The sequence below is a fragment of the Coptis chinensis genome, chromosome 2, assembly GCF_015680905.1.
Source record: "Coptis chinensis isolate HL-2020 chromosome 2, ASM1568090v1, whole genome shotgun sequence".
Taxonomy (NCBI): Eukaryota; Viridiplantae; Streptophyta; class Magnoliopsida; order Ranunculales; family Ranunculaceae; genus Coptis; species Coptis chinensis.
In genome coordinates this window covers 41773236-41845324 of record NC_141457.1, presented here as the reverse complement: position 1 = coordinate 41845324, position 72089 = coordinate 41773236, and the positions used below count along the sequence as shown (strand labels likewise).

General features: G+C 37.4%; 3 protein-coding genes, 3 long non-coding RNA genes and 1 pseudogene across 9 annotated transcripts; 2 read left to right on the top strand and 5 right to left on the bottom strand.

Annotated features, from left to right (window-relative positions):
- Nucleotides 1-5561: 5561 nt before the first annotated feature.
- Nucleotides 5562-9528, bottom strand: LOC147516090 (uncharacterized). Of its 2 annotated transcripts, XR_015213579.1 has the most exons (4): nucleotides 9123-9528; nucleotides 7764-7868; nucleotides 6505-6659; nucleotides 5562-6360 (listed from the first exon to the last, which is right to left on the bottom strand). It is a non-coding gene; the product is annotated as an uncharacterized LOC147516090 (long non-coding RNA). The 2 variants fall into 2 exon arrangements; XR_015213578.1 differs by having other exon boundaries at nucleotides 5562-6659.
- Nucleotides 9529-11472: 1944 nt separating this feature from the next.
- Nucleotides 11473-13016, top strand: LOC147516089 (uncharacterized). The gene is made up of 5 exons (XR_015213577.1): nucleotides 11473-11647; nucleotides 11762-11813; nucleotides 12169-12253; nucleotides 12372-12546; nucleotides 12923-13016. It is a non-coding gene; the product is annotated as an uncharacterized LOC147516089 (long non-coding RNA).
- A 27235-nt stretch (nucleotides 13017-40251) lies between these two features.
- On the bottom strand, nucleotides 40252-42706 carry LOC147516088 (putative 2-oxoglutarate-dependent dioxygenase AOP1; annotated as a pseudogene).
- Nucleotides 42707-43302: 596 nt separating this feature from the next.
- Nucleotides 43303-49897, top strand: LOC147516086 (plant viral-response family protein (DUF716)). 2 transcript variants are annotated; one of them, XM_086588763.1, is made up of 2 exons: nucleotides 43303-44343; nucleotides 49519-49897. In XM_086588763.1, exon 1 carries the CDS (start codon nucleotides 43435-43437, stop codon nucleotides 44335-44337), a length of 903 nt encoding a protein of 300 aa, XP_086444889.1. In that variant the 5' UTR covers nucleotides 43303-43434; the 3' UTR covers nucleotides 44338-44343; nucleotides 49519-49897. The 2 variants fall into 2 exon arrangements, with proteins under 2 accessions (XP_086444889.1, XP_086444890.1); XM_086588764.1 differs by having other exon boundaries at nucleotides 49289-49897.
- Nucleotides 43330-49512, bottom strand: LOC147516087 (uncharacterized). Its single transcript, XR_015210919.1, has 2 exons — nucleotides 49369-49512; nucleotides 43330-49338 (listed from the first exon to the last, which is right to left on the bottom strand). It is a non-coding gene; the product is annotated as an uncharacterized LOC147516087 (long non-coding RNA).
- A 5115-nt stretch (nucleotides 49898-55012) lies between the features above and the next one.
- On the bottom strand, nucleotides 55013-57625 carry LOC147516085 (F-box/LRR-repeat protein At3g48880-like). 2 transcript variants are annotated; one of them, XM_086588762.1, is made up of 4 exons: nucleotides 56632-57625; nucleotides 56443-56514; nucleotides 55633-55689; nucleotides 55013-55527 (listed from the first exon to the last, which is right to left on the bottom strand). In XM_086588762.1, the coding sequence occupies exons 1-4, from the start codon at nucleotides 56739-56741 to the stop codon at nucleotides 55206-55208; spliced, it is 561 nt and encodes a 186-aa protein (XP_086444888.1). In that variant the 5' UTR covers nucleotides 56742-57625; the 3' UTR covers nucleotides 55013-55205. The 2 variants fall into 2 exon arrangements, with proteins under 2 accessions (XP_086444888.1, XP_086444886.1); XM_086588760.1 differs by having other exon boundaries at nucleotides 56443-57092.
- A 146-nt stretch (nucleotides 57626-57771) lies between these two features.
- LOC147516084 (DNA cross-link repair protein SNM1-like) lies at nucleotides 57772-65965 on the bottom strand. Its single transcript, XM_086588759.1, has 9 exons — nucleotides 65188-65965; nucleotides 64895-65057; nucleotides 64664-64732; nucleotides 59411-59558; nucleotides 58894-59028; nucleotides 58740-58806; nucleotides 58559-58636; nucleotides 58392-58444; nucleotides 57772-58285 (listed from the first exon to the last, which is right to left on the bottom strand). The coding sequence occupies exons 2-9, from the start codon at nucleotides 64972-64974 to the stop codon at nucleotides 58187-58189; spliced, it is 729 nt and encodes a 242-aa protein (XP_086444885.1). The 5' UTR covers nucleotides 64975-65057; nucleotides 65188-65965; the 3' UTR covers nucleotides 57772-58186.
- Between the last annotated feature and the right edge of the window lie 6124 nt (nucleotides 65966-72089).

The window sequence follows — 72089 nt, the reverse complement described above, 5'->3', positions numbered from 1 at the left end:
AGCTCCTAAATGTGGGTTTTATTACCCGTATATTGCTGCATTACAACCTTTCTTATGCTTAACGAAAAAACAACTCATAGCTTTTACTGTCGTTTTCAGGTTAAGGAGTATTTCAGACCACTTATCATAAAAGATGCGTCTTAGCACCAAAATGAGTCTTAATCACGCTTATTATAAAGTCCAAAAGCTGCTATGGAAACCATTTGGATCACGCTTATTGTCTTTGGATCCAAACCATTTGGTTTGTTTATTTTCTTGTCTTATTTTTTCAATTTATGTTTTTAATTTCTTGTTATTTCATTTCCTTTATTTCAATCAACTTTTTATTTCATTTTCTTTATTTCAATCAACTTGTTATTGTTTTTTGTTTCAATCTTCATCTTGTTGCTTGTTTCATTTCAATGTTTTAATCAATCTTCCTTTCATGTTTTCAAGTCATTCTAATCAACAATCAAAGCTTTCAAGTTCATTAGCTTAGAACCATTCTAATATTCAAGAGTCTAGCTTTCTTCTTCTATCTCCCTCACTCAAACTATAAACAATCTAGGATAAACCTCAACTTCTATCTAAACTCTTTTGAAGTATACTTCCACCAACAATAAAGTTTCAAATGGCGTCGCCGTCATGGATTGAAAGAGTGAGACTGATTGGTTGAAAATCTAAGAAAGGAGCATCATTCTCACCTCTCCATTTCTTTTTCTTTTTTTTTTTTTTGCTCATTTTATTTTATTGTTTCTCTATACTAATATACTTTTTTGCAAATCAGGTTGCGGGACAACAAAGGTGGAGATGAGCTAATCAAACAGGCGAAAGACGACCCCCGTCCACCGGCGCGGGCTAGCGACCGCGCGAGCGGGACCACTAGGTCACCTCCACAGAAGTGTGTGGGATTTTTTTTGAGGTCTAGTTCATTTGTGACACACAGTTGTACTCCGATCCCGGATTTTGTAATAGAGTAGGAGAAAACAGTAGAACTTGTTTGCAATAGTTAGTAATAAAACGGGAAAAAAATAAAAAAAAATAAAAAAAAAAAATTGGTTTTTGATTGATTTTTTATGATGAACATGAGTTAAACTTGGTTTAAGTTTTATACTTACCAAGGGATTAGAGTTTTAATTACCTTGGGAAGTTCAAATGTGTGAGGCAAGTTGAGGATTATAGCTCACACACTATGGATCAACTTGGTAATCAACACTCTAAGTCCATTTGACTCTAGTTAATTTAAGTGATTAATCTAAAACTAAATAATCTATTAGATTAGTATAATATTAGTTTAGTTTTAAGTTTGGGTCCTTAAAGGCAAAGTTGTATAAATTGTCAAAAAAACCCAACTTGTGGGCTTTTAAGTGTACCTTTATTGTAACTTAAAACAGGGTAAAGCTCCAAAAGTTGGGCCTAATTCTCAGATCGTGCGCCAACCGATGTCGCCTTCTCCTCAAGTAGCGTGTAACCATGGCTTGAGAGGTAAATTCTAAACCTCCTAGAAGCCAAAGTAAGAGGATACCTTATGTGTTCAAGCAAGCTTACGTGATTGTTTGAAATTTACTTTCCGCACTGCAATTTACATTCACTCATAAGGCTGATAGCCACATAACAACCATTGGGAAGTCATTCCATAATATAGGTAAATGGAACGTTGCTTGATTCTTGAAAGCCCTAGACCCAAAAAAAAATCAATCAACTAGAGCCCAAAGTAGTCACGCTCCTCCAGAAAAGGACAAAAATATAGCCACACAGATTTAGAGTAATCAGTTACCAGATTTCAGTAGACCAACTACCTTCCTCACTCCCCTCCCCCAGATTCATCGTTAGCACACCACTTAATGAAGTAACTGCCTACTCTTCTGAGACGTGTAGTAGAGCCATCCTAGTCTCACGCCCAATTATTCCCCTGAACAGGGCATAGTAAATTATAGACCAAGTAAATATTTTCAAAAAAATCCAAAAAATGAATTTCTACTGTTTGTAGATCATCATTGATTGAGCATTAATGTCTTATCAATATGCATCACAACCATCATGGAATTACAATGGAAACCCATAACCTTGTTCTTTTTGTAGTAGTTTTATGACTAGTTATCTCATTGTCCATCATATACCGAATTTGAGTCTACTATGGGAAATCCTTACATTTACGAGCCACAATTTTCAAACTTCCCTAGTACCCCATACACTCAAGAGTTTTCCAGTCATGCCGACAATTCATGGAGTTCCACCATAAATTGTCAACCACCATTCATGTATCCATATGGTCAGTCGGAGTATGATTTCACCCAAAACCCATTACCATTCACATCACCATCCATATCAAATTCATATTCCACTACATCATCTTTCACAGACCAACTCTACCAGGAAATGGCCAAGCAAACAATACTAACTCAACAAATAGCAACTACCTTATGTTTTCTCCAATCCGATTCAAATAATGCCACATCTGAGACTATTATTCTTCCCATCAGTCCAGAACCCATCCAACAAGAGTAACAAGGTGCTACTATAACAAAGTCAATTGCTAAAGCCCATCCTGATACTCATGACCAATCAAATCACCATTATACTCTACCTGACTACCGTGTTAATTCCAGATCTTATAATGATGACTATATGCCTGAAGTCACAGTTTCTCTCACATACCTTAACGCATCATCACCCATAAATGACTCCAGCATAAGAAACTCAAGAGCATGTATTGGACTCGACACATTTGGAAAATGGCATTGAGAAATTTTATGAAGATCTAGGCGGAGTCGCAGAGAGGACAAATAAAATGAAGTGCTTAGAGAAGAGGGAGTAAATACTATGGTAGAAAGTGGATTTCAATTTAGTTTAGCAGTTAAAGACTTATCGATGGAACAAATTTGTGAGATCTTTACTATTGCAGATATGAACCACAATCTTATGGAAACACCAAAACTAGATGACGAATTCTCTGAGTCCTCAAGATCATGTGAAGAACCACCACCTAACCATCACCATCGCAATTTAACACCTCTTGAAATCCAACCTCCATTCATAAAAAATCCACCCATTTCTGAGGACTGCACCACTAAACCATTTCAAAGAAACCTCAAATTCGCACTTAAGCCAATTGCCTTTGAGATCCTTCATAATTTTCTAAACCTTCCCAATAAAGAGACTTTGCCCAACATACATACTCACGAACTTATCATTCCAGTTGATGAGAATCCCACTTTGATTGAAGTGCCAGAAAAAGAGAAAACAAAATATATGGTGGAATATGGATCCCACTCTAGCTTGGTCGTTGTGGACTTAACAATGGACGAAATCGATGATTTTCTTAAAGATGTCGACACTGACCCCGATTTCGTAGATTCACCCAAGCTAGATGAAGAGTTCTTAGAGTTCTTGAAAGCATGCGATGAGGAACCCATCATTCAAGTGGTTCAAAAGCCTAGTATGTCATATTCCGCATTATCTGAGCTTCTTGAAGAACATCCACTACCAACCTCACACTCTTTTGGATAATTCAAACATGACGGATTATTGCATAAGTTCTATGATGGATTTCATAAGCTTTCTCTTATCATTCTACATCTTACACTCCAAGTACATCATTTCATTCTATTTGGGGGTGTATGCTTTTATATGTTTTTCTGTAAAGATCTCCAACTATTTAGATTATTAGTATATAGTTAACACGTTATGATCCATCATATGCATATAGTCTTAGGGAACTTGACTTAAAACGACCTCATATATAGTCTTGACTATAAAAGACACATCGTGTTTTCTTGATGCATTCCATGGGAGTGCATCATTAAGGTAACCGGACCACTCCATTTGGAGTGTGTGGTTGTAAGTGTCGAAGCCTTAGTCCACGTATATCTCGCATTTTCTTTGTAAAACACTTTTCACTCGTCATTTGAGTAAGTGTGAACCTGTGGAGCGAGTATACAATTTTCTTTTTCTTTGTTTCACATTTCTTTTTCAAATATAGTTGCTTTTCTCCATTCTCATAATAGATAATTCTCGATACACCAAGAGTTCAGTGATATTTTCAAAACCAAAAATGAGCAATGGATTCCACATAGACCAACCCTTAGAAGTACACAATCTCCATTATTCTAAGGGAGGTTTGAGGATCAGTTATGTGTTGCTAAGGGTCGTCCAGATTACCATGCACTTTTTGTCTCAACTTAAACCAGATACCGATTATCCCTTGCTCACCATCATATCATCACTTCCACCAAAAGAAGTATGTGTTTTCAATGTACCAATCACTACAAGAAAAAAAGTTTTATATCACTATTAAAAACAGTGACAAAAAGTCTTTTGTCGCTGTTTTTTTTTTCTTCTAAAATCGTAATGGAGTGGGGGTCATTTATTTTTTTCCCAAAACCATCACAAATATTTGTTCTAGATTAGCCTCTCTCTACCATAAAAAACAGTAACAACTGCTTAAAAACCGTCACAACAAATCATATCATTTGTGACGGTTTTAAATAAACGGTTATGCATTCATCCTTATTTAAAGTCATAAAACCATTAAAAAATAGTAACAACTACTCAAAAACTGTCACAATAAATCATATCATTTGTGACGGTTTTAAATAAACTGTTGTGCATTCATCCTAACAGTCATAAAAAGTATCATTAGTCATGACGGTTGGGTAAAATCGTGATATGTATATATTTTTTTTTTTTATTTATTAAAAAATGTGAATATATATAAAAACCCCCAAAATTTGGGACCTGGAATAAACTGCACACCTTAATAAACTACATATCTGAATATGATCCATTAAATTTCAAGTAACACTCATATATATTGCTAATTTCATTGAAACATTCCAATCCCATTGGATAACCAATATATATTTGTACTTAATCGTAAAACGTAATGAAGTAAATAATACATTTCCAATCTAATTCATATAAATATAATCAGCCTAATCTAAATCCAAGTGAAAAAATAACATAATATTGTCAAAGTCGATCACCCACATATTCAGGCCTTATGGTTCATCTTTGTCTTGAGGATAGTTCATAATACATTCTTGGATTAACATAACAAAATCCATTCGAACTTCATTTATCTCCTTGTCGGTGAAGGCCTTTTTATGGCTAAGATTTTTTGGCTGGAATATAAGAAACAACAAAGTTAATATTTTGCAAAATAGAGAAAAAGAAAAAGTTAAAAACACAGTTGCTAAAGATATCAAGCATGAATTAAGTTAAAATATTAGAGACATTTTATTTACTTTCAATGGCAAAGGAGAAGGATCGTTCATTATGTCTTGCATGAAACACATTGCATGAATACCACATTGTTTACCATCTAGTTGCCTAGGGCCCTACAAAAATATGAAATTGAATTAGGAATATTATACATCAAGTACATACATAAATAGTAACTGCAATCGGTTACCTTGATGTGGTGCCAACATGGTTTTTGAGAACTTCTATTCACTTAGATCCCTCTTAAAACTATCAAAGCACTTCAAGTTAAAATTTTAAACAATTAATGTCAATATAAGAAATAAAAAAGTCTACATATATAATAAAAAAATATATATAACCAATTACACAGACACCGCTACTAAATACTACCTGATTCTCAAATCATAAAATCAATTACACAAGCAACATACTAAACCAACACATTTCAAAAATTGATATATTATACATTGGTTTTCCAAAATTTACAATGTTTTCAAGTTGTTGATTGCCAATAAATAACTAGACTTTTAAAGTACACAAGGCATAATAAGAACATAATAGAAAAAAACAATTTGTGCTTTGAAATTCCTATCTTCATCACCTTTACGCAATTTGTTCTTTCATTGAGTCGCGTGCCCAACCTTTCATGTAGATCAAGAGCCTCGAGAATTTTCTAGAGATGGAACAAGTAGAGGCAAACAACACGGCATGAGCATTATCAGTGCAGCGCCACTCCACACAGAGCAAGAGTAGACTTCGGTTCATCAGAATGAACCTAGAAGTTATTGTACAAGACTACTTATGGCCAGATACCTAATAATAGCATTCATATATTAAACACTAAAGTCAAATAATTAACACAAAGGGTACTACTGAAAACATCAAGGTTTAAGTATCTAGTAGGCTATTTACCATTCAAACCATCATGTAAGAGTTGCCGTGAAAGCGGGTTTAACACTATCATATGAAGGACTCAAGAAAAAAAAATGCATGTACAGATTCAAAATGATATAATTCTCATATTCGTAAAAACTTAACCGTTCAAACTTGGGAGTCTGCGAATTGAAGATATGAAACCTTTAAACTGTGTATGGGCTAGCTGCTTGTTCCTACTTGAATGGGTTTAAAGTGCACCCCGCCTTCAGAGGAAAGTAGTGGCATCCTCAAATTGAATAACTTAAAAACCAAACACATATGGGGGTCAAGGAAGCACAAAAAGCATATACATGAATTTATATTCTAAAAGGAACCAAAGCAAAGATATGTGATGTTATAAGCAGATTCCTTAATTGTTCAAGTCATTCGATCAACTTTAAGTACCTGAGAAGTACTTCTGAACATATCATTCCTCGTCTGTTGAGCTAGTTTCTCTTTAAAATGAAGACTATAGGAAAAGCACAAGACCCATCCATACTTGTATAAGCATCCACAAATAGCTACGTTCTTGTGACCTTACCATTAGAACTTTCCTTAATCTAAAACAAATACACAAACCCAATAAGCGTAAAATAGTACTATAGTAAATCTAGAAGATATATACTAGCAAATAATAGACAATACCAATTTATCTTGAAGTTAGACAATACGAAAAATGGGAACTGAAATCTTGAAGTTAGGCAAAGACAAGATGCATTAAGTATCACAAAAAACTGCAGCAACTCAGAAATATAATATATCCTAGTCTATTTTTGACTGCCCTTATGCAAAAAGGGTGTTATCAACTGTGAAGACCAATGTGTAACTTCCTTCAGCAGTCAGTGATTTGCCTGTAGAAGTTTATAACACCTAATGTTATCTTCAAGACTGTTGTAAAAGATGAGTGTTATATGTCTAACTAAACTACAAAGAGGAGTTACAAACCACCCAATCAAATATTCAGCAGTCAGTGAGGTTGTGCTGAACAGTATCCTAAAACCAAGGCCTTTCCGAGATCAGTGGCCTAGCTGATCTCAAGCACAGACATCATACCATTGCCTTGATAGTTTTAACAGTGTCACTAAGCTTATTGTACCATGACCAACAGATTTTCAATTACTAAAAATGTGCAGATTCAAGAAGATATAACTCTCATGTTCATAGAAACTAACCCGTTCAAACTTAGGAGTCTGCGAAGAGAGAGTTAGCTGAGATTGGTTGTGAATGAACAACAAAAACCAAGTAAGCACCAATGATGAGTATGTTCTAGTAAGCTAAGTCCATGCATAACATGGATGGATGTGGTTTAAATGCTTGCCTGTACGGACATCCGTAACAAAGACCATTGGAAGAACCAAGAAAAAGTATCTCATGCAAGTTAAAACTTAAAGGTACTGGAAATGACAAAATCAGGACATGCATATAATTCTAGTGGTGTGGGTGGTGTGGGTTTGACCTTGCAATAGTTTAACATACCAAGCCAAATCTAGAGTAGATCCATGGGATAATAATAGTTTTTCAATCACTTTATGAGCGGGTTTTTTTTCCAAGAAGCTTATTACCAGTCACTATGAGAAGTTAGACGGTCAAGTACAATGTAATTAAGTTAATACAATAAAGAAATTTCAAAATACAAAGATAAGAAATAGGACTTGGTGCGTTACCTTGTTATGAAAGAAAATTCCCTAGCTCTCATAGGACCTATGCTCAGCTAAGTATTGCTCAATCACTTCAGGGCTGCAATTCTTTCCCAATACTTCAACATCGCCCTGGAAAAAGAAAAACAAACTTCCTAAACGTATCGCTTAATCACCTACGCTAAGTATCGCTCAATCACATAATTTATTATTATTATTAAGCACATAAACAAGTCCTTCCTAAATGTCAATTATTCATTAGGCTCATGATATAATAGATACAATATTGGAGTACGAAAACCAAATATGAAAAGGTTAAACCACTTTTCAACATGTCTTAAAATATCAGCTAACTGTCCAAAATATGCATAGAAGTAAATTTACATCAAGTCCAAAATAATATAACATACGACCCAATATAGTATAGTAAGGAAAAATATGTAACCGACAAAACAGATATGCTGCAAAAACATGGTGATAGGACAAAATCTAAGTAAAGTAGTCATATGGAACCCACTATTCACATGCTGGGTGTCTAGATGGCATTCCGAACTTAAAGGCGTATCTGAAATCAAACATAGAAAAAATAAAATGAGTGACTTCGTCGCTCAGCAAGTAGTTTAGAGCACCGGTAGATTGTCTACCACTACAGCTATAATATGCCAAAAAAGTAATAAATAAGTGTAAGTTTTAGGCGAAGGCAACAACTAATTAGACTACATATTCCAATAAAATGGTACCACATATATTACTAAACATTAATAAAATCATAGCCATAACTAGCTCATCATTCATAAGTATATGTACATGCAATACAGCTACTAGTCCAGGTGAGTCCTCACAAAATTAAAACATTTCCAAATATCTAGCAATAAAAATAACGAGGACCCTACTTGCTAACGGCAACCAGTCAAGGCCCAAAAGATGAATAAAAACCTGCTAGTACCAACCAGCTAGGCAAAATAATAACGGGTCACCTGCTAGCGCCAACCAGCCATGCAAAACAATAACAGGTCACCTGCTAGTGCCTACCAGCCAGGCCCCTAATGACGAGTACACACCTACTAGCACCAACTAGCCAGGCCCCTTCTATAAATACCAATTCTACTAGCGCCAAGCAGTGAACGGTAATACAAACTTGCAGCTAGCACCAACCAGTCACTTAAACTACTAATTGTGATTTATATCTAAATTCTTCTGTACAAAGAACAAAATGCAACGCACTACACTATCTCTGATTGTCATAAACATTCCACGGTTTCAACAAAGAATACAAATGTGGTCGTAAGAGACGTAGTAAAGGCAATTCCAATCTCTAAAATCAAACTTGCTACCATGGTCTTACTAGGACAACATTAAAAACAAGCATTTGCATAAAATAAATACCATAGACTTAAAATGCAAAGTTGGCGTCATGAATAGTCGTCATTGAAGTCATCGACCCATAGAGAAACTGAAATGCTACGTCGCTTTATTCCCCTCTATCTATCTTTGAAGCCCCGGGAGCTTTATCCTCGACTGCCACTACTGCCCGATCAGAAGCTGTTTGATCTCTCGCTTTCCTCCCAGAACAAGAGGCAGAAATAAATGGATTTAAAGTTGGATTCGAAGGTCCCCTCAAAAAGAACTTCTATTTCAAGATCCATATCGCTTTAGTTATGCAAAAAGTACTACAAAGAAATCAAAAGATTTGGCACAAGATACGACTTATCATATCTAAAGATGATGGTGGTATTTCTATGATTCAAGATCGAGTAGGAAAAAAAATAGATCTAAGTGACAGAGTTTTAGTTTTTGCAGGCTTTCAGCCAACTTAGAGGTGAGCGAGTATTTTTTACTTTTTGAGTAAGTGGTCGATCGTGGGCTTGGGTAGTTGGAATTGGGATTAGAGAAACCAACTTTCGGAACAACACTTCACTTGTTACTATTTTCTTAAAACAGTGTCAAATAGTGGCCCGAGTATACTGTTGTGACTGGGCGCAAACCCTAAAACGATAGTTGTCACGTTTTCCATTACGCAAGTTATCCACACATATACGCCATTTTTTTTAAAAAATCATTTGTAAAAAAAAAATCATTTGTGACTGTTTCGAAATCGCAGATCACCAAAAACTTTTTAAAACAGTCACAAAAACCCTTTTCTACCATTTGTGACCGTTTCGAACAGAACAGTCACAAATAATATTTTAAAACAGTTACAAAAACCCTTTTTTATACTAGTGAATACACTATGGAGGCAACACCCAAATCTACAAACCCAACCACCTCCAGGGTTCGTTCACCAATTACCAAACCACCAAATACATTCAGACAAGGACAATGTACCTACAACAATAAGAACAGAGTATTGGTTCCATCCTTTTTTAACCAGAACTACCAAAATCCACCAAAGAGACTTAGTTTCACCATCCACTAGTGTCCAATCAGATAAATCTTCCCATTATATCTTGTGCAGTAAATCCTCCAACACACACATAACTGAAGCCACAGTCTGACTAGATTGGGTTCAATAAAAAGCCGACACAAAACTTGCATGAGATCACCAGTTATGGTTTGTTTTCAAAAACTAGAATTAAGAATAACGGCTTTTGAGTACGAGTTTCTTTATAACTTTTCTACATAATTTTCAAAACGTGAGGATATAAAAATAAAAATTCTACGCCCCTGAGTAACCAAAATGGTACCGGATCAACATATAATTTTATCTTCTTGTCAAAACCTCTATATGGTTAGAGATATCTTTAGATTGAGAAAAACAATTACTCTAAATAAATAAATAAATAAATAAATAAAACACACACACACACACATTTCATGTGTCTGTATAGATAGTTGTTTACGTACTTTTTATTTCTTCAATCGTAGTCTAATCATAATCATGCATGCATTTTAGAATTTCTGCATTTCATATATGTTTTCTAAAATACAAAAACTCAAAAAGATTTTATAGTAGAATAAATATCCCTAGTATAATAAACCATGTATTTCTCATTCTATATCAAATAACCTACACCCCAAACTTATTTGGGGGTGGCGTATTTTCATCATGAAGAACAGAATACAGGTGTATCACCATTTTCACTCATGTTTCTATGGTAATCTCTTTCTTTATATTTTCATACTTTGAGGACAAACATAGTTCTATGAGGTATAGTAACATTTTGCAAAATCTAGACATTTTCTATATAATATTATATTTCTCCCTTTCTAAAAAAAATTTTTTAAAAAGACCAAAAATATTTTTCCGTTTAGTATTAAAAGTATTGTTTCTTTTTTCTATGATGAATAAAAAGTTTAGAAGTCTCATTATAGCAATAAAGTAAGGACTTGTTCTTCATACTTACACTAATATACATACAATAGTTTCTACATCTTTTCATGAATGACATGCATCACTACCAAAAAAGTGACTTTTAGTGGTGGACTGTTTTGCTGCAGCCATGGTTGTAGTGGCTAGATGCAGGTTGTTGCTGCGGGAACTAGAAATGGTGGCAAAAGGCGCCTTTTTGCCTCGACAATATCCTTTCGTGGCAAAAAGTGAATGTCTCGCAACAACTTCGAGCCAGCCGCGGCTAGATGTGTAGCTTTTTGCAACGACTAAGTTGTGGCCGCGACTTTAGGTATATATATCTTTTGTGGCAGCTAGATTGTGTGGTGGCTAAAAATTAATTAAAAAAAGCATAAAATATGAGTTCATTCAAGCGGACAGTTTCGTTTTTTCCAACCTTTATTTTGGTGAAAATTGAAATGACCCAAAATCCGAATTCTCAAACAACAACAAAAAAGAAAAACGTAGAAAAGCCAAGAGCTAGGGTTTCATTTCCATCTTCACTACTCCATTACTTTCGCGAGTCGTTCTCCATCTTTACTACTTCCACCAATTGGTCTTCACTCTTTAAGTTACTGCCCAGGTAAATATACTATTGGCCGAAAGCTAAGAGTTTCACCAACGCACTTCAAATCACCAATTATAATTGTTTTATCTCTTATCTTTAATTGTTATTCTCTTATCTATGTGATTCTAGGTAAAAGGTGTGATTTACTGGTTTAAATCTTGTGCTTTCCTCTTATCTAAAGGTAAAGTTCATAACTTTGATGCATTAATTTATATCTTCTCTTGATATTTCTATTTATTCTATTTGGAATGATCTAAACACTCACTTCTTTGAGCCAACTATAGTTTATAAATGTGTGCCTATTTGTGCTTAAATTAAAGTCATTTGGGAAGTGTCGGTCCTTATTGTTGATGTCAACGTAATGGTTTGAATCTTAGTGAACTGGGCTTCTTAGATTCTTAGAACTTTGACTGTAGAACGAGAACTGCTCCCCTATTTCATAAAGCATATCACAGTTTATAACGTGTTAGCTTCTTAGTACATATTTTCTTTTTGATTTTTATATTTAGTGGATCTGTTTTCCTAATGTTTGACAGTCTAGTTGAAGCTATAATGCTGAACTCAAGTGTTGGATGCAACCATCCCTCTGAATGGAGGATAAGCTTTACTGCTTGATGAAAAGTATGTCAATTGGACATGTCCTCTATCTTAGATAGTTTTGAAAATCTTTTGATAGTTGTTGTAATCGTGTACAATTATAATATCATAAGAACCTTATCTGGTTTTCTTTTGCTCAAAGGTTATGAAGCTTATATGGATGGTGTGGTCTAGAAACAAGGTTCTGCAAGCTGAAGGGTTTCACTAACACATGTGCCATGCCTATGCTTTTGATTGAGGATCACTTTGATAAGGTTGACGGTCCTGGGGTTCACTACTTGGAATGTTCTCCTTCACCGCATTACAAATTATCTACGGTGAGAACGCTATCCTATTTTGCTGATTTTATGGTAACATCTGCTATTTGGGTGTCAACTAGTATCTAATTCCTTGATATGCTACTTAAAATAATAATGTCATACTTTCTATGTTTTTGGTATTAAGTTTCTATTAGATTAAGGAATGCAACTAATGTTCAGTTATGAGACCTGATGGGATACCCTTATCGAAGAGCGGAACTTGTTTGATCATGTCACTTGTAATGTCTCATCTTCGGTTGACGAGGTTACCATCCTGGGGCCTTTCCTCTCGATTGATTAAAAAAGGTTGATCAAGTCTTCTGGTGGACATGTACTACTCACTTTGATCGAATTCAGTTGTTGTACTTTGAATCTTCTTGTTCTTGCCATGTAGGTGGAGACACTCAGCAGAAAACATATTTTGGATAAGGTCGAAAAGTGGATGTTAGCTCGTGGAGAAGAAAGTTGGCTCGAAAACTACAATCGGGTACTAATCTATTATTTAACTTTTCAATAGTGTTTCCCTTGCAATCAGATGACTAGGAGATACGTAATATTGAGTGAAATAGGTTTTGAATTACGTTTGTCTATATGGAAAAGGAAGTGGATGGATGCTCTGAAATTTAACACCCCTTCTTCCTCTACATCTTTGATGGAGGATGCATTCGTTCCTTGCAGTAAATGATCCACTAGCATTTCTTTTTTGCTTACATGCTACTCAGCTAGTATAATTTATTGGGAACAATTGTCCAATTTCATTTCCTAAACCATGAACGCTAACAAGACACCAACACTTAAAGCATTTTGGTTTGATCTACCTGTGAAATGGGGTATGGACACTACCACTTGTGACTCTGCCAGATGTTTAGTCAGTCTTGTGTGTTTGCTTGTTTTTTAGGGAGGGGAACATATGTTTATTTTATAGATCTACCTTATGGGTTAGTGAGGGAATCAATTTTTGAGAGACATAAGAAAAGGGACAGTATTTCAAGTTTGTTCTTTTTTTGTTTTGTTTTTTTGTTATTTCTTGAAGTACGTGTTATTAAGTCTCGTCTTTATTTGAGCTCTTCTGTACAGTAAGAGAATAGGTATAACTCCAGCAGAGGCACACACATAAATCTCAAGCGCGTGGAGAATGCTCGCATTCTGGACACAAAATTCCAGGTATCATTTATATCAGATATTAATTAAATGGACATGGCATTATTAAAACATAGCAAATATTTGCGGCATACTCCAAATATACATGTTTCTTTTAATTGATGGGTTTCTTTTATCAATTCTATGTGTAAGAGTAGGCTAATTCAAGTTGCTAAAATGTTTTTTTGAAAACTTGCTGCATATATTTTTGAATGTGGTTCTAAAACTTGCTTCTGAATTATTTTTTTGATTATTGCTCTAAAAGTTAATGTGTTATTTTTACTTGTTGCAGTATAAAGAAGACGATAGTATCACTCATTTGGGATCTGATTATTGGTTGACTAGAAAGACCAAGCCATATGATGAAGTGGCCGGGTGTATGGCAAATTGACAACATGAAAAAAACTGAAGCTATCGTCATTGAATCTATATATATATATATATATATATATATATATATATATATATATATATATATATATATATATATATATATATATTCCCTTTTGTTCTTCCTTGTACCAAGTTTTTTATTGATTCAATGACGACATTTTGTAGTGAAGAAATATTTGATTTAATAGAAAATATGAGATTTTTTATGTTAGAATTCTTATCTGAAGTAGTTTATAATTTTATATATGAATACTCTAGGGAAAAAAATAAAAAATACAAATACAAACAAACAAACAAACATTTTGTTGCAGCTGTGGCAATAAAGTACTTTTTACAGTAGCTATGCCCGCGGCAAAAAAAATGTATTTAGTTTAGAAGATAAAACTAATTTAAATATAAAACAATGTCTTGCCATGACATGGTCGCAGCTAAATGTTCACTCTTTTGCAGCGGTGGCAAAAGTCGTGGCAAAAAACTTCTTTTCACGCCTTGTTTTGCCTTGAATGTGGCCAAACGTTTTCCTATGGCAAAATACATTTCGCCACGAATTTTGAACTTTTAGCCACCAAAACTGGTCGCAGCAAAAAATCATTTTTTTAGTAGTGCATCAACATTTGTTTGTATATAGCAATGAGTTTCCGAAGCCAAGGTTAGAACAATTAAGTTCCATATCCTGTGAGAATCTAGCCAAAAGCCTCATCTGAATGATTATTGAGTGATGACACAAAGGATATCTAGATAGAAAGACCACACGTCCACTTGTTTGATCACCACGCCATATCCTATGAGAGAATTTATGCCCTTTTTGGATCGATATAGCCAAATAAACGTTAAAACCCTCTTGAGATTTCACCCTTTCTAAAAGCCTTTTTATTCTTCACCAATAATTCCAAACCCATCACAACACAAAATAAAAAGTTTACCCAGCTGATAAGTTGAGAATTGGATGGTTACCAGAAAAAGAGAAGAGAAGACTTTGTACAAAAATGGAACAGTTATTTGCTTCAAAAAGAAAAAGAAAAGAAAGACCCACCAAAAACCAAAACTCCAAAAATCCAAAGGTGTCAAAAATCGAATCTCCCAAAAATTCAAAATCAAAAGGAGACGATATCACAAAGAAAAAGAATCAAAAGCAAAGTTAGAATTCCCAAACATTCAAAATCATATGGAGTTACAAAGCCAAAGGGCAAAAAGAATGTATCACAATTCGGAAGCAAAAGAACAAAACGAGGTTCTTCTCTGGTTATAAGTATCTTGAAGACCCAGTTTCTTATCTTATCATATTTTGTTTTTCCCTTCCTATTTCTTTCTAAACCATCACCCTAGCCCCGTAACTCCTAATAAAATACCTCTAGCTCAATTAGGAATAGGATGGTGTGATAGTAAGTGGCAAGCGTGATCAATCAGCCCCGGTTCCTTTGGATGTCATTTAAGTATGTGAGGAATATAAGTGTCCACTGTACTTGAGAGAACGAACCTTGAGTGAATCTATCAGAGAGTTGTGATTGTAACACGCCCCTGTGAGAACCCAATTTAAGGAAACTCTCCAAAAGCCTTGGAAACAACTCTGTTTTTGCATTTCATTGCTCATGTTTTGTACAATTATCTTTAGATGCTTAAATTACTGTACATATGTTATTCTGAGTTCAAAGGAGCTTATCCTTATTCACCGCTAATGAGATGTATGAACTTCTGAGAATAAATCAGGAAACAAGACCCTTTGTACTAAATAAAAAAAGTTTGTGAATACCTTCACTGGAAAACTCTCACGAGACTTAAAGCTCGTCCACTAGGGAATTACTAGTGGTTTAAGGCATTGTTGCATATATGGTCAATGCAATCGCACTCTGCAAAACGAGATTAGTATAATGTATAATAAATCACTTATTTGTGATCTTAGGTTTTTTCTCTCATCCTTGCTTGAGAACAAGAAAGATGCTATTTCGGGGTGGTGATCAGCTCCCAAATGTGCATTTTATTACTCGTACATTGCTGCATTATAGTCCTCCTTACATTTAACGAAAATACAACTCATAGTTTTTACTGCCTTTTTCAAGTTAAGGAGTATTTCAGACCACTTATCATAAAAGTTGTGTCTTAGCACCAAAAGGAGCCTTAATCACACTTATTATGAAAACTAGTAGCTGCTATGGAAAAGTGTTGAAAAAGTTAAGTCAACCGATCAAAGTCAACAGTCAAAAGACTCAATTCAGAAGGCCAAAGATGGAGGCCCTTATTTGAAATTATGAAAACTTATCCCTAAACCTACTTTGGTCAAGAAGGCACCCATAAAGCAAAAGCAAAAGTGAAAGGGGTGAGGTGTCTAGTTTAGAATAGATGAGGGCAAATATGTAAATGGCAAAAGTAGGGGTATATAATCAAAAAGCAAAGGAGATATAACTCATCCATTGTCTTAGGATCCAAACCATTTGGTTTGTTTATTTTCTTGTCTTATTTTTTCAATTTATATTTTCAATTTCTTGTTATTTCATTTCCTTTATTTCAATCAACTTGTTATTTCATTTCCTTTAGTTCAATATTATTCTTTGTTTCAATCTTCATCTTGTTTGCTTATTTCATTTCAATGTTATAATCAATCTTCCTTTCATATTTTCAAGTCATTTTAATCAACAATCAAAGCTTTCAAGTTCATTAGCTTAGAACCATTCTAAAATTCAAGAGTCTACATTTCTTCTTCTATCTCTCTCACTCAAACTCTAAACAATCTAGGATGAACCGTAACTTCTATCTAAACTCTTTTGAAGTATACTTCCACCAATACTTTTTGAAGCTTTAGTTTTGGAGCCCTTGATTTCAAAAACTTTTTTCTTCTGTGGGTGATTTCTAATTGTTTCGAGCATCGTCTTTCTCTCTGATTGGAATAGCTACAAAATAGGGCTAACTAGAGATTAGGAAAAGAGAGGCTAGATTATCTAGAAATAGAACTAGTCCTCTTCACTAGATTTGCCTACTTGCAAAACAAGAGGTGGAAGATCTAGGGAGCCAAAACCATGGGATGGTTCACAATTAGAATCACTTAATTTCAAGTATCTTCTATTGGGAGGATCACTATCGTCATTGTGAGTCTTCTTAGTAGTTTTATAGTTTATATTTTCCTGTAATAGTAATTTAGGAACATAAAACCAAAAAGCCAAAAACAAATGTTTCTTTCTTTCTTTAATAAAATTGTTGTTTTCACCGCGCTTATAATAGAAGGTTCTCAATACATCAATAGTTATGTGATTTTTCCAAAAAAAAACAAAACAGATAATGGATTCTACATAGACCAACCCTTAGAAGTACGTAATCTCCATTCTTCTAAGGGCGGTTTGAGGATCAGTTATGTGTTATTAAGGGTCGCCCATATTATCATGCACTTTCTGTCTCAGTTTAACCCACATAGATACCAATTGTCCCTTGCGCGCCAACATACCATCAAGAAGTGTATGCTTTCAGTATACCAAATGCACCATGGAGGCAACACCCAAAGCCACAAACCCAACCACCTCCATGGTTCGTCAAACCACCAACTACATTCAGACAAGGACAAAGTACCTACAGCAATCATAACATAGCATTGGTTCCACCCTATTTTAACCAGAACTACCAAAATCCACCAAAGAGACCTTGTCCGAGGCTGTGATACGAAGGACAAACGATTGTTTTTTAGAACGGACGTAAAAGGAGTGATAGCCCATGTTGACATCTTTGGTGCTCTTCTTTATATAATAATGAGCAACTATGTCGCGACATGATATTTTGGGTACCCCGGACTTATTATAGTGATTCGCGACATACATAATCCTCCAAAAGTTGCTAATGCCTTGACAAGGAGGGATATTTAAATAGTTGCATACCTCAACATCTAAGGTTGATAAGGGGAGGCGGAGTCAAGAAACGATTTGACCAACTGTGGCTATTAGACACCCCGGTCTGTATGGAACTAAGTGAGGGAAATAGGTTAAGTCCGGCACATGTTCTAATATGACATCAGCAGGGATGCCATAGGCGACTTTGACCGCCTTTAAATTAGGTCTACGACTTCGAGGCGGTGGCGGCGGAAAAGCAATGGATTGCCCTGAGGTTGAGGGTACAGTGCCGCAGATGGATCAATGGGGGGGGAGACACCACCATGTTAGAAGGGGAAGAGGAGGAGTCACCGGAATGGGAGTCCAACATCGGAACGGGTGGCAGAAGAGGAGAACACACAGTTTGAAAATGGCGGAGAGAAAAAGAAACATATCAAAGATAGTGTAAGAAAGAGAAAGAGAGAGAAAAGGACGAACCTGATAGAGGGAAAAACTAGTCTGGATCTCAGGCACAGGGATGTTGGCAACAGAAAGAGTACAGAGAGCAACAACGCTACCGATTGGAGAGATGAAAACAAGAATGTGAGGAAGGAGGAAGAAGAAATGCGAGAGGGAGAATAAGGGACTAAATTAAAGGGAAGGAAGATTGAGCGGGATTTTATAAGGTGAAAGGGCCAAACTATAATTAAAAGGTACTAAAATCGAGGAGTCACTAAAAGGAACCGGCAGGAAAGTGACACGTGGACGCACAGAAAACAAAGAGATGCTGACCTCATGTATGTGTCGAACGTGTGAAACCAGTTGTACATGCTAGAGGATAGGCCACGACCTATAGAAAGAGTCAGAGCCGAGACTCTTGGCCCCCTGATCCCAACCATGATCGAGGACTTGAGAGGGGGCATCTGTGGTGGTAGGATCCGTGGTATGGAGGATCAATGGTAGAATGAGCCTGGAGCAAGATATGCTGCGAAGGTGCAGGGTGCAGGATTGGTCCACTGACTCGTAGGTAAGTGGCGGAAACCCTACACATGGGGAAAGAAGATCGAGAGATGGAGAGACAAGTGTATGACTAAGAGAAAATGAGAGTGTGGTATAAAGAGGAAAGAGATGGAGAGAGAAAAGGGGGGATCCATATTGAGAGTGAGGACTAGACCTAGAGAGAGGGGAAAAGATAGAGAAAAGAGAGGATTGAGGGAAGAGTGATAATACAGTTAGCATACTCAGCATTTGTATACAAAATGTGCCAGGCCAATTTCATCAATAAAGCTAAATTCAATTCCTTCAATCTTCTGATTCCTAGGCCCCCTTCCTCACACAGTTTACAAAGATTTTCGGAAGAGACAATAACAAGCTTTTTAGTGGCTGGATTCCCCGTCCACAAAAAAATTCTTAAGATAGATTCCTTTAGCTTCTTTTATTATAAATTGGTATACTATTAAGTACCGAGCTAATAAGCACACTTGAACCTTGAAATGAAAGAAGTTTCCCTCTCCACCCTGTTATCCTCTTCTTAATCTTGTCTAGCAAAGGAGAAAGGATAGCTCATGTCATCTTCCCTTGAACCCTGAGATATTTTTCAGGGAAAGCACCCATTTGAATTCCTAAAATTTGTTGTAAATTCCGCTGTCTCTCTCTGTTCGAACCCCCAGCAAACATTCTTCTTTTGTTCTTGTTCACATGTTGACCTAAAAACACTTGATAATAGGGGTGTGATTCATATTGTGCCGAATTTGGTTTTGGATTTTTCGGAATTTGATATATTGTGCCGAATCCGATCATATTTTTTTTTTTTCGAATTTTCAGAAATCGGATGAAAATCAAAATTCGGAAAAAATTAGCAAATTCGAAAATGGGATAATTCGGATAAAAATCAGAAATTATTGAAAATTCGAATATCTTAATATTAAATCTATTTTGTAATTTGTACACTAAATACTAATTCTAGAGAGGGTTAATTTGTTAAAACCCCCCATTTTTAGACATGCATTTGTGTTTACCCCCCAAATTTTGAATCATCACAAAAGTCCCCCCATTCCATCCCGGCCTATTTAGAAATCATCCATATTTTCTCTATTGCCTAAAGTACCCTTGGAGGTAAACACAAATGTATGTCACCAAACTTGAGTTTCTCAATCCCCACCACGTCAAACCAAAGGACCTGCTGATGTTTGGCATGGTTGCTTCCCGATTAAAAAATAATGTTTCAATCAAGAGAGAGAGAGAAACGTACCCTAGCTGTAACCAAAATAGATTGACCACAGTTGGAGATGCTTATATAAAAAAACCAACAAACCGTCGTATTGGAGAAAGGTAGGAAGATGAGTGAGAGTGGTTGTGCTAGAAATGTAGTGTTCTTCCATTCATGGCACAAGGCCATCTGAATCCATTCCTTGATCTAGCACGACTTCTCGCCTCTCGAATTCCTTCACTCACCATCACTATAGTCAGCACTCTAGCAAACGTCCTAAGTTTACGCCCTCGCTTTCGCTCTTACCCAACCATTCGTTTCGAAGAATTGTCCTTCCAACTCCCAGCTGATCACTCTTCACTTCCTCAAAATGCTCAAAACATTGATGCTCTCTCCAACCTATTGGCAATTGGTCAATTCTATCGCGTTGCTAGTGAACCTTCTTTTCGACGTTGACGTCGACATCTAATGTGTAATTTGGTGTTTCTGGACTATACAAGCTTATCAGCTTATGCCTTAATTGATGCTGTTTCGTTTGTTCATATCCATAAAACATTAAAATTTATGGTTGCTATATATTTGATTTGTAATGGCATAAACCCATAAACTTTCAGGCGAATCGTTGGTGAACTGTACAAATTTGATAACAATTTGATTGTTGGGAGTTATGGGTTTTGATATACATGGTGATTTTGAATTTTTGATCATCGATTAGGGTGGGGTGCTTAGATCACCCCAATATCCCACTAACCTCTAATGGTGCTGCTGGTTTTTGGGTTTCAATTGGGGAAGATGATGAGTCAACTTAATCATCAGAATTTTGACGCTAAAAGATTTCAAAATTTCATTTGGGATATGATCACTGGGACTTGTGAAATTTCAGAACAAGGAGCAAATGGTACTGCTGATGTTTGGCATGGTTAACCTGGTGATGATGATGTGTCGTTTGGTTCGCAGAACAGCATTCCTTGTGCTCAAATGATTAAGATTTCTTCCAATCAGAAGCAACCATGCCAAACATCAGCAGATCATTTGGTTTGACGTGGTGGGGTTTGAGAAACTCAAGTTTGGTAACATACATTTGTGTTTACCTCCCGAGGGGTACTTTAGGCAATAGAGCAAATATGGATGATTTCTAAATGGGTCGAGATGGAATGGGGGACTTTTGTGATGATTCAAAATTTGGGGGGTAAACACAAATGCATGTCTAAAAATGGGGGTTTTAACAAATTAACCATTTTTAGTTTGTTTGTACTATATATTGATTAATCCACTATAATGTAAATGAGCAAAAAAATTGTGGGACTATATTAAACACAATATATTCTAATTACATTATATTTTTTGATATATTGTATGTAATTCCAAATAATAATTCGACAAAATCAGATATAACTCGGCAAAATTGGATCGGATATGCATCAGCAGATTCGGATTGGAAAATTTGGAAAATTGCAATTTTAGAAATCATCCGAAGCCGATCCGAATTTAAATTGGATTTTCGGAAATCGGATGAGTAATATTGATGTCGAATCCAAAAAAAATTCGGATCAGAATTCGAAAAAATTGAAATTTCGAGAAAAAGTGGCACCCCTACTTGATAATTTAACGAACTAAAAGACGAGCTATGTTCTTCATACTTCTGGCATCCCCTTTACTAAAGAATAAGACATCATCAACATAGAGCAAATGAGATGGACTAGTAGTACCTTTAACAATCGAAAGAGGCTTGGCTAATTAGTTAGACACTTAGACCTGTTTCCATCATTCGTTTAATACCCCTGCTAAGTGTATCATCAGCCAAGGCAAAAAGGAGCGGGGACAAGGGGTCACCCTGTCTTAGCCCTCTCTCTGGAGTGGTGAATCCAATAGGTCCCTATTGAACAGTATATAGAAGAGCATGTACCAACTTATTCATGACTACAAAGAGAAAATCCCAACTCAAAGTATCATATGCTTGTGTGATGTCTACTTTGATTGTAATACTGCCACCATATATCACTTCTTATCCAACTCATTAATCATCTCCAATGCAAATCCAATGCTAGCTTGGGAGGACCTTCCTTTAATGAAGCCACTTTGTTCTTTGGAGACTAAGTCTTCGATAATGAAGTTAAGGCTTAACTGCATAATCTTCGAAAAGATCTTAATCAAGAAGTTGTTCATACAAATTGGTCTATAATGAGACAGCTTGTTCTCACTTCTGTCCTTTAGAACCAAGGTAATGAAACTAGCGTGCATTTGAGCTGTTGGGGATGACGCCTTCTCTAAAGAAACATTTGATAGCTGCACAAACATCTCTTTTAATAAAATCCCAACACTGAACATAAAAATATCCATGGTAGCCATCAGGACCTGGGGAGCTTGAGGCATTCATATATGTCACTGATTTCCATATTTCTACTTCATTCAAGACCGAGCACAACATGTCATTTCCAATATTAGTTACATGGCAAGGAATCAAATCCAGTAGTTCTTTATCCATATTGTAGGGGGGATTTCTCGCTATTGTTTGAGTGACACGTGGTAGGGAAATATCTTAAGACTACACACCCTCAACATAAGACAAAGGACTATCATATAAGTTCTGATAGCAAGTGAACTCATGTTTATCACGTGATCTTAGCGGCATGCATTTGTCACATGACGAACTGCCTCTGAGTAGGAGTGTTATCCAACTCATTAGGAACTGATATAGAATGTTCCTGAATAGAAGGAAACACGAGAGGACGGTTCTCAATGATAAGGAAGGAGTCTTGGAAGCATATCTTGGAGATTACCTCATAGTGATAATCTTCTATCCAGAGAAGGGTGATCATAACAGAAGAGCAAACTCACATAAGAGAAGATGTTGTCCGGATTCAAACTTCTAAATAGAGTGGACTCCTAATAGGAAAGCAGAGTCTAGAGAGGGAAATGAACTCACAGGCAGTGAAGTAAATCCTAACCCTAGGACTCCTAAGGTTTCTCCTATAAAAGCCAAAGGGATTCACTTTTATGAACTACGCGTTTAGGGTTTGATTCTTCTTGCAATAGGAGACATATAAGTAGCTATAGACCGGTTCATTATCATCTCATTCTCACCTTCACAACAATTCTCTAGTCTTGCATCACACGATCTAGTTGAGGATAGTGGGATACTCAGAAAAACCCCCACATATATCAACTGCCTTATATAGAAATTTCCCAGTGTAATAGTTTACAATGTATTTAGAAATATCAGCTTGTCTATGTAAGAGCACTTCATCTTCTGTTTTCAGTTCCAAAATGAGAGACTTTGTTTGCTTGATCGATTTGGCAAACTCTATGAAAGTAGGTTGTATTATTTCACTGTTGTTTAACTAAACCTTACTCTTATTCTTCATAGCTTGAACTTGGGTGTCTTCTTTACTCTTCATCTCCTCAAAATAATGCTCACTCGAAGGATTATTATCTGCATTTGCCAGGACAAAAGAAAATTCATCTTGACCTTTACCACTTTGTTCAATATCCCAAAAAATAGTGAAATTCAAAGACTTTACAATTTCTTTTCACATTTGTAATTTCTTGTCTTCCACCCATAATGAGGCCAACAACTACAACTACCTACACACTATAAAATAGAGCCAAGAGGGTAGAGCTATAAAATATATCTAAGACAAAAAAGGTAACTTTTAAATTAATTAAGTGACCTAAACTTAAAATAATAATAACATTAATCTAAACTACTTTAAAATCTGGGCGACCCTTGTGCTGCAAAATAGGGGTGATAATTCGGCCCTCAGGCCCTCAACTCGGGCGGCTCTAAAAAATGTTTGCAAAAGCCCTCAAAAGATGGCCCTCATAGATTTGAGGGGCGGGCCGGCCTAACCCTCATGCCAATTAGGGGCGGGCTAGGGTAGGGGTGATAGTTTGGCCCTCAGGCCCTCAACCCGACCCTCAAAAATGCGTGTCAAAACCCTCAAAAGTTACCCCTCACAGATTTGAGGGGCGGGCTGGCCCGGCCCTCATTTGGCCCTTCTAAGCCCTCACTTGGCCCTCATACGTTTTCTTGTTATTTTACATTATATTTATGTATTATACTATAATTATCTAAATTGTATAAAAAAAATCATTAAATTAGTTTTCAATAGAGAATAAATTATAACATAACATAACATATACGCTTTTGTAATTGATTTAATGATAGGTATATAAGTCATACATAAAAGTAAATCTAGCATAACAACATAGTTAAGTATGAAAAATGTAGATGTTTTAAGAATATCATCTCTTCTACCATCTCTATCTATTTTTTTATTTTTTTCTAAAGACATAAGAATTAGTTTTGTATACTTAGTTAAAATTGATATTCATAATCAAAGTATGATAAAAATAAATAAAAAATCACAAAAAAAAAAAAAAAAAAAAAACTAGTAAAGTATAATTAGACCGGGCCTGACCCAGCCTTCATTTGGCCCTCAAAAATGAGGGTTGAGAGGCGGGTTAAGAGCTTGGGTTTTCATTGCTCGACCCGGCCCTCAATACAAAATCGCCCTCAATCATAAGGGCTTTTATGGTTTGAGGGGCGGGCTAGCTCGGCTCGGCCCTTTTATCACCCCTAAGCTAGGGCTTAGGTTTTGGAACATGAGCCTGACCCTCATTAGGCCCTCGCCAGCCCTCACTTGGCCCTCATAATTTTTGTTGTTATTTTACATTACATATATGTTTTCTAATTTAATTATCTAGGTTATATCAACATTTTTCACTACAATTAGTATTCAATAAGGAGTAGATTAGAACAAAACATATACATTTTTTATAATTAAATGAAAGAGAGATATATACGTTATATAAAGACAAAGTTAACATGCAATTCTAACATAGTAACATAGTTCAATATTGAAAGTGTAAGACTCTCATCTCTTCCACCATCTCTATATCTCATTTTCTAAATATAAAAATAAGTTTTATATCCTTTTTTTTTTTTTTGAAATGATGCTGGAGTTGGGCAGACTCCCACCTGTATTAAAGCCTCAAATAAGTTGAAGTTACATCTTCCTCTACAATAGTACTTAGAGCATTACAAAAGGGAGGAATGAAACAAATGTAATCAAAAGTTTTATATCCTTAGTTGAAATTGATATACATAATCAAAAGTATAATAAAAAAAAAACTACTAAAAAAAATTAAGTAAATTAGTAGTGTATAATTTGATTGGGCCCTGCCCCGACCCTCATTTAGCCCTCAAAATTGAGGGCCGAGGGGCAGGTAAGGTCTTACGTATTTATGTCCTGACCTTACTCGACCCGGCCCTCAACACACATTAGGGGCGGGCTGATCCGGCCCTCAGTCATGAGGGCTTTTATAGTTTGAGGGTCGGGTGATAAAAGTAAAATTGAATAGTCTACCTACGAAATGAACGATGAACTCAAAATGCAAGTAAAACTAACCTATCTTATGGGTCTATTTTTATCAAAGTTTCTACTCTCAAGTCTATCGAAATAGAGTGGAGTAACAAATTCGTTCCACTCCTAGTGCTCTAGCATGGAATTGTTTTCTAATCTAATTAATCAGTCTTAAGTCAATGAGAGTTTTACGAGGGGGGATTATACTACGATGCAATATGAAATTGATTATTTTAATTTAAACTACGAATGCTATCGAAATATGATTGTTTTTTAATCTAGATAAAGGATTAGAGGGGAATTGAATCCACCTCGAATCCAACTTAATAACCTAGCATAGATTGTTGTATCTCGATTCTTACGTTCTTACGGCAAGAATTTTGAGTTCTAATCCCTAGTGTTCGTGGCATTTCTACCAAATACTAACTAGCATGTGAGGTCATCCACCCATTCTCATGGCGAAACACGACCTTCTAGAGTGGAATAGAATCTACAAACAATTCTACACTAACAACTAAGTTTTCATCAAGGCTTCATCAACCCCTCTAATGGAGGTTTTAGCCTTGATTCATCAAACTAACATTTCCAATTGAATCTAAACTAAACATAATGTAAAGAATTGAAATTTACTTAATCAAACAATAATGACATCTAATTTAATGACTAAAATGAAATAAGAACAAGAATTGAAATTAGATCTAGAAATGGAAATGACAAAAATCGAAATTGATAAAAATACTACTTTATTGATCTAATCAAATGAAGAACAAGATTCAACGATTTAATCTAATACAATAATTGAAATGGAACTAAACTTAATTAATCTATATGAAAAACTAGATCTAGAATTCATTAATGGAGGCTAACTAATCTAAATCTAATCTAGGTCTAACTATCTACCATTAACAAAGAGTGAAGCTTTGGTTTTTATACTCTCAGATCCAAAAATCGTGCATGGGCTTGGAGCCATGTTTTGGGCCAGAGAATTAGGCCCAAAACCCAATTCTTTCAGTCCAAAAAGGCCTCTTCAACTGCAGTTCACTTCAACAGACTTTTCGTCCACTTCTGCTCCTCTGATTGGGTCAAGTCTTGGACCATTGGAAAGCTCTTTCCGAGCCGGTCGTTTTGACATAAGGTAGGCCCAATTCTGAGGTCTGAGTCCAAAGATATGGTCTTCGGAAGTTCTGTTGACTTTGTGCACTATTTCTGCCTGCGTGGACTTTGACTTTTCAGCTTTGACCGGGCTTTAGAAAGGCTTTGTCTTCTTGAATCTTGGCCTTTAATCACGGAACTCCTTAGTAACGGACCTTTACTCCTTTATCTCGCTAAAGTGGCACATTTCTGCACATAATGGACTTTGAAGCCTGAAATGCATAAAAACACGTAATTAGTGTTAACTCTTAATTATTACTCACATAATTGGTCTAAAAGCATGACTGTTACAGGGTTAAAACTACAGTTTTGGGCTCTTATCAAACCACCCCCAAACAGCATTTTGCTTGTCCTCAAGCAAAGATGAGAAATTATAATAAGTGACCAAAATGGAGTTATCTACTCTCGTTTTATTTGAGTCGCGATTGCATTAACCATATGCAACAAGGCCTTAAACCACTAGGAATTCCCTAGTGGACGAAGTTATAGCCTCGTGAGAGTTTTCCAGTGAAGGTACTCACAAACTTCATCTATACTACAACGACTAAGAAATAAAACTATTGTTTCCTTATTCATGCTCTAAATTAACTATACCTCTCACTAGCAATGCATATAGAGTAATCAAGTCAAAACCTAAGCTAATATATGCATAATAATCAATCATCTACAATAAACATATATACAATGAGTAATACTATGAAATGCAATAGCAGGTCCGTTTCTGAAACTCGGAATAGCGTCCTTAAGTAGGTTCTCACAATAATAGTCAAGATACAACACTCTGATTTTTCCACTCAAGTTTCACTACTCTAGTGCGCAGCGGGCACACTTTACCTTACAATCTCAATGACACACAAGGAAGCCGGAGTCGATAAAACACATCTGCCACTTACTATCACACTAACCTATTCCTAATTGAGCTAGAGGTCTTTATTAGGTGTTTCGGGGATTAGGAGATGGTTTAAGAAGGAAGGAAATGGATATTCAAAAAGGACAAGTCTGAGATAAAAGAGTCTTCATATTATGTAACTAGAGAAAACCTTGTTATTTACTTTTGATTCTACACTTTGTTTCCATCCTTAGCCATATTTTTTTCTTTTTCTTTGCCTTTTGACTCCTTTTATTCTATTTTTTTGGAGTTTTTATTTTATTTCTATTTTTATTTTTCTTTTCTTTGGATGGAAACTTCTTTTCTTTATTTTCTGAAGCAACTAACTAATTTTTGTTTACACATGTTTTTCTCTTCTTCTTTCTTCCTCATTCTATTCTCAGACTTATTCTAAATTGGGTAGGTTGCTTTTTTTTATTTTGTTTTGTTTTTGTAACAGGGTAAAGGATTTGTGGTTTATGAAAGGCTAAAGAAAGGCTCAGAGGGGCGACTAGCGGAAAATAATTCATAGATTTGAATTTCTGGCTATATCGATCCAAAGAGGGCCTAAATTCTCGCTTAGGATATGGTTTAGTGATCAAGCAAGTGGACGTGTGATTTCTCTATCCGGATTTTACTTCTCCCTTGTGTCATTTCTCAAATGTTTCACTCTTATAAGGCTTTAGGCTATATTCTCACAGGATTTGTAGAATAAGTACTGCTAACAATCATAGATACTCATGTAATATATTTATAGATAGATGCAAAGATTATTACCTACATATTAACCTAAGTTTCTAAAAATTATTCTAATGCAAAAGCTACGTGAGACTTCTAGATTGTTAAGAGCATAGAGAAAGAAAACAATACCAATATTCCTAAGTGTATAGCATAACTTATTTATTTATATTTTTGAATTTTTAAAATTTTAACTAGAAAACAAATGCATATTATACATATCTATATCCTAACAGATGCCTTAATTACACGTGTTTCTATGTCCCCCCAAACAAGAATCATGCTTTGTCCTCAAAGCATTTAAATAAAGAGGGTAGGAAAAATACCATTGAAGCGCGTGAAATTTAGGAACATCTGCAAAACAAGGTTAGAACGTACTAATATAGGGAATAAAAAACTGACGCAACTCTATAAGAGTTCCACCCATTATGGGGTTAACAAGAATCAAATTGCTTGGGACATAAGCAGACACTAACTAGAATTAAAACTTACCTTATCTCCCGGACATGCATATTATCTACCCAATAGCATCATGGGTCTTGTATTTCAGCGGGCATGGGAAGTCCAAGAACAATTGCTAGCAAGAACCATAAGCGGTTCCCAGCGTACGTGTGTGATCACCTCGTGAAACCAAGCACCATAAGTAGTGCTTTGAAACAAATATTTGAAAGACTGTTCCGGTATTAATGTAGGAGATGTCATCTCAAAATACGCTCTGAAACAGCTGCAAATCACCCGGGAACAACCCGCAGAAAATTGGAATTTTCCGTGTTTCATTGCGAAGGCGGTAGTGGTGCTTCAACTTGGTCGGTCGACTCGATGATTTTGGGATTCCAGGTGTTTGGCGCAAGTCGCGCTCACCTTGAAGCTGAAAGTCGCTCCCTCCTGGGTTTGTTTTTTTTTTTTTTTTTTTTTTTAAAGGGAGCGAGGTGGGGGTAAGAATAGGAAGTTTAGTGATCAAGCATGGAAAAACCAAACACCCCACCCCCAAACAAATTTTTGAAAACAGGTTTGTAAAAATTTGTTTTAAAACGTGGGTCTTTTAAATTCAGATTCCCGAGACTTGCTAGATTACTATTTTTATATCTTTGAACTTTTTTTTTTTTTTTTACTTTTTATGAATTAGGTTTAATATAAAGGAAAACAATAAGCAGTAAAGACATAATTCACACCATAGAGAAACATGACTCAAAAACCAAGAAAACATGCAAGAGTGGAAAACGTGAATTATGTGAACCGTGGACTTAGGATCCGGTACTTACAGCCACACACTCCATAGGGAGGGCCCGGTTACCTGAATGGTGCATTCACCAATATATGAAAATGAAAGGAATTGCACCAAACACAAAAATTGAGTCGTTTATAGTCAGATACCCGAGACTTATCTAAACATATGTATGAATATCACGGTTTATCATATATCAACAACCGAAATAGTTGTGGATCGTTCCATAAATAAATATCACAGAAAACATATCCAAACACAATCAAGCACCAAGATTTCCTCTGACGCAGCGACCCTAGTGGAATGAAAGCGAAGTCGGATAGACCTATAACATAACCGAGCATGCACCTTATGTTTCATCTTTGAGCGAGAGGGTGTCCTAGTGAATAAGTGTGGAAAAGTGAATGGTTGTGGAAGATATGGTGGATTGGGATAAGTTTTAGAGGGAAAGCATGGAAAAAATGAGGATGTGGGTTTAGCACAAAACTCATTCATGGTGTAGTTAGGGACTGTCTCAAGTCTGAAAATGAAGGTGTCAAGTGGTTTATCCTTGGGAAGTATTTGTTTACTAGGTGGATTTAAAAATCATGAAGCACAGGAGAAACTAAAGGATCGAGTGCAAACTCGAGGTTCCTTTGAAAAGGTGGAGGTGGGGAATATTGGTGATGGAAGGTGAATGATTCTCAGCTAGAGCTCTCAAGTCCATATCATCAGAAATCTTGATATATGCAAGACATTCCTCAATAGGTGGGTCAAAAGGATCACTGGGATAGAGATTGAAAAATTCATCTTCCGTCATAGCATCAAGGGATGAATGGTTGTTGGCAAGGAGGGACTCGTGAAGTGGTAAAAGCGGTGCAAAAGAGTTGCGAGGAATTCTTCTTCGATTTAGCCTCTACTACCGGGAGTCATTGTTAAAGTCGAGAATTTTCGAAGGAAAGGAATTTGTTAATTTGTTTCTCCAGAAACATGTTTTTGAAGTAATCTTGAGCTAAGCTCTCGATCATGCTAACCTCGCCATTTGTAGATGAATCGGGATACTGTGTCCTCATTTTGAAAACATTTACCTCAACAGAAAGATTGCCAAAGGACAAGGACATCGAACCATCATGGCAGTTTATGAGCACGTTGGCAGTAGCCAAGAAGGAACGCCCTAAAATGATAGGTACAGAGTCGTTAGTGACTTCTGTGTCGAGGATAACAAAGTCGGCTGGGTAGTAAAAATTTTGGACTTTAACCAGCACGTTTTCAACCACACCCTTAGGATACTTAATAGATCGATCCGCTAATTGCAATATCATTTTAGTAGGTTGCATCTCCTCTAGACCTATTTGTTTATACAAATAAAACGGGAGTAAGTTAACACTAGCCCCCAGGTCTAGTAGCACGGTCGTCGTGTGAGAATCTCCTAAGGTGCATTGTACAGTAGGACGACCAGGGTCCTTGTACTTAACAATTCCATTATTTTCGGATAAAGTTGGGAACTGTTCAGTTAGAAAGGCGTCTTTAGGTATGTTGGTCTTACGCCTAGTAGTGCACAACTCCTTAAAAAACTTAGCATGGTTAGGTAGCTTTTTTATAGCTTCGAGAAAAGGAAGGTTTATCGTTAGATTCTTGAAAACATTCATAATCTCCTCAAAGTTTGTATCCCTGGTTAGCATGGCTAACTTCGAGGAATGGTGGTTTAAGCTCTCTATATTTAGCGTATGGCTCGACTTGATGTGTAACCTTGGCTTTCTGTTTCTTAGGTTGTGGTTTAACTGGTACCTCTACAGTGGTAGGTTCTTCAATTTCTATTTCGGTATCTAGTTCGATATCCGGTGTAGGAATCTTGATGGGGTAACTATAGGCATAGTTACTTTGTTATCAATCACTCTTCCAGAACGGAGAGTGGTGATGGCATTTAGCTCACCTACGGTTGTAGTTTCCGTACTAGTATTACCGTTTACTTCAAAGGCTGTGTTTGTTGTTCTAGGGTTGGGTATCGCTTGGCCTGGAAACACGCCTTTTGGTTGGGCTTTCTCTTGGGCTAACTGTTGGTTTAAATTATTAACGGATTGTAGAATGTGTTGGTTAGATTGAGCCATGGTTTGGAAAAGTTGTTGGCTCACTTGTATGAAGGTGTCAAGACGATCCGGTTGTGTGGGTGTAGTAGTCACGGGTGGTGTGACTGGAACTATCTCACATTGATTATTTATGGGCGGATTGTGATAGTTATTATTTACCGGAACGATACCTCTATTAGCATTATAATTATTATAACTACATTGACCTTGTGCTTGACCTTGTCGAGGTTGTGCTTGGTTGTTATAATTATTATAATTACCCTGACCCTGTCCTTGTTGTGGTGGAGCTTGGTTATAACTGTGCGTTGGCCTAACATATTGATTATTGTACCACGTAGGTGTGACTTGTTGGTTATTTCTCCAACCGAAGTTGGGATTTTGTCTCAAGGGCGTTAGGTTCACTATTAATGGAACAAGAATGTTCATAGGCTATAGGACGATGGGAGTCGGGATGCTTTCGGGACTCCAACGAAACTACATGGATTTGAATTTACATTCATGACGGGGATAGGCTTTTGTTGAATATAAATAGCCTCTACCTTTTAGTTAGAGATTCGATTAAATTTTTAAGTTCGGATCGGGTTTCATCTCAAACATACCGGCGCCTTAAGCTGTTGAAAAGAACTAGCGAGCGGGGATATCATCACCCCCAATTGTTATTGCGTTTAGTTTGTTCTTCTAAAAATTTGTAAGCCTCGGGGCTCCTTTACTTAGGAAACTACCCCATTCATTATGTCAAGGACTTCTTTATGGTGATGTTGAAGTCCTTTGAAAAAGGCACGCACTAACGTGTCTTTTGCTAGATTATGGTGTGGACACTCTATAAGCGGATCGGTGAAACGATTCCAAGCCTCTGAAAATGATTCATGAGGATTACGTGAAAGAAGTGAATCTTGGAAAGCATTTCATCCGTCTTTAGGGGTGGGTAAAAATGTTCCATAAACAATTTGAACAAGTTTGGCCCATGAGTCATTGCGAAATTAGGCTTGGGCAGTTAACCAAGAGCCTTATCAGCTAAGGTGAAAGGGAATACCCCTCAATTTAATTTGTTCCGCACCAACCGTAGGATGGTGGAATGTTGTAAGGACTTGTTCAATCCTACGCATGTGCTGATAAGGTTTTTCATGGACTAAACCATGAAAAACGGGTAACAAATTAAATATATTTGGGGGGATGCGGAAATCCCCCACTGGGTTTGCTAGAACGATGCAAGATTTAGGGCTATCGCTCAAGGCTTTATAAAAGTCAGAGAGAGGAGTCTCTCTTTCTTCAGCCATAATATCAGGTGGTGTGTGTGAAATAGTAGCTAGAGGTGTAGTGGGTGGAAAACTAGATAGACTTGTTTGTTGACGTTGCCGTGTAATTACGTTAGTTGTTTTTCTTCGACCAGACCTTAATCTCATGCAAGACTAAGTCGAACTTAACTAAACATGCAACATTCCAAACAATTCTGATATACTAGTAGAAACCTCTAACTGGAGATGCGAGGTGTGGAAGAAAGGAATACCGACAAGGTCCTTTGCCCGCTTATGAATAGCGTCTTGTTTACGCGTGTTCGGTGTAAATAACAAGTTAAAACACTGAAAAACTTGAAAAATCGAAATTCAAAACAAACTGCAGAAATCCGGAAAATTTTGCTTAGGCGGTCATCCTTGTTCCGATGACTTAGCTGGTCGCTTCGGTCGAGGGCTGGTCGCACTCGTGGTCCAAGAACTATATATGGTGGTCGTGTTCGTGTTCCATAAGCTATATATAGCGAGCGCGGTCGCCAAGGTGTATATTTATGAACTTTTTTCAACGCTGAAATGGACAACCACGCGATGAATCAAACAAGGGTGGGTGGGTTTAATGGGACTTAAAAATGACTAATTCTACTATGAAAACAATGCTAAAGTGCAACTAAGATGGCAGCGGCGCCATTTGATAAATGTAAAATGAATATAGTTTTACCTACGAAATAAAGCGATGAAACTTACAAACGCAAGTAAAACTAACCTATCTTATGGGTCTATTTTTATCAAAGTTTCTACTCTCAAGTCTATCGAAATAGAGTGGAGTAACAAATTCGTTCCACTCCTAGTGCTCTAGCATGGAATTGTTTTCTAATCTAATTAATCAGTCTTAAGTCAATGAGAGTTTTACGAGGGGGGATTATACTACGATGCAATATGAAATTGATTATTTTAATTTAAACTACGAATGCTATCGAAATATGATTGTTTTTTAATCTAGATAAAGGATTAGAGGGGAATTGAATCCACCTCGAATCCAACTTAATAACCTAGCATAGATTGTTGTATCTCGATTCTTACGTTCTTATGGCAAGAATTTCAAGTTCTAATCCCTAGTGTTTGTGGCATTTCTACCAAATACTAACTAGCATGTGAGGTCGTCCACCCATTCTCATGGCGAAACACGACATTCTAGAGTGGAATAGAATCTACAAACAATTCTACACTAACAACTAAGTTTTCATCAAGGCTTCATCAACCCCTCTAATGGAGGTTTTAGCCTTGATTCATCAAACTAACATTTCCCATTGAATCTAAACTAAACATAATGTAAAGAATTGAAATTTACTTAATCAAACAATAATGACATCTAATTTAATGACTAAAATGAAATAAGAACAAGAATTGAAATTAGATCTAGAAATGGAAATGACAAAAATCGAAATTGATAAAAATACTACTTTATTGATCTAATCAAATGAAGAACAAGATTCAAAGGTTTAATCTAATACAATAATTGAAATGGAACTAAACTTAATTAATCTATATGAAAAACTAGATCTAGAATTCATTAATGGAGGCTAACTAATCTAAATCTAATCTAGGTCTAACTATCTACCATTAACAAAGAGTGAAGCTTTGGTTTTTATACTCTCAGATCCAAAAATCGTGCATGGGCTTAGAGCCATGTTTTGGGCCAGAGAATCAGGCCCAAAACCCAATTCTTTCAATCCAAAAAGGCCTCTTCAGCTGCAGTTTGCTTCAACAGACTTTTCGTCCACTTCTGCTCCTCTGATTTGGTCAAGGCTTGGACCATTGGAAAGCTCTTTCCGAGCCGGTCGTTTTGACATAAGGTAGGCCCAATTCCGAGGTTTGAGTCCAAAGATATGGTCTTCGGAAGTTCTGTTGACTTTGTGAACTGTTTCTGCCTGCGTGGACTTTGACTTTTCAGCTTTGACCGGGCTTTAGAAAGGCTTTGTCTTCTTGAATCTTGGCATTTAATCACGGAACTCTTTAGTAACTGACCTTTGCTCCTTTATCTCGCTAAAGTGGCACATTTCTGCACATAATGGACTTTGAAGCCTGAAATGCATAAAAACACGTAATCAGTGTTAACTCTTAATTATTACTCACATAATTAGTCTAAAAGTATGACTGTTACAGGGTTAAAACTACAGTTTTGGGCTCTTATCATCGGGCTAGCCCTTTTAACACCCTACCTGCAATAGTGATAAATTATTTTTTTATATATCTCTAAATCTCAGTGTCATTTTTTTATCTTATATGATTTTGTTTTGTAATAATAACTAGCTAGTGCCCGTGCCTTCGGCACATAATTGAAAGCATGGAATATCTTTAAAATTTCTTATAGTGCTATCAAATGTAAAAAAACAATTGAAGGAATAAACATTCCAATTCATTTGTTCTATACGATAAGAGCTGTCGTATAATAACATGGGTAAAGTACTTCAATAACAAACTTCTACATTGCTTTTTAAATAACCACAACATAAATGATTTTACAAAAATGTCGTATTGTCTTTCTCCAGTCATATTCAACAAAGCATTTAACAAACCCTCCTAATTCGCAAATGACAATTCAATCTTGGAACCTCTTCTCTGTTCACATTCGTTCAGCTAATCCAATGCAAAGCTAATCTTGAAACACAAAAGACATACTCAATTAGTACAGAAAAACAACATTCCATTGCAACGGTTGAAAAAATAAATATTACAACATAAAAACAGCCCAAAACATGTAATTGACTATAAACCTTAAGCATTGGCCTTTACCCTAAAGATTGAAAGATTAAGCACAACATATTAGTTCAAAAACTAAGTCAAAACTCAGGAGTTTTGGGCATAATTGGAAATGTAAGGGTGATCACTTAATATTATTCAAATTCCGAACAATATCATAGAGAGAATCAAACAAAATTTGAAATGTAGTAAATTAGGAAAATATTAGATATATAGTAAGTATTTTAGTCCACTCTCACTGTTTCACATGGACCATCCAAAGCGAACAAAAAAAAACAAAAAAAACAAAAAAAACAAAACAAACAAAACAAAAAAACAAAACAAAACAAAACAAAACAAAAAAAACAAAAAAAAAAAAAAAAAAAAAAAAAACAAAAAAAGGTTTTAAGCAATTGGTCTTCATTGCTTGTAGTGCATCAAGATATTTCAAACCATCCCCTTCTAGCAAAAGCCATCACTCCATCACTCATGCTATTTTAGCTATCAATTATACAACTTTTAATTTCTTTCATTATTGCCAAAGCTTTGAACTCCCTTGATTAGTTCAATGCATATTTCACAGATCTGTCCTACAAACTAACAACTCATATGTCATGACAGTTGGGGTCACACCCCCATTGCCCCATTTCTTTTTGGAATCAATAACACCCTAGTTACCCACTAAACCATAGCAAAATAATAAAAGATAAGAAGTATCATATCAAGGAGAACTTATATAAACACCCTAGAGATGTAAGCAAGTACGGGTCAACTTTCAAGCGATGAACCACCTTTCCTCTCTAGGTACGTAATCTACCCATGGATTCAGAATTGTATAAAAGGTGTTCCTATTCAGAAAGGAATAGGAAAAAAAATTGTAAAATTATAATATATCAAAGCATGTATTTTTGTGTGATTCTTCTACAGGGACAATACAATAAAAAAAAAATGGGCTTCATTGCTTTTTGAAAGAGAAATTAGTCGTACTTATTCCATGCAAATAATAATACATATGGAGAGAAAGTAAATATAAAACAATGAATAGCCCCTTCACGCAAGTGTCATGGAAACAACCTTCAACTTCAGTTTTAAGTTCCTTGTGAGCAATGGACAACATCTGAAGAAGCAAAATGATTTTCTGCTCATGTTATTGGGGGGTACAACAATGAATATAATAACAGAGTTTGTAATGGGAAAAGCTTGAACAGGTCTGATAATGAGAAGTTAGCATCCTCTAAAACTTGAACACGACATATGACCACAATAGGTATGAAACAAATCAACTTCAATATTTGCAAGAAATAAGCATAACTTGTACAAATTGCAAGAAATAAATCTTTGAGTAGCTTAATAGTTTACGGATTAATAAGGAGCTCTAATAAAAGAGCAAGAAGAAGACTCAAAGCTATCCAAATTTTAATTCATCTTTCAAATGGTCTTTGTGCTATTCCTAGATAGAATGGAATAACGTTTCGGCCTACCCATATCCAAAATCAAAGGAAATTAGGCTATACTTATATGTGAACTTGAGTCCCAAACCAACTCAAACTATATACAACATATCAATCAATTTAAAAGAGTAATGTAGTCTAGCACCCATCACATGGAATCTAAGAAGGAATAGAAAAGAATTTGACATGCTTTAAAGAGGTTCTCACAATTTCAACAACATGCATAATAATATTAATGTCAAACACCCTAACTCATCCAGAAAGAGGGTTCAATGATACCCATCAATATAAACACTTTAGAAGTATTCTACCCCCTAACTCGAATAAAAAGTATTGAGGGGATGTGTGAATGTATCAAGAGTATAATTATCTTAAGCATTATAACTTGAATAAAAGAATTAGTGACAAAGACTATAAACACTATAGAAGTATTCTACTCCCTAACTTGTCCTTATGCTCTCTCGTGTATATTTTTCCTACTTATTCAATTTTTCTCCCCGTTATTATTGATGAGCAAGGACTCCCGAAGTCCCGGGGCATAGAAGATCAATAGGTTAAAATATATCACTAACAAACATTATTTTTTTATACACTCTTCTTTTTGTGATAGTTAGAGAATAAAGTAGGTATTGGTAAGTAGATAAGTTACGAACCTTCTTCTCCTTCTGAATCTCTGATATAACTCCAGTGATTCTGGCCAATGACTAAGAACTTGTCAAGTGAACAATGATACTTTTTGTTAAATCCTTTTTTGGCGCCACGTACTTAAACAACCACACTTAAGTCGAAGTATCACGCCACTTAAAAGAACAGTTATACGTGAAGCTCAAAAAGGGAAACAATTAAAAAGAAATAATTTCTTTGTTACCCATTTCTTAATTCAATCCGTACTATGCTTTGGAATTTTTAACCCTGGTAGCTCAATGTCATATAAACAAATTGTTTACACGATACCTATGCTAGATAATAAACTTGTATGTGTACCATTTGCATATCAAAATAACAAAATTGTACACAAACTGACATACCATTTACAACTTCAATATCCTCCCCAAGCATCACATGCTCACTACTCATAATCTTGCCTTCTTGGAATCAAATTTCACAATAAACAACACTCCATAAACATACACTCCGTAAACATACGACAACGACATACACAGATAAATTATTAAGTTATGAATACACCAAGCAGAAGAGTGTACCAATTGTCCCTTTCCAATCAGGTGTGCACTACTATACACTAAAAAGAGCTATCCATAGTAGCTTTAGCAGTGATACTCGAAGCCCCCTTCTTGAAGTTGAAGAATTGCGAAAAGAGGAAATAGTCATTAGAATTAAAAAGAGAAATTCGAAAGCATTACAACCTATTTTCATAATTGTTTTGTGAAATATTAGCAAGTTATTGACTGTGTGGGTATAACCGTAGGATCATCTTTTGACGCCCCTTAAACAACACTTAAACAACCATTATAAAAGTTGAAGTCTAACCAACGCCAAAAGAATATTTGATGTCCATTTCTTAAACAACCACCAAAAGAACAGTTTTTATGAAGCTCAAAACAACCCCAAAGCAAAACCATTAAACGTTCTAGCAACGATGCCAGCACGAAGCTAAAAAAATGGTACACATTTCTTTGATACCCATTTCTTAATATAAAAAGAAAAAACAAATAAAAGGGTTCAATAAAATTCACCTCAAACGGCTTTAGATCTCTCAGAAGCTGTTCTTTCCCTCGCAAACTAACAACACAAAATCATCAAACCAAGCAATAACAAAAGATTAGAAGGAGTTGTGGAAGTGGAGCAAGACCTGTAAAGGTGGGAAGGAGAAGCTTTTAAGAACCAAGTTTGGAGACACAAAGGGTTTTTTAAAAATTAAGACTTTAATTAATTTGTAATCCAACTCGTGGCTATCATCGTGGCACTCGTCACGATCCTCTTAAGACAGATATATTTTTTCAGGGAAAAAGAGGCGAGAACACAAATTTAAGTGAGGCCTTTGACAAACCTGGAATTTTTTACTTTCTTCAAGAATTCTTTCAACAAAACATTTATCACATTCGATTAGATGAAGAATAGCTCAATCAATTTAGACTATTGGTATTAAAATATATGACATAATAGACTTTCAGGTGAAAAATAATCAAAACACATTTAAGGAGATTATTAACTTATGTATAACACACACCTTGAAGAGGTAAATGTCAGCCAAAACCCTTCCTACGACTAATTGAGGCAGCGTGCGTCTGGATAGCAAGGAAAAGCCAAAGGAACTGGAAAAACAGAAAAATGAATTAAGAAGAACTGAAAAAATAGAAAAATGTATAGTCAAAAATGAAGTTTGTGTTATAAACAACAATGGTTTGTAAAGGCAAAAAACGTTTTGAAGATAACTTATTTGTATGAATTTGGGGCACGCAAGCTTTCTCTGTTTTTTTTGGAAAAAAAACTAAAGATACCAGCATTCAATTTGGTGAAGAAGATGACACCTTGTCCCTTTTAAGACTAGAATTGGGTTATCTTGGAGGCGTGAGAGAGAGAAGAAATTTTGTTCAATGGTTTTTCATTTCTAATCGTAGTCATGCTGTAATCAAGGAAGAATAAGAAGTAGGAGGCGAAAGAAGAACATATTGGATTTCTTCTTTGCTTCGTTTCGATGAGAACTGATGGGTTGGGAGAGCGAACTAAAGGGTTTCTTCTAATAAAGGTTTTCAGGATTAATATTCCATGATTAATACCACATTTAATTCCTAATCCAACTCACATGCTTTGGTTGCAATATTGTAACCCTTGATTTATACCCCCTAAAATTGAATCCCAGCTGCAAGTCAGGAGGCTGGGCCTACTGCTTGATAGTTAATGACTCAAGTGTCCAAACTCCACTTGAATAAATAATATATGTATATGGATTGTAATGATTTAATAGTTCAAAGTCTTTTTGAATAAATAATTATATGTATTGAATTTTGAATCAAAAGCCCAAAGCTCATTAGATCGAGTTATTAATTTTGAATTTTTTTTTTTTTTGTCTGCTTAATAGCCCAATTAACAAACTTAGTTTGTTTATTCCTCATGTTTTTTTGTTTTTAACCACACCTTGTTTTTATTTATTTTTCCTTTTCTTCAATAGCACGCAACAAGTGAGTAAAAGATGGGTGTGTATTGAATTTCAATCTAAGCGCTCTGATTCTATAGTATACCCATTTACCTACTTTGAAAGGGAGGAAATCCTATTCTTCATTTGCTGAAACAATAGCATATGTCTCTGCATAGGTTACACAGTCCTTTTTGAAAATAATAAAAATACTTGTCTTTTAGCATAGGTCAAGTTGCTGACAGCCTAACACCAATGAGAAATCAAAAACCTTTTTATAGCATAAGAATCTTGTTCGCTGACAAATTAACATCACATAATGGTGTACAAACTATCTTTGTTTATAATAGAGTTGTCTTACAACCACATACAGTTCTTGCCTAAGTATTAAAGCGCATGGATTAGGACAATAAAGGTACCAAAGCTTCTCATAAACAACGCACATCTTTAATGCTATTGTGAAGTGGTTGACACTAATTTTCTTGTGTGAACTGGTGTATCAGTTCCAGGAAACAAACTGCTCCAGTAGTGCTCCTTAAAGACTCGTATCAATAACATTTATTTAGTTTTGGGGCAAACCATCTGAAGTCCATCTTCATGACACTCCTCTATGAAATTAGTAATGAAAAAACCTACAAACACATGGATTACATAGGCCTGCCAAGTTACTCCAAATAATACCATTAACAAATCACTGAAGCTTGCGCATTGTACTGCATCCAAGATGTAGACAACAAAATACTTACATTCATAAATCACCATATTCACTACCATTGCAAGTGTTATTATAGGGAACATGCCAATTGCTGCTAAGTAGAGGTCATTTGAATACCACAAAAAGAATGATCTTATGTTATGATACAAAATGCATGGAGTAGGGAGTGCATATGTAGTAGAAACAATGAGAAATCATAATGAAATAAAGACAATTTACTCTAGATGCATTTTTTACCACTAATAATATATGAAAGAATAACAGTTCCAAATGTGCATTTAATGGTGTTTAAGCCTAACCTGTACCATTATATTGGTGTTAATTAATTAGTGTAGGCCTTCAAAAATAAGATAATTATTGTGTTTCTGTGTCTACAATTAAATCATGATATTGGTTAAAAAATGACATTAGCTTGTAAGTGTTTGGAAAAGAAAAAAGGGGCCTACCCGCTTTTACCTTCATAGTGTCTCCTGCTCAAACTTATCCAACTCACCTTAGCAATCACCCGGTCAATGCATGTCCCTGACCCACTAAGCATTCCTTGGTTTATCTCCCTGTTGCAAAAATAAATTCTCTTACACCACATTAAGATATAATCTATAAGTTTTCTTATTATTAATTACCTATCAACTTATCAAATGAATTGAAAAATCAAAACACGTGTAGAAATTACTACATGTGATTCTGTAATCATCCTGGCTAAAAAAGATTGTATTAAGCAACTTTAGTCACCCACTCAACCAAAATACCTGTATTGGAGAGCTGACATCAAAGATGCACCAAACATAACAACATATCTTGTATCCAAGTAATATAAGTAATAGTTATTGTCAGTGAGACTTGGCAGGTTGATAGTTGCACTACACCATGCTGGTACCATTCGTCATTCTTTGCTGTGTTTATAAAGTAATACTTAAGCAACCAACATATATTTAACCAAATAATTTTAGGCTGAGTTTGTATCATTTTAGGAGAGACTCTGGCTTGCACCCCTTGGCCATCCTTCGTCGTGATTTCCAATCCTTGAACTTGATTCTCAGACAGTATAGTAACCAAGTTCATGTCAGTGTTAGCTCTACAACCCATCTTAGTTTCATTCAATTCATCCGGTTGATCAGGTATAGTGTACTTTGCAACACGGAATCGATAGAAGTTGGATTCAATGTGCTCATCATAGTACTTTTTAACACCCATGCTCTCAAAAATCATCCTCCTCAACAGTTGATCTAGCTCTACAACTTGCTTTGCATATGAATGTATGGTTTTGCTGATGAAACAGGAACAAACATGCATGTATATACGACAGCCCTGCCAATGGAAGTGTGTTTTACGAATTGAGGAAATTGCCTGTACTATATATGATTGAAAGAGTATTATACATTTACCTGACTCTAGGATTTCCTTGAGGCCACATCATGTTTGTGAACCTTTCCATTTTCTCAAAGTTTAGAACACCAGCAATAGACATGCTCTCATGGTGAGGGAGAATGGGGGGGGGGGGGGGCTTGCTGATGCAAACCAAAAAATTGTGCTTTGAAGACTTGTTCTGGGACTTGGTCTCTACAGGTAGATCAAATAGCTCTACTACTTAACTAAATAACGCCATGTGAAGCTCCATAGGAACTTTGGGATACACAGCCTCGAAGCAACCATATTCCTCTAATGCTTGCATAACCTGCGCCTTGACTGAACCCCACCCAGACCTGTGTAAGAGACTAATGAGCCTAACATTGAATTAACAACACAATGAAATTTCTTAGTTTACAGACCATAATTTCACTCTGGGTGGGTACAATTAGAGATTGATAACATTCAACTAAGAAAGATATATACAATAAAATTTATGCTAACACTAACCTGAAGCTCCAGTAACACAACCATTTGCATCAGCCTTAAGAACTTTCGAAGTATCAATATCACCACTCCTTGTACTGAAATTCAACAACAATATTTATTTATTAAAAAAAAAAAAAAAAAAAAAAAAAAAAAAAAAAAAAAAAAAGAGGTTCTAATGTATATCACCAATTGAGAACGTCTAGAATTTAGAACGGCTAGAATTTTGGGTTTCCCATCTGACGTGAGTTTTAAACCATCTGCAGCTGGATCCACACCCGAATTGAAAACACACCGCGATGATGACACCACGACCATCGAATTGAGGATTTGATTCAATGAACCGATCAGCACTGATTTCTTTCTTAGGCATTAGTGAAGTTAGAAAAGTAGACTCGTATTTAGATCAACTGTCACGAATGGGTTCATGGGGAAGATGAAAAAGATAGGGAGATAAAATGGGTTATTAAATTCTTTAATTAATCATGCTTTATGGGGGGAGAATAAGTTTTTTTTTGCGTTTGAGAACTCGGATCAGTAGCATAGTGGTTTTTTTTTTTTTTAACTAAGGGTTTTTTTTTTTTTTGAGAAAGGAACGGCTTTTTTTGTTTAATTTCAGAATTAATGATGTAATTAATTTAGGCCTCTTATCGTGGCACTAGTCCCGACCGTGGATTTATACTTCCTGAAAAGGAATTCCAGCCGCGAGTCAGGAACAGTCCTGTTTTGTTAAGTTGATAATAATAATACTGTATATAAAAATGAAAAGCGAATAAAAAAAAAAAGTCCAAAGCAAACAACCATGAACTCAAACCACCCCCATTCCGTTCACTTTCTCTGCCTCCGTCTAATGAGTTATTAGATCCAAACATAAATTTTTCTTTCAAAAGTAAAATGGCAGCAGTAATCTCACACATCTTCTCATCCTCAGCAATCCTTACATTAGGTCTCTACCATCTAATCTCGACAACAAGAAACCACCTTAAATCTCCCACATCCTATTCCGCCAAACCATACCACCCATTCAACTTACTTCCCTCCTCTCCCCGTCTCAAATACCTCCAACTTTACCTCTTAATCTTCTCTCTCCTCTTAGCCTTTGCCCACCAGACTTTTATCTCTTTCGAGTCGGACCCACTTCTTAAAGGCAGTACACCCGTCCATAAATTCACGTCCTATCAATCTGCTGCCGTCATTTTACTATTCCTTATTCTGTCCACGTCATTACTCGTCTCAGAAACCACCACCTTTTTACCACTCCCTAATGATCTCTTTTTCACATTTGCATCAGCTGTTTTCTATCTAGAATATTCCGTTTCGTCTTCTTCTGCTTCTGTTCAGACCTCTGACCTTCAAGCTAAATGTGATCATGTGTCAGCTAAAGTGTCTGCATTGTCATCACTTTTATGCTTGCTCTTAGCGTTGAACCCGAAAAACTTTGTGGCTGATGTTGGTTTAGGTGCTTCTTTGTGTTTACAAGGACTATGGGTTTTGCAAACTGGGTTGAGTCTATATGTCGAAGCGTTTATACCTGAAGGCTGTCATAGAATGTTGGATGTTGTTAAGGGGGTGGAAGGGTCGACCAAATGTGATTTGGAGGATTCCAGGTTGAGAGCTGTGGCGATTCTTGATTTGGTTTTCGTGATTCATGTTATGTTTGTAGTGGTTATTGTTATGGCTACTTACGCTTTTGTGGCGAAAAGTGTTGGGATTAAAAGGGTTGGGTCTTATGAGGCGTTGTCGAGCTGTGAACCGAATCATTTTCAGATGAAAGCTTTGGAGGGAACGCAGGCGTAATGTTTGGTAGGTTTTTTTTTGTCTCTGTCTGTATGTGGTGATTTTGGAAGTTGTAATGTGATCATTTGGAAGTTTGTTATGTCTACTTGTTTTAGGAGACTTCTTGCTAGAATTTTGAGGGTTGTATACTGAATTAGAATGCCGGGTACTTTTAAATACAAACAGATTTCATGAATTTGGTTATCTTTTGTTATTGTTCTGATAATTTATTTGATTCTTTAGTGGATATGATTTTAGTCCTATGTGGATGTACTGGTGTTCCTTTGCGTAAAAGGGTTTATGGGTGAGAGAAGTGTAGGATAATCTTGCTGTCTATAGCTCTCAATGCGTTAGCATTTCCTTAGCATATATTTTTTAATCTGGTTTTAGGCGTAACATGTAGTTTAATGATAGCTCCCGAATTTTCCCGTTGATTGCACAACCTAGTTCTCACTCATTATGATATTGAGTTACTAGCTCTCAATGCTTTAGCATAGTACACACTACGTAGTATTTGGAAAATTTGGGAAAACTTGTTGGTGTAATAATCCAACAGATATCAAGAGTTTTGTAGATTAAATATGGATGAAGGTCTAACATTGAAAATTTCTTATCTTTTAGAAGTGACACCATGATTGCAGAGTAGCAGTAGTCAATGAGACAGTAGACTAAGAGACACAAATTGACATTCAACCCACAGAGGGACATAAAGGGTGTCTAGATATAAATGAGTGATATCGTTGAGGTTTCTACTAGTGTTGTTTTTTTCGGGTCTTTCAATTATGCATTCTGATAACCTTGATGATATCAGAAGCAGCCTTTTTTGCTATCTCAAATGCAGAAAACACTTTGTAATGAGCAGACTCATGCACGGCATGTCTTTCTTAGAATGGGAGAAGCAAGTAGAGATCATCAAGGTTCTCCTCATTAGTGCATTGCTTGCATAGTCCTGGATAATTCTTTTTTTTTTCCCCATGAGATTGTAGCTTAGAAAGCAGATTTTATAGAAAAGTTATTAGTCTTTTTCTAAATACTCTTAATTTTTTTATTTTTTTTATTTTTGTATAAGCCAGATTTGAATTCACAAGGAAAATGATAGAGGCGTGATAATAGAAAACTAAAATTAAAATAAAATGATTTAAAAGGGAGCGAAGATAAGTCCCAAGTGTGGAAAAAGATTTGGTCTAATTTATTTGAATGTGGTCTTTTAGTTTAATCTTCCAACTCCAAGGTGCTGCCTTTGTGAGCTTTGACAGACTGTAGCCAAAGTGGTTTAACATAATGGTGATAGCTAGCATTAAATATTGATAACTTTTGTCAAAACTGTAAAACTTTTTAATTATATTATGTAGTTTTGCTCTGTTGCTCTGTATATTGGGACCTCGAGTATAAACAAAATGTAGAACGAGAATGATTATATTGGTGATTTTGGAGGTACTTGGTGAAGTAGGGGACAATCTGTTGGTGTCCTAAAGAGGTTTAATTGGTGAGGGTGTTAGATTCTAGAGCGAATTTTGCATTCTTTTCTGGTGGAATAGATTCTAAATCATGACAAAAGTGCGAAGTTGATTGAGGCTTTTAAGTCAGTTTGTGATGTAGGGTGATCTAAGCATCTGTGTTGTAGTAACAGGGAAAGTTTGATGTTCAATTGGGGTTGACTAAGATGTTTCATGGCTCCAAATTCCAAGATTTCATAAAATTAGAATAGATTGTGGTCATGGTTTCTGGTGAATTGACATCCACTGAATAAGAATTTTGGAATTTGCCACAGTGAAATGATTCTTTAGTTTTTTCGCAGTAAGGTATAAGATAAAAGTAAGAACAACTAAGAACTGAGTTCATTCGTTCATCTTTGCTGTACAAATCATTATACCATTACCATTATCCCATGAATTTTCTCCTTCCAAGTTTCATTATTCAAGTTGTTTGGTAACAGAAGAGGAACAACTTGGTTTATGGTGAGGGCTTCTTTCACAGGTAATAATCTATTTAGTGATGGTATTATAGATGGTCAGATTCTACCCTTTGGTATGCTTAGTGGTCTGTCGTGATCCACCCTGAAACTCCTTCCCAGTATTCAATCTTCTGAAGGAGTTTCTGTTAAGTAAAGATTTCCATTCTAAGTTGAAATACCTCGAAGTTGCAAGAAATGGGTCATTGATTAAAGGACATGGGGCATGAATCTTGGTCTCCTGTGCTTGGGGTTTGAATCAGGCACTATCTAGTCGGATCGGATCTGTTACATAGTTTGTTTTTTTTTTCTTGGATTGCTTACACAGTTATACATGTCAGTCAAACCTGTTCGGTTCGGTTTTGGGTCATGCACTTTCTTGATGGATAGGTTAGTAGAGCAACCTTTTTCCATGAATAGATGTGATTGTAGTTTTTCCTTTTCTTTCTTTATATAATTGTAATCCAATTTTGTGCAACTGAGCAAGTTCGGAGCTCTTCTGTCTTCCGATTTTTTTTTTTACTTCCTCTTTTGAGTTTCTGGCCTACATGGTGGCATCCATAATATTCTCTCGTCTCTGGAAACCTATTGCGCTTGATCTCCCACCTTTCTCCTTCTCCATCTTCTCCTTCTCATGTCACCCATTTCTTCATTTCCTTTTCTTTCTTCTCCTATCTTTCTTAGGCGCAGAGGCATGATATAGAGTCCATCCTAGGTCATATAGATGCACAAAGCTGTATTCTGTGAACCAACCCAGTGTGTTGCTGCAGGTTATCGAGGTTTTTGTTCCTTTGTGTCTTTTAGTTCCAGTTGAGAAGATTGCATTGTTTGATTTTTTTTTTGGTTTATCCGTGTACGTGCTTTCTGAAGGTTTATTTGGTGGTTAGAAGAAGTGGTGTTTGATGTTGTTGAGGAAGTTCAGTTTCTGTAAATCTGCTTATATATGTTGAGTAAAATTAAGCAATTGCCATCACTTTTGATTGTGATCTGGTCCATTTGGTCTTCTAGTTTGTTGGTTGTTTGGTGGTTGAAGTATTATTGTTTGTAACCAATGCTGTTTATGATTAGGCGGCCCTTTTTAAGTTTTCACTGTAATTCATGCTTTCACCATTTCCCACCCACTTCTGCTTTTGCTAACTCAACAATATCCTGTCTTGTAAGTTGTTACCCAATACTTTTCGTGGTTGGGTCATTCTGCAATGGTGAAGGAGCTCTTGAGTATGTCTGACGTCCCATTTCTTTGCCTTTAGCTTTCATAATTTTTAACTCAGATTTGGTTCTTGCCAATGGAGTTACATCTAAGGTTCTTAGTGGTTTCATATTTCCTATCTTCTGTCTTTCGTTAGGTGATTATACTTAGATCGTGAATCTTGTCCTGTACATGTTAGGGGATCAATGGAACCCGTCAACATTCTTTAACTTCCTCTCCTTGTGGGCTTCATGATATCAGATAGCAGTTGACGTAATCCAAGGGCTAGTATTATTGTGTTTACACAAAAGTGTCTCAATCATTACTTCGACCCTGTTTAATGGCACTTCTGCTCTTAGTAAGATCCATGCATTTGCTCCAAACTACCGTGAACTTTTGGTAGTTAGGTAAATCCAACAATCGTTCTTGTTCTCATCGTCCTGAACATTCACTTAACTTGGTCGTCTGTTGGCATTTATATAGAGTTCGTAGCTTGTAAGTTTACTTTGTCACCTTCCACAAGGGAACAATAACTCAATGAACTATTATCAGTTTTGTTTATATAAATATTTCGATATTGAAATTTTTTATTCATTAATCACTATGTTACATGGACACGCGGCCATATTTCAAAAATAATACGTGTCGGACACACACGGACACATTGTGTATGTAATATACCTCAGTTTTGGATACTTCGCCGTGTCAGACACTTCGTGTTCGTGTCTGTGTCAATATAACTTAGATTAATCATAACTATATCCAAGCGTAAGTTAGGTAACATGTTACAAGGTGAGCTTAGGGCGAGGGAGGTCCTCACATAAACACAAATGAGCCACCACCCGGCCTGGCCGGCCACCCCCGATTAAAAGTCAGAATGCCAGCTGTTACACATGACAAAAGTTGGACAAGAGCACAAGGTTCATGTCGTAGCGTGTCAATGAGTGGTATTGGCCTATGATTCCAGCTGGTAGAACTTTTGTCTCAGGCTAATAATGTCTTGGCGTGTTGATGAGTGGTGTGAGCTCCCTTTGTAACGTTTGATCAGTTTGAGATCGGATCTTTGGAGTGTCGTCTTATACCGGCAGTGACAGACGTCCAGTTCCAAAGATGGATTTGGCTTCGATGCACAAGACTCTCAAATGTGGATACTTCTACTCTAAAATCATATTGTTTTTAGCGTTCCACCCTCGCAATAAGATTGTTCTAAATCTCTTCTTCTGATTTTAAGCCATATTTGCAACCACTCTTCGAGACCGTCCACAACTCTCCAGTGTGCAGAATACAGAGAAATAGTTTGGAACTTGCTGCAAAAATGTGTTCCATTTGGTAGTCTCTTGCAATGTTTAGGCCATAATGTTATATAGTTTTTATTTTCGAGGAGGTTACCTGAGTTTCTGTGCATTGCGTAGTCAGTGGGGGTATTTAATTGAACTGTTGAGCCACACAGAAAAAAGGAAACAGAAGTTATAACCCAGAATTATGTATGCAAGAGTCAAATTGGCAAGGAGCTCCTGCTTTCATTGTCATATCACCTTCATTGATTGTTTCTTATTTGTTTCAGATCTATTTTATATGTTTAGATTAAAGAAGTTCGGATTGCAATGATAGTTTTGTTGCGTTTAACTGTCTATCTTTACTGCTTGACTGAATCTTGGAAATAAAGTTATTGCTCAGTTTTGATGTACCTTTACTATATTACAAGCTTTGACTGCTATACTTAATGTGGTTGTTCGGGTGTGAGACTCTCTGTTAATGTTTGACTGTTGTATGAAGTGTTCTTCTGGATGGTTCTTTAAAAGAGATAAAATCCCTGTGCATTTCATGTGTAGTTGATACTTTGGAACAGCTCAGAGAGAGACATGGCAGTTGTAGGAGGAACCTTGCCACACCATTAATCCGTCATAGTAACCTTGCCACATTATCTTTATTAATCAAGGCCCCCGTTTCACAGAAATTGAATGGAGTGGAGGAAATGCTTAGGCATGATCCAAATGCTGGCTGATTGCACCACTCCCAAATTGTGCAGCTTTTGATTAAAAAAAAATACTTCCATTGTCAGGTTCCAGGAAGGAGGAATTTTGGCAGCAGCAAGTCATGTTGGAAAGGTCCATAGTATAGACCTGGCAAAGCAATCTATAGGCACTGGAGCTGGCAGTGATGGTGGGAAAGCATGTCTTTTCCACCAGTGTGATTCTAGAAGGAGACCAACAGGATGCTACTGATATTTTTGGTGATCAGAATGCCATTTTAAATTTTTAATTGGGCTGGATGCCAATTGCGGATTGTATTAAACTATTGTTGGCTTGTTTTACTTTTGTCTCAGCTAGGAAAACACTTTTCATGTGTAATCAATGGGGACCTTAAGTGGAGAAACAGGAGTAACTTAATATCTATAAAAAATATATATATATATAAGAGTACTCTGTTTCTGTGATCAACACCCTCTTATAGAAACATTTCGTTAGGTTTTTCGTGCTTATCCTAACTCATCCTCTCATTCTTTTCCTAAAATAGAAACTTCTCTGAGGTGTGTAAGAAGAAAGGTTGATTGTTAAAGATGGCCGCTACAAGGAACAATCAGCAAGATGCTACCCAAACTAACGGGAGTGGATCTAGGTGTAGTGCTTTGTTTGGTCGAAATGGAGCTCAGGAACCTACTGTAGCGTTTACTTCATTCTCCCCCATAATCATGGATGGGGTTGCTCAAGTCCCAGAGGATCTAGTGGAACAAGGGATAAAACAATGGGATGAATATTTGGTGGGATATTTCTTGGATAAACGGCTATCTTTTCCGATGGTAAAAGAATTCCTAGGAAAGCAATGGAAACTAAAGGTAGAGTTTGACATCACGACAAATAAGGAAGTGTTCTATATGAATTTTACATACTCAAATGATCGACAAATGGTTTTAGATGAAGGCCCAGTTTTTATTGCAGGGAGAGTGTTCGTGATAAAGCCTTTCGTGATAAAGCCTTGGACAGTAGAGGTAAACAACTATAGGAGCAAAGAGGCTACAATACCACTTTGGGTAAAGCTGATAGATGTACCCAAGGAGATGTGGACACTGGATGGATTGTCATACCTAGCTAGTTTGGTAGGTGGAGTACCAAAATTTATGGATGATGCTACTGCTAAGAGGAAAAGGTTGTCTTTTGCTCGGTTTTGTATTGAATTTCCAGTGAATCATGAGTACAAAGAAACCATAAAAATCAAAGTTGGGGATTGAGAAATCGTTTTGGAGTACCCATGGAACCCCCAATCTTGTGAAAAGTGTAATCAATTTGGGCATACTACACAGCAATGTGGTGTGAGGAGTACGAGGGTGTGGACATGAAGTGCAAATGGGGATACCAGTAAAGTCTTTGGAACGAGCGAGAGAGAGGAAGGAAATCAATCGGTATCCAGAACTCAAGAGCAACAAGTAGCAGGGGCTCAAACAGCTCAAGGGCAGCAAGAGGGCTGCTTACCCAATGGGAGTCATAGTTCGTGAGGGCAGACACTGGTTCAAAATGTGAGTGTGAGGGAAGAAAGTTCAGAAGCAAATTGTAGAAGGGTTACTGCAAAGAGAGGGGAAGCAACTGGACAGGTTGTTTCTCCCGCGGCTGTGGTGACGGAGATAAATTTAAGCCCAGTGGGGTTTCATAGACAAGAAAGAAACTTCGATGAAGGTACTCCTGGTGTTGTGGATACAGAGACAAATCGTGTGAGTGAGGAAGAAGCAGTTTCAACTGCTATGGTGATTCACAGTAGTCATGTTCAAACCCCAATCTCTCAAGGGTTGCTTAGAGTGAGTTTAGGGTCGGCTCCTCAGCCTCAAACTCCAAAGGATAATAAACCAATTAGATTGAGTGGAGCACAATCAAACATAAGGGTGAACTCTGCTCCCCAATTACAGGGAGCAATTGCAAGTAACTTTCATTTGATCTCACCAGGTGTAGTGATATGTACACATACAGAAACCGATATTACACAGGTGCAAGGTGGTGCTATTGGGGATCGAAGAGATCTCGAGGAGAGTATTATGGTTACACCTATCTAGAGTCACCAAGATATGATTCTCCTTTTTGCCAACTACCCAATAGCCGAGAAAGAAATATGTATGAAGGGTTAGTTGTTGAAAATGAGGAGGTCGATGATATGAATGACCTATCATTTCCTAAAAGCAGGTCGAGGCACGAAACGTCTTCAGAGGATTGGTTCACTGTAAAGCCAAAAAGAAGCAAAAGAATCCAAGAGCATTATTCTAGAGAAATTGAGCCTACTCTTGCAATGATGAAGAAGGTAAAGTCACTAACCAAAACCAAAAAGAGGTATTTTGAGGATTATACGAAAGAGTTTTGGGATGACACTTTGGGACTCACATACGTGTGCTGTGTTTCCGGGTGTTTTTTCTGTGACTATGAGAAAGCGCAACTTCATCTTAGGAAAGATTATCCTAAGATAGTAAAGCAATTGAAGGCTAGAAAGTAGGAGATCAAATGAGAAGATTTCTATGAATACTTGCTTGTGGTATGTGTAATGATTAATCTCATTTTTGTAAGGGCTTCATGCTTGCTGTAGTCTTTGTATGTTCCCTTTAATTATCTGGGTCGAACGGCCGCAATACCATCATGGATTATCAATAGGTCGCCTTAGTGGTATTTGCTCTCTGTCTTTGTTTGAGGCTTGTGGATTGAAGGTAGACGGTCCCTCAGGCTATGGTTGATGAGGTTGCTAATTGTGGTTTTCTTGTCAGTGTTTGCTCCTTCGGAAATGTATGTGTGGAGAGAAATCTCAAGTGTTTTAGGCTTGATGCCTTATGTTATATGTACCTCCCTCTAATGATTATATTTTTAGAGAGGATATGTAATATTTCTCTATGTGTAATAAACCCCAACAAACTTTTCAAAAAAAAAATGGGCTAACAGTCTTGCAAATATAATAAACCAACAATTTTCTTTAGTATGTATTTTGCTGACTTTATTTAAACCTAGGAAAAGTCTCCAGCTATATTTCATCATAGCCATCGGTTGTTGATATTGACTTGACCACAATGTCCGACCTCTTACGCCACAATACCACATTTGTTGTCTCAAAGTTGAATAAATATCCCAGAGAATCTTCATTGTAGAGTGCATTAAAATTTATGTTGTTCTCCAATCTAATCTAGGTTCTGTCAATCAGTTGACACATTAGGAAAATGAAAATTGTAGCCAACTAAACAACATGTAAGACAAAGTCGACAACACAACTTTACCAAATTAAAATAAAAAAATAGTAGACAACACCATAGTACAAAATATCCCGATATATCTCGATATTTGGGGATATCTATTCATATTTCAGAAAAAGATATTTAAATATTACGATATATTTAGAGATATATACGACTGCAAATATCAGTTATATTTCGATAATATTTGCGATATTTATGATATTTATGGGTATTTGGTGATATTTGGCGATATTTTGTATATATAACAATTTTATTTAATATTTACCATTATATTTCAAATAAATATAAATAATGTATCATGATATATCAATAAATATCAACAATATCCACGATATTTGTCGATATTTTGGATATATCCACGATATTTGTATGTGAAACAATGTCAAATATCTCCAAAGAGGAGAATATATCCACGATACATATCCAGAAATTGAATATCGATAAATACCCATATCCTGATATTTTGTACTATGGACAACACAAGCATTTTGGCAGCCTCAGTTCTAAATCAAAAACATAATCACTAGCAATGCTTATCTTGTCTGGTAAATTTATTACGCCTAATTGCTTACTCTCAAGGTGGAAAAATCAAGGACAGGATATCGTAGTTTACTGCTTCCACCAAAACATTTTAACACCATGTAGGAGTCCCAAAGAAAAGTTTTGAGATAGGTCACCATCTAATGCAATTAGAAGCGCACTATGATTTCTTTTTGTTATTTTTGTCAACAGCTCCCACGTTCGTTGCATTCAATTTTGACTCAACAGACTCCAGCACTACTCCCCGTTTGAACCGGCAACCCGGTCACCAAACCGGATTAGGTCATATAGTAGATCGTTTAAACAGTTGGCCTAGGCCAAATCCGGTTAACTCGTCCGGTTTTCTTGTAAACTGTTTTAATTTTGAAATCATATGCATTAGACGCCCTTTAATAATCTGCAAATCAGTGTTATCAGACCCAGCCCGGCCCAGCAGTTTGACCCAGTGAACCGGCAACCCGGTCACCAAACCGGATTAGGTCATATAGTAGATCGTTTAAGCAGTTGGCCTAGGCCAAATCCGGTTAACTCGTCCGGTTTTCTTGTAAACTGTTTTAATTTTGAAAAACATAACTTATATAGACTTGAACCTTGGTTTATTGGAAAATGAAATAGTTCTAAGACCACCTGGGCCACTAATGAAGTTATGAAAATGTATGTACTAAGTGAATTATATAATATTTTCAAATTAAGTATTAAACCAGTGACTCACTGATCGAACCGGTGACCCAGTGACCTAGTTCTTTTGCCGGGTCAGTGTCCGGGCTGGATCTGATAACTATATTGCACATCTCAAATTCTGCATTAATAATTTATCTTTTTTTCATGGTTTGCATACAAATATAGCCTTTTCAAAAAAGACTTTTGATGTCTTCGCTGAGAAATTCAAATTTATCTGAATCTTACTTTTAAAGTTTTGATACAAATATAACATTTTTCGTTAGTAATGTTGGGTAACAAAATTTTGTATACAAATGAACCTATGAACACACTGTTATGTGTGCATTGATACTTAGTGGCTTAGTGGTACTATACTTTAGTGCCTTAGTGGATTATTATTTAGTGGGTTTGGTAATGGATTAGTGTCCTACTTAGTTATAGGTAGTTATTGTTGTAATCTCTATTTAAGAAGCAAGTTGAAAGAATAACGGAGGCAAGAGTTGTTCTATATGGACAAACAACTTTGAACAAATTATTGTGAACAAATTGACATGGCAGTGCAATATTCATGTTGCAGTTTGCCACATGGATGTTGTAGTGTTAATTCTCATTGCTATGTTGCACTGTTTATCTCTGTAATATGGATGTTGCACTATCAAATCTCACTGTAATATGGATGTTGCACTGTCAAATCGCACTATTTACCTCTACAACATACACTATCAAATCTAACTCTGCAACATGCATGTTGCACTATCAAATCCCATTATTTACCTCTGTAACATGAGTGTTGCACTATCATATCTCACTCAACTCCCACTGCAACATGAATGTTGCATTGCCACGTCAATTTGTTCAAAGTTGTTTGTTCATATAGAATTTTTGAAAAGATTATTAAGTTTGTTTGCACAATAGTGTGAATGGAGACATTGTTCCCTCAATAGAACCAATTGGAATTTATGGGGTTTCTCAAATTAATCCTATCTATCATCTTTCTAGTATGATTGTATCACACGCCAATTGCGTTAGGTTAGGTCGCTCAATTTGCACATCAATAAAACAAAACAATTTTAGCGAGCCTTAGAAATCATATAGAAAAAATAGTCACTGAACCGAATTTATCAAGTATTCTCCAACATTTGTTAGCTACGAACAAAACCATCTTATATAATATATACTTCAACAATAATTACAATAAATAACATCACCTGATCACCTCTTACACAGAGATCAGTAAATGACTCTTAAGCAAAAGATGCAATCTTCCTAATAAATAATTTAACAAGCGTAATTATAGCAAAATACCAAAAAAAAAAAAAACTAACTAAAGCTTAATCTGAGCCATTGCCAGTGAAGTACTCATAGTCTGCACCTGTCTCATAATAATAATCGTAAAGCATTGACCCTTGAAGCCTGAAATTCTTGATATGAGAAGCTATCTTCAATATCTCCTCCTCATCTTCATCGAAACCAATGCAGTCCCTAACATCAAATAATACTAAGTCTCTGCACCCATTCAATATTTGTATGAGACACTCACGAGGTACAGAACAATTCCTCAAGGACAGATACTTAATTTTTGGTAGATTTGTAACAATTGATGTTGCCTCTTCAATATCAATACCAGAATTGATAAAGAGTCCCACAAAGTTGCTGCAGTGAATTCCAATTTGAGTAACTATCTTGTTCAATTCAACGTCACAAATCCTTAAGTTCTCCAAATAATTGAGTTTAGCTATAAGTTCTGGGATACACTACCTTTGTTCTGGAGTTGCATCAAAGTAGGGAACGCTTAAGATTTTCAATGCTTTGCACCTACAAAAGAAATACAATTTAAGCATAGTGTGACACTAATAAATAAAGTACACATTCTATGTAAGTAGTTATAATAAATTACAGAGGGAATAATGGTGTCTTTTTGGGCGCCAACGCAGGTGGTATAGGGATAGCTACAAGTTACATAGGAGAGAGTCATGCTATAGTGGAGGGCATCAAAAAAGCATTAGACATGGGAGGGACAAGATTGAATCTGGATTCAATCTAACTCAGCTGCTGCCATCAAAGCATTTCAATCAAACAAGGTACACTGGAGCATCAAAGGGCTTTGGAATCAAGTGAAAGACAAAGCTGAATGATTAAATCTCACATGCAATGCTTGCGCTAGATACGGAGGGAAACTAACTTAGCTGCAGATGCTTGCGCTAGATACGGAGCCAATCAAACAAAGGGCACCAAGCAATGGTGGGATGACAAACCACCTTTCATGCACCAGATAGAGAATCAACATCAGATGTCAGATTCATGCAGTAAATCTTGTTAGGTTCAGTCGAAATGTAAACTTTGGAGAGTCCTACACAAGGCTCTCAACTGATATAAATGTAAATTTTTCCTTTGCTATTAATACCTTAATACAATTACCCATTTAGCAAGAAAAAGTTATAATAAATTAGAAATTTGAAACAATATATAATTTGAATTGTACCACATTAGTGTCTTAGTGATCAGATTCGCGCAAAAAAATATAGTTTTCTGGACACAATATAAAATATTGGACATGTAATTACTTACTCCTCTGAAATATAGTTCAAGTCTTCAAAGGTGCAATCATCTGGAAGTGCAACAATGGTTGCAGTTCCACAGCTACGAGTAACAGCAAATTTTATCAAGTTGGTATAAGATGAACCAAACGAAAAGTCATCAGCAAAACGAAGAAAATCAAAATTTTTCCAACACCTAGGACTTAAGTGAGCCTTGTACCATGACTTGCACACAAGTGGAACATCCAACATCAAGTGTTTCAGTCGCACTCTCTCAAACACCAGTGCTAGACAATCACAGTTTAAGTCTTCCCATCTTCTCTCCGCCATTTTCTGTGTGTATATGTAATGCCTTTATTCTCACTACTCCAGATGCACTATATAAAGAGAACTTAGCTAGTAAAGAACATTCAGAATCTAAACGCATTAATTAATTGTTAAAGAGAAGCTTCTGCTACTTTGCTTTTCTTCTTAGGGTGGGTCAAGTGAGGGGAAGAGAGGAAGTGGGGTTCTGAATAGTATTGAAAGTGAACTAAACACTACAGAGATGGAGAAAAGAGACTGGGCAGGCATATATGATGTGTATATTGGAATCATGCCAAGTTTGTGTACTTTTTGAAAATTCAATACGATTTTTCCGACACCTTTCGCGTATAATCTGGTGGAATAATCTTACTGAGTGCAGTGTCAATTCGATTAGAGGAGGGCCAATTATATAGTTTGTAGAAATGCCTATTAGCCTTTGCCTGTGCTAAGCAGCGTTAAGAATTTCCCATCTTCATTTTTAAAAGTAGCAAATCCCATTAACTCTTGGACTGCCTCTTGCCACTCATCTGGGTTAATTTTCATCAGAACCTAATGGAAGAAGTGACTCACATTTCCTTATTTGAGGTGATAGTTATGTTACATACAAATACAAAGATGTTAACCTCCATACAACAGAATACAGGCATGGTATCCTGAGGATCAAAGTTGGCGTTGTTCAATACCACATTGTATGCCTAGTACAAAGTTGCTTTAGGAATTAGGATTTGTGTCTAAAGTGTGCCTTGGCTTCAACAAATCCACCTCAGTAATTCATGCATTTTCATATTCAAATTGAACATCTACATAAAATCTGTAATAGATCGGTGTTAATATTGCTTGTTCATATCTTGATTCTTCAGTTTTCTTGTCTATTTGTTGCAGTAATACACTACAAAAAACTAAGTTTCTGACATACATAAATAAAGACATCTCACCAACGTTTTTACTATTATGTTGTACCAATTGCTTGTTCATATCTTGATTCTTCAGTTTTCTTGTCTATTTGTTGCAGTAATACACTACAAAAAACTAAGTTTCTGACATACATAAATAAAGACATCTCACCAACGTTTTTACTATTATGTTGTACCACTGCAAACTTGATAGTTCTGCAGTCACAATTGAGGCTTACAATTACGAAGAAATAATACAACTCTAATACAAAAAAGAAACAAAATTCATACGTACAACGGCACAAAGCCAATACTTAAAACAGTATTGAGAACAAAAAGAAGCTCAAGCAATCAGAAAAGCCTCTCCTAAGCAGGGTTGCAGATTATGAAGTAAGGCCCCTGTCAATCACCATACACTGATCGGCAGCAAGTTTATTCATTCTTTTATAGGAGATCACATTCTCCATAAAAAAGCACATCTAAAGGTTTGTGAGGCTAATTAATTGAGTCAATACTTAGCCTGGAATCTCCTAGTCTTGAGAGTGATTATATTGATTTACGAGGCTTCTAAAAGCTTTATGATTTCAGCCATTCTCTGAAATATGGCTGCATCTTATCTATGTTAGCAGCATTTCCAACATTTACTGTTGGAATAATTCTGTCAGGTTTCAGGAACTGTAAAACACAATATCTTATCTTATTTTTTTTTATTTTTTTGCGGAACTAAGAGATATTCAAGATCACTACATACTACAACTAAAAATTGGCATTGTCAATAGACCTGAACAAATTCTCTCAGTTCAGAGAAGCTAGAGTGCTCACTATACGGAACTCCTGTAAAGCAGAGCAATAAAGGGGACACAGAAACACAGAGTTAAACTCCAGAAAGATTAAGAATTTCAAAAGGAACTATATATAATGCTATTAGCTCTTAAACAATCAGCTTACCATAAATTGTGATATTTCCTTTAGAAGTAGGTCGAATCAAATCCAACTGCTTCCCGAGAGTCTCAGAATATGTCCAGCCTAAACATATATAGATAACTTAGAAAACATATTAACTAACAAACTATAACAATAAATCAGAATCAGAATTAAAGTCAACATGTTTTGATGAGATGTGTTTCACCTGTTGGCCGAAAAGCCAAAACTGTTGTGCATTCATAAGCGAAGGAATCTAAATACTTCTTCAATGTCTACAAAAGTAAAACAAAAAAACTTCAGTAGGTAAATCATAGCTGTAAATTAACTTTCACTACATAAACACATAAATGAGTTTGAACCTCATGCCTCAGGCTTGATAGAGGAAGAATATGAAGAGGGGTGTCTTTGCCATGTGAACATAATTTCCCAGAAAGCTCAGGCCAACCGAAAGATTGTAAAACCCGCCTCCTAGATGCATTTGTATGTATCTTAAGCTAATTCATGAAATCAGTTTCCATCAGTGCCTTGAACTTTGTAATTAAATTGGTTCTCTACCAATAGGAAGGAAAGAAACTACCACAAAAATAAACAGGAAAGCAATGATAATAATATTAACTAAATAACTCTTCAGAAATTAAGATCACCAATTTGTCAATATAGAAACTCTTATAATTTAGAACCCTAGATGTGATCTCACTAGATTAAGTCCAAGTAAATTTTCAGGTCTGAACGCTATTGTAATATGATTCAAAAAGTATCATCACGTTTGCCTGATGCCCTTTCCTTCCATGATACTAAATGCATCCTAAAAAGAACACAACCAAAGCACTGGGGAAAAAAATCATGCATAATATATTTTGAGTATGAATGCCATACCCCTAGCGCATCCAAAATAGCTACATATACACATTCTTTCCCAATGCTGTATGCCCCAACAACAATGAGGGTTTTTAGCTGCTTTTTAAGAGTTTGTCTGGCAATCTTCACAACAAATGATGCAGTGCAGGTTCTTGCTGATAAGTACCTAGATACACATGATGGTGTCATCAAAGTCTGAAAGTGCTGTTAGTGGAGGTAAAAGCCCGCGCGCTTAGTTTACCCTTCTGACAGGTGCGCACGCGCTCAGGGCTTTTGCTGGGGCTTTTATGCAAACAGTCTTTTGTTTCGTTTGTGTTTGGTAGGATTGGTTCGGTGAAATCACCGCTTGTTTGGTTTAGGTTTAGAATGCCTATTTAAAGGTTTAGGAGAATGGTGACGATATTCATTGATTTTATAAAAGTTATTTCATCGTTTCTTGGTTAAAGAGCGATTATTTGATTGTTTGTGAGCTAACGCACTTAGTATTACATTAGTTGGTATCAGATTCAGCTACGACCTAAATATACCTCGTCTAGCAGGAAGAGGACATGGTAGACCTCAGAGAGAAGCTTATTTAGACGATCTGTATGCTCATGATCGCATGGCCGAACTTTCAAGGTAGGTAGCAGCGTTAACCCGCCAGGTCGAGGCCCTTAATCGGCAACCCGACCAACCACAAGACCGTGAACCACAGCTGGTGGAGGACGATATGGAGGCAGAAGATAATAACCCCTTTGCTGATTTGGGTGCTATTGACAATGTCCCGCGTGTTCTGCAACCCAGAGAGAACAGACATTGGGAATTTGGTTTGAAAATTGATCTGCCTGAGTTTCATGGTAGCTTACAACCGGACTATCTGAATGATTGGCTCGGGACTGTGGAGGAGGTTATGGAGTTCAAAGAAGTGCTAGACGACAAACAAGTGGGCTTTGTGGCAACGTTCGCGTTTGGTCGTCGCTATGGCCCGGTGGCGGCGGTTGAAGCGACTTCGTCCGCGAAGAGGTAAATCTAAAATCGTACGTGGATTAGGGGAAACTTAAAAAATATCTTTGTGCCGATTTTTTACTATTCAATTATACGCGTGAACTATATCAACCCTTTCAGAACTTGCGTTAAGGTGTCAAATCTGTGGATGACTATACCAAGGACTTTTATCAGTTATTGTCTCATGTAGAACTGACAGAGTCTGATGATCAGTTGGTGGCCCATTATATTGGGAGTTTTCATTCTAATCTGCAGGATGCCTTGAACCTATTTGATGTTTTTTCAGTCTCTGAGGCTCATCAATGCGCCTTAATTCTGGAAAAACAACAGAACCGCAAGGGTAGTGGTCATGTTCCCCGCACTCCCAATGTTCCTATCACTAGGCCGCAGGGTCCATAAGTTATAGGTCGTGGCACTAATGCGGTTAAGTGTTTCCGTTGTGGTGAGATTGGTCACTATGCTAACAGATGTTCAAAACCGCCTGCTCCTGGTAAGGTTTTGATTGCTAAGAATGAAGATATTGATGATGATCCCGGGGGTGGTTTTCTTGGTGCTCCCATTTTTGATGTGGGATTGGATGACATTCTTGAAGACTAGTCACTGGTGACAGGGGTGAACTTCTGGTGGTGCGTCGACTGTGCTTTACTCTTAAGGAGACTGAGGGTGATGGTTGGCTCTGCAATCATATTTTCCAGTCAACTTGTACTATTCTTGGGAAGGTCTGTAAGATGGTTATTGATTCAGGTAGCTGTGAGAATGCCGTCTCCTGAGAAACATTCGGCGCCTTATTCTCTCTCATGGCTGAAGAAAGGCACAGAGATAACAGTGTCTAAGCGTTGTTTGGTTTCTTTTTCTATTGGTTCTAAGCATATTGATAAGGTGTGGTGTGATGTTGTTACAATGGATGCTTGTCACTTGTTATTGGGTTGCCCCTGACAATTTGATCGGCGGGTTTCTCATGATGGTTGGAAGAATACTCATAGTTTTCAGTTTGAGGGTGTTAATATTGTGTTAGTACCGACTAAGGAGCCTGTGCTCACAGCATTAGCCGAGCCAAAGTCTTCTTGTTTGGCTTTGCGTAGTTTTGTGACCGAATTGCTAGGTGCTAGTCACATGTTTATTTTAATGTGTGAACCTAACACGCCAAAGGTTACAGTTTCTCGAACCTTTTTCCGGATGAGTTACCAGCTGGGTTGCCTCCTATGAGGGATATACAACACCAAATTGATTTGGTTCCTGGTTCTAAAATCCCAAATCGTCCGCATTATCAGATGAGTCTGAAAGCGCATGCTGAGTTACAACGACAGGTTACCGATTTGCTTGATAAAGGATTTATTCGGGAAAGTTTAAGCCTATGTGCGGTTCCTGCTTTGTTAGTTCCCAAGACGGATGGTACTTGGCGTATGTGTGTCGACAGTCGGGCTATTAATAAGTCACTACCAAGTACAGATGTCCTATTCCAAGGTTAGATGACCTTCTGGATCAGTTATATGGTGCTGTAGTCTTTACCAAGCTTGACTTAAAGTCTGGTTATTATCAGACTCACATCCGTCTTGGTGATGAGTGGAAGATCGCCTTTAAGACAAAGGAAGGCCTGTATGAGTGGTTGGTCATGCCATTTGGCCTCTCTAATGCACCCAGTACTTTCATGTGACTCATGAACCAGGTGTTGAAGCCATTTTTGGGCAAGTGTGTGGTGGTTTACTTCGATGACATCTTAATTTACAGCAAGGACACCCCGTTTCATTTCCAGGATCTCCAGTTGGTGTTGTCTGTCTTACCCCAAGCTCAACTCTTTGTTGCTGTTGCTAAGTGCGTTTTCTGTACTGACTCAGTTTTGTTTTTGGGTTATGTGGTTTCAGCAGAAGGTATCTCTGTGGATATGTCTAAGGTCGAGGCGGTTCGCTCCTGGCCTAGCCCAGCCACATTAATTGAAGCACGTAGTTTTCATGGGTTTGCTTCTTTTTATTGCCGTTTTGTTCCTCATTTTAGTACTATCACTGCTCCTATGACTGACTGTTTGCGTGGTAGTAAGTTTCTTTGGTCTCAGGCAGCTGAAGAGAGTTTTCAATTTCTCAAGACTAAGCTTATTTCGGCACCAATTCTTAAACTACCAGATTTTTCATCTCCTTTTAAAGTGTGTACTGATGCTTCTAAAGTTGGTATTGGGGTTGTTTTTAGTCAGCATACTCACCCTGTCGCTTATTTTCAGTGAGAAACTCTCAGGTGCGAAACAAAATTACAGTGCTTATGAGTTAGAATTTTATGCCGTTGTTCAGACCCTTAAACATTGGCATCATTATTTGATTCATTCGGAATTTCTCCTTTATTTTGACCATGAAGCACTTAAAGATATTGGTAACCAAGATAATGTCAGTGCCCGACAACTGCGCTGGTCTAGTTATTTGCAGGATTTTACCATTGTCTTGCACCACAAATCTGGGGTTCAAAATCGTGTGGTGGATGATCTTAGCAGGCGTTCTTTGTTGTTGGTGTTCTTGCGTACTACTGTTTTTGGGTTTGACTCTTTTCCTGACATGTACACTAGTGATCCCTATTTTTCGCTTATTCTGACTGATATACAGGAGGGCCAGTTATCAGTTTTCTCTACAGGAGGGGTTTTTGTTTAAGGGTAAAGCGTCTCTGTGTTCCTGCATGATGTACCCTTCGTCTCCGTCTCCAATGAATTGCATAATGAGGGTCACTTTGGGTGTGACAAGACACTACGGCTTGTATCTGAGTTTTATTTTTGGCTGGGTCTTAGCACAGATATTCACAAGTTTGTTGCTCGTTGTCATATTTGCCAAGTCTCAAAGGGCCATGCTAATAATGCAAGGTTATATATGCCTTTACCAGCCTGTTCCGAGTCGTCCATGGTGTGATATCAGTATGGACTTTGTTCTTGGTCTTCCTCGTACTCAACGAGGTCACGACTCTATTTTTGTGGTGGTGGATCGGTTCTCTAAGATGGCGCATTTCATTGCTTGCAAGAAAACTATCGATGCTGTCAGTGTTGCACAGTTGTTCTTTCAAAATTTTTACCGGTTACATGGTTTACCTGCGTCTGTTGTTTCTGATCGGGATACTCGTTTCCTTAGTATTTTTTGCGTTGTTTATGGAAGATGATGCACACTGAGTTGAAATTTAGTATTGCCTATCATCCTCAGACTGATGACCAGACAGAGGTTGTTAACCGGTCCTTGGGTAATCTGTTACGTTCTTTGGTGGGTATGTACTAAGATCAAGCAGTGGGTTTCTCATCTTGCCCAAGCAGAATTTGCATTTAACCGTTCGGTTAATCAGAGTTCTAGGTATAGTCCCTTCCAGGTTCTCTATGGGTTTAATCCTCGCGTTGCGGCTGATCTTGCGCCTATTCCGGGTTTATAGCCTATTCATTCTACTACTTCTGAGATTGCTCAGCACCTTCAGGATACTCATGCTACTGTTCGTAAGAATTTATTAGAGTCAAATGCGTAGTACAAGGCTACGGTTGATCGCCATCGTCGTGATGTTCATTTTGAGGTGGGAGATTTTGTCTGGGCTGTGCTTACTAAAGACCGTTTTTCCGTTGGTGACTATAATAAATTGAAACATCGCAAGATTATTGGTCATGTTGAAGTGGTTGAAAAGATTAACTCTAATGTCTATCGCCTTCGTTTACCTAGTCATATTTGGACTTCGGATGTCTTCAATGTCCGACATCTCATCCCATTCTGTGGTGATTCGTCTGACGATGACGATGATTTAAATTCGAGGATGAATTCTTCCAGCCAAGGGGGAATGATGCAGTGCAGGTTCTTGCTGAGAAGTACCTAGATACACATGATGGTGTCATCAAAGTCTGAGAGTGCTGTTAGTGGAGGTGAAAGCGCGCACACGCTTAGTTTACCCTTCTGACAGGCGCGCACACGCTCAGGGCTTTTGTTTGGGCTTTTATGCGAACAGTCTTTTGTTTTGTTTGTGTTTGGTAGGATTGGTTCGGTGAAATCACCGCTTGTTTGTTTTAGGTTTAGAACGCCTATTTAAAGGCTTAGGAGAATGGTGACGATATTCATTGATTTTATAAAAGTTACTTCATCATTTCTTGGTTAAAACATCTTGTTGGGAAGGAAACCGGAAAAACAATCCGCCTAAAAAAATTAAAGAATGACTATATATAAAATCAAAATGTTGGTGAACTGAACCAAAATGTTGCTAACCTGTACTTCGGATGGCAGTAAGTTGTATCCAGGTAAAGCAAATTAACACGGTGGGATGTAAGAAGAAGATGGGACTGCATCAACTTACTTGCCCTGAAGTCTCCCGTGTGTAAATAACATCTTCCATCTATGAGGCGAAAATGTATCAGAGCTGCACCTGGACAATGATTAGCTTCTAGCATTGTTACTTTATGGACATATGAATCTGCAAATGCATTATTAAAGAAAAGACAATTCTCAAAAAATTGAAATTAACATAAAGATAAAATATGAAATCAGAACCCAAATTGGAAGGAGGATGGAGAATGATAGTCATTACGTTGGATTTACCGAAAGACACATTCTCAAGAGGCGAGCAGTGAGAGCGGTACGGTGCAATAGATAGAGCCATGTGACCATCCCTTGCTCAATCAACCATAGTGATCATAGTGAAAGTGGCTGAGAAAATATGCTGAGCATCCTTCAATAAGTGAAGGGCGTCCCTGCAAGCATAACAAGGTCTCAATTACATTGCATTAAACCATGTATTTTATCACTTACTCTTTACACCAGCCAAATTACGCAGATCAAGTCAGCAAAACTTTCAAGTCCAGCACAGATTTTAATACTAACTTTAAGCTTTTCTTGGTTTTTTTTTATAGCTTCCGTTGTTTATTCTTAGAAGAAAAAAACAATCTTAATCCCGCCTGACCCGACAAGCCTGCATAGACCAATTAGTCGGCCCATCTAGCCACCCTGACTGATTTCTTCACCGATGCAAATGGCTACCCCTTCCCTGAACTTTATCAAGATGAACACGGATGACTCAGTCAAAAAACCTGGGCCTGATGAAACTCGTATTGGGAACTGTTAGTAAAGGCACATCCAACCAACTACAAGCTTTATGGTTGAGTGTTAGGCTATAGTTGCAGGTGCGGAAAGAGCTGTAAATGCGGGGTGGCTGAACCTATGCATCGAAGTTCACTCTACTGCTGCAGTTCATGCTTTGGTGTTGGAGTTATCCCTCACATGAGGAGAGAAAACAGAGCTGGACAGAAACGGGCGAATTCGGCGTTGGAAATGCCAGAGCGCGCCCGCGCTCAGATGGGGCGCGACTCGCGCTCAGGGTTCCAGTAGAATAGGGCGACCCGCGCTCATAGAGGGGGCGACCCGCGCTCAGCTTCCAGTGTCTTAGCGCGACTTGCGCTCACATGGGGCGCGCTCGCGCTCAGGTCTATTTTTTCGTGGGCTTGCTACAGTACCCGCGAAAGTTGGTTTTTGGAGATAAAAACCAAAAATCAAGGTTTTGGAAAACCTAACCAAACAAGTCAGAAGGATTGGAATCCAGACTAAAACAAAAGAGAGAGTACCTTTACAGAGATACAACCCTGTAAAGAGATAAGAGTGATCTAGTAAGGTGAGTAGATCAGAAAAGAGATTGTAATCTTCCTTCCCATCTTATTAAGAACCGGCTCTTGTGGAAGTAGGCATCATTGGCGAACCACGGTAAATCTTTGTGTTGTGGTTTGCTTTTACCGCTTTTACATTATTATCATTGTTAATAGTTGTTTAGCGAGTTGGGCTTGTTAGTATAGGTAGTTTGTGATATTTGAGATTTATCCGGAGTTGAAGTGTGTTCGGACAAGTTTATCGTGTAGTGGGGAACCGATTGGTATTGGTGTAATCCCCAACAAGTGGTATCGAGCCTTGGTTAGAATAGCTTTAGGGTGTTATCGAATCTTGGTCGGAAGGTGTTTGTGAAATTCTCGAGAAAAGATTTGAGGTTAAATAACTTGTAGAGATGGACCATTAAAGTGAACACTCGTATGATGATGAGTCCGAATAGGAAGAACTACACCATCCGGAAAGCCAAGATGGAAGACTTGCTATCTGCAAAAGGACTTGGCACTTCCCATTGAGAATGAGGGAGTAAAACCCGAAAAGAGCCCGATGAGGTGAAGTGGAAAAAGCTTGACGTGAAAAGCGATTGGATACATTCGACGGTGGATTGGCGGCGGTGTCTTTCACCATGTGTCCCAAGAGACTACGACCCGATCTATGGAAGAAACTTCGAAGACCTTTTATGAGAGGAAGTCGGGTGGAAACAAAGTGCTAGTCGTTAAGAAGTTTGCGCAACCACGAAGTACCAAGAAGGTTCTTCAATGTCCGAGCATCTTAATGAAGTCTGAGAATATCATCAATCGGATGCATTTGATGAAGATCAATTTGGGGGCGAAGTTGAGGCTTTGTTTCTATTAGGCTCTCTACCCGAAAGTTGGGAGACATTAGCGGTTTCTACATGGGAGCGACCAAGGATGGAATTGTTACCATGGAGATGGCTACCACGCGTCTGTTGAATGAAGAGACTAGAAGGAGTGCAAGAAGCGGCTCTTCTCACTCGAGGTCCTTTTCACAGAGAAACGGGGAGAAGTCAAAAGAAAACCATCTCGTTCTAGAGGTGATGGACGTATAAATCTAGGGGTGAAGCTAGAACTCCCCAAAGCGCAGAGAGGCAATGTTACTATTGTGCCACCAAAGGCCACTTCGGATATGAGTCGCGAGAACAAAGAAGAGGGATGAGAAGAATAAGCGTGTACATGAAGACATGGTGCGAGGAGGAGGCGGAAACACAGGCGAGAGATACTACCGCGACTAGTCAATGACCCTGAAGTGGGAATTGTGTCGGTTGTGGTGTGTCTTTGTCTTAGTACCTCATATCGGGATACGAGAGTGGGTGATAGATACTGGGAGCATCCTATCACGTCACACGCCGCAGATGGGGATTCTTCACTACCTACGACTATGGTGAATATGGTGAAGTGAGGATGGGTAACGATGGCGCCTCAAGATTATAGGCATTGGAGATGTTCATATAGAAACCAATGTCGGCTACACCTTGACACTCAAGGATGTAAGACATGTCCCCGACATACGGTTAAGCCTAATTTCGGCCGGGAAATTAGATGGCGATGGCTTTGTAAACTCGTTTGGTAGCGGGGTATGGAAACCGAGTAGAGGTTCCATTGTAGCAGCCGGAGGAAAGAAAAACTTGCTCTCTTTACAAAACACAGGGCTAGTTTGTAAAAAAAAGCGAATCGCGCGAAGAAGAAGCTTCATCTGAGCGTGGCACAAGAGGCGCGGTCACATGGGCATAAAAGGGATGGAAGTTCTTGCTAAGCAAAAGGCCATGCCGGACATTAAAGGTACACATTTAAATACATGTACTCATTGTTTGGTAGGAAAGCAACACGGGGTGTCTTTCCAAAGATTCCGTCTCACGAAAGGACAATCGCCCTTGAGCTAGTGCAATACGGACTTATGTGGTCCTATGAGAGTGAAGTCCCACCAGGGAGTTTCGTGACTTCTTGACATTCATTGATGATCGTCAAGAAAGATATGGGCCTATAGTCACGAAGACCAAGGATGAAGTACTTGGCGTGTTTGAGAAATTCCCAAAGATGGTGGAAAGAGACTGGGAAGTTGTTGAAGTGTATTCGCTTTCGGATAATGGGGGTGAGTACATAGGGCCATTTGAAGAGTATTGCGAGTCATGGGATTCGTCATGAGCGCACCGTTCCCAAGACACCGTGAATGAATGGAATAGCGAGAGAGAATGAACCGTACCATTGTAGAGAGGATGAGATGCATGCTATCTCACTCTAAGCTACCTAGAAGCTCTTGGGTAGAAGCAATCGCGCAACCGCGTGCATGTGATCAACCTGTCGCCGCAAAGCAAAGCCTCCGAATAGTGATTATCCGAGAGAGTATGGTCGGTCGAGAGATGTTGATTATGGATACTTGAGGGTATTTGGGTGCAGGGCATTTGTGCATATTCAGAAGGATGAGAGATCCAAGCTTGATGACAAAGCCAAGCAGTGCATTTTTCTGGGTTATGGAGATGAAAAGTTTGGTTACAAACTCTATGATCCGATTAACAAGAAGGTAATCCGAAGTCGAGATGTTGTGTTCTTAGAAGACCAAACCATAGCAGACTTTGAGGAAGGTGAGAAGCTACAGGCTTTCACCAATGATCTTGTTGATTCAGAACCAGAAGTTCCTACTGTGGAACGTGCAGAAGGCATTGAGAATGCAGAGAACCATGAGTTTGAAGCTCATGATGAGAATCCTATTGCTCATGATGGGATAGAACCTATTGGTATAGAAGATGCGAGATGAGATGCATGAACCACCACTAGAGCAAGCGAAGTGCAATCTCGAGGCACCGCCAGATGGGGCGAGAGGTCCGACGGAGGAGAATAGCTTCAACGGTATCCACCACATAACATTATATGCTACTATCGGATGGTGGAGAACCTATGTACTATCAAGAGGCACTTGAAGGTACAGACAAAGAAAAGTGGTTGAAGGCCATGCATGACGAGATGGATTCTTTGCATAAGAATCACACTTATGAGTTAGTTGAGAAACCCACAGGGAGAAAAGTTCTCAAGAATAAGTGGATATACAAAGTCAAGCATGAGGAGAACAATCCTCACCCAAGGCATAAAGCTCGCCTTGTTGTGAAGGGATTCGGTCAAAGAAAAGGGATTGACTTTGATGAGATTTTCTCTCCTGTAGTAAAGATGACTTCTATCCGGGTGGTATTAGGTATGACCGCAAGTATGAACCTAGAGGTTGAGCAGCTAGATGTTAAGACAGCTTTTCTTCATGGAGACCTTGAAGAAGATGTCTACATGGACCAACCAGAGGGGTTTGAGGTCAAAGGCAAGGAGCACCTAGTATGCAAGCTGATAAAGAGCTTGTATGGGTTGAAGCAAGCACCGAGACAGTGGTACATAAAGTTTGACTCCTTTATGGCGAAGCAAGGATACAAGAAGTCTGCTTCCGATCATTGTGTGTTTGTTCAGAGATTTCCAGATGGGGATTTCATCAGGCTATTCTTTGTATGTGGATGATATGTTGATAGTTGGCCCAAACATCAACAAGATATCAAAGCTGAAGAAAAAACTTGAGTAAGTCCTTTGAGATGAAGGATTTGGGTCAAGCAAAGCAGATACTTGGGATCGCGGATCACTTTCGTGACGAAAGAGTGGGAAGTTGTGGCTTTTCAAGAAAGCTACATCGGAAGGTGTTGAAGAGATTCAACATGGATCAAGCGAAACCCGGTCGGTTGTCCGCTTGGTGGCGGCCCGCATGACCAAAGAGATGTGTCCTAAGGGTGAGCATGAGCAGAGTCGGATGGAAAAGATTCCTTATGCATCCGCGATTGGGCGGTTTGATGTATGCCATGGTGTGTACTAGACCGGATATTGCTTTTCGCCGTTGGGGTGGTAAGCGATTTGTCGAATCCGGTAAAGAGCATTGGGAAGGTGTTAAGTGGATATTGAGATATCTCAAAGGCACTTCCAAATCATGTTTGTGCTTTGGTGGAAGTAAGCCCTTACTTTGAAGGCTACATCGATGAACATGGCGGTGATGTTGATTTCGATGAAGTCCACCTCCGGTTATCCGGTTACTTTTGCGGGGGAGCGGTTTCTTGGCAATCTAAGTTGCAAAAGTGTGTTGCCCTCTCCACTACGGTTTGAAAGTATATTGCAGCCACCGAGTGTTGCAAAGAGTTGCTATGGATGAAGAGGTTCTTCGACGAACTAGGGCTAAAGCGTAAAAACAGTTTGTAGTTCTATGTGACAAATCGAGGCGCCATCCACTTGAGCAAGAATCCGAAGTTTTCATTCTAGATCCAAGCACATACACACGCGTTATCATTGGATTAGAGAAGTACTCGAAGACAAGCATTTGTGTATCGAGAAGATCCATACCGACAAGAACGGGTCGGATATGATGACCAAAGTCTTACCGAAAAGGTAAGTTTGATGTTTGTTGTGCTATTGCGGAATGGCGACACTCCTCCCTATTGATTTGGCAATTGCATGGAGGTATCCCCCTACCGCTCGGGAGGGGAGATTGTTGGAGTTATCCCTCACATGAGGAGAGAAAACAGAGCGACGGTAAACGGGCGACGTCGGCGTTGGAAAATGAGGCGCCAGCGCTTCGGATGGCGCGACTTCGCGTGGTTCAATAGAATAGGGCGACCCTTTCATAGAGGCGACCAGCTCGGCTTCCGGTGTCTTAGCGACTTCAGGCTCACATGGGGCTTCAGCGCTTCAGTCTATTTTTTCGTGGGCTTGCTACAGTACCCGCGAAAGTTGGTTTTTGGAGATAAAAACCAAAAATCAAGGTTTTGGAAAACCTAACCAAACAAGTCGGAGGGATTGGAATCGGACTAAAACAAAAGAGAGTACCTTCTGAGATACAACCCTGTAAAGAGATAAGAGTGATCTAGTAAGGTGAGAGACTGTAAAGAGAGATTGTAATCTTCCTTCCCATCTTATTAAGAACTGGCTCTTGTGGAAGTAGGCATCATTGGCCGAACCACGGTAAATCTTTGTGTTGTGGTTTGCTTTTACTGCTTTACATTATTATCTGTTGTTAATAGTTGTTTAGCGAGTTGGGCATGTTAATATAGGTAGTTTGTGATATTTGAGATTTATCTGGAGTTGAAGTGTGTTCATACAAGTTATCTGTGTAGTGGGGAACCGATTGGTATTGGTGTAATCCCCAACATTTGGTTGTAAGGTGATGGAGCCAGATTTTTGGATCCTTGAATCATGTTGTCATTTCTTCTACATGGAGGGATATCACCTTTTCTGTTGATGCTCTAGCCAATCGTCGATTCACGGCCGAATAATAGTGAACATATTTTGGTAGGCCTCCACTAATATATAAGGTGGAGGACTCTCAAATGACCTACTTTAGATTTAGAACTAGTAATTAGGAACCCCCATAGGCTTCCAATATTTCCTTTTTTCTTTTCTATTACCCCTTGTATTCTTTGTCCTCTTTTCTCATTAGTAGTCGAATAGTAACGTATCAAGCAGGAAAAAAAAAGGATCTCTTCACAGATTAGATGCCTGGCACCTACCTAGGCTGTGTAATGAACAGTGGACACGACAAACAGAGAAAGCCTAGGCCTGTAAGCCAACTATTTTCTCATTCTACAATTAAAAATTAAAATTGTTCAAGCCTTCTTATCTATTAACTTATTAAGCATCAGACCAAGTGAGTCGATCACCATTGAGAGAAAGATCAAACCAGTCATGTCAGCAAACCATATCCACAAACTTAGTAGGGAGCGCTTAAGATTTTCAATGCTTTTCACCTACAAAAGAAATACACCAGTTCCGTGTAAAAGAAAATATAAGACGTTTGTGGAACTAGTTATTCATTTGTAAAACGTCTTATTTTTTCTTTTGTATGTCACACAAATCCTTATATCACCTCTCTCTATATTAAATCAGAGTACATCTTATGTGGACTATCTATTTCCTCCTCGGTGGCGCGCTCTTGAGAGAGAGGTATGCCACTTACACACTCTTAAATCAAAAGAAGTTTCATAATACAACATGAGCTCTTAATCTTAAGAAGTTTCCTAATACAACCACAACTCTAATAAGTCAATCAACATCTCGAAAAGAAATTTTATACAACTCCAATGCTAAATCAATTCTAAAAAA

Bases quoted from the DNA above. Each gene is read 5' to 3' on its own strand.
- LOC147516086 (XM_086588763.1), top strand. From the start codon at position 43,435: ATGGCAGCAGTAATCTCACACATCTTCTCATCCTCAGCAATCCTTACA.
- LOC147516085 (XM_086588760.1), bottom strand. From the start codon at position 56,741: ATGGCGGAGAGAAGATGGGAAGACTTAAACTGTGATTGTCTAGCACTG. The intron at 55,690-56,442 runs GTAAGTAATTAC...TTTCTTTTGTAG, and splicing joins TTGAACTATATTTCAGAGGA to GTGCAAAGCATTGAAAATCT. The intron at 55,528-55,632 runs GTAGTGTATCCC...AATTCACTGCAG, and splicing joins GATGCAACTCCAGAACAAAG to CAACTTTGTGGGACTCTTTA.
- LOC147516084 (XM_086588759.1), bottom strand. From the start codon at position 64,974: ATGGTCACATGGCTCTATCTATTGCACCGTACCGCTCTCACTGCTCGC. The intron at 59,029-59,410 runs GTATGGCATTCA...TTCATGAATTAG, and splicing joins CTATTTTGGATGCGCTAGGG to CTTAAGATACATACAAATGC. The intron at 58,807-58,893 runs GTTCAAACTCAT...TTACTTTTGTAG, and splicing joins TATCAAGCCTGAGGCATGAG to ACATTGAAGAAGTATTTAGA.